Source organism: Papio anubis, chromosome 12, assembly GCF_008728515.1.
Source record: "Papio anubis isolate 15944 chromosome 12, Panubis1.0, whole genome shotgun sequence".
In the NCBI taxonomy this organism is placed as follows: Eukaryota; Metazoa; Chordata; class Mammalia; order Primates; family Cercopithecidae; genus Papio; species Papio anubis.
This window is the reverse complement of record NC_044987.1, coordinates 121566139-121635563: the sequence shown is the minus strand read 5'-3', so window position 1 is coordinate 121635563 and position 69425 is coordinate 121566139. Positions and strand designations below refer to the sequence as shown.

Sequence of the window (69425 nt, the reverse complement as noted above, 5' to 3'; positions counted from 1 at the left end):
AGGCTGTAATGAGCTATGATCATAGCATCGCACTCCAGCCTGGACAACAGAATGAGATCCCATCTCTAAAAAAACAAAAATACTCCACATATATAAATAAATAATTATATTAAACAATCTCAACACATCAATGCAAACAGATTATCAATTTGAATAAACAGAAGACCCAACTATACGCTATCTATATGAAACCCACTTTAAATATAAAGGCATAAATAAGGTTAAAGTAAAAGGATGGAACATATGTAACATAGGAACATGTCAAAATAAAGCTACAGCAGCCACATTCATCTCAGACAAAGTAGGCTTCAGAACAAGGACGATTACACGGGATAAGTGAGACCGCACATAACAAGAAAGGAGTTCCATTTTCTGAGAAAACAATCCTCAATGTGTAGGCACCTACCAATAAGGGTTGAAAATACAGAAAGCAAAAAATGATAAAATAAAAATAGAATGCAACATTCATTCATGATTTAAAAAAAAAAAACTATCAACAAACTAGGAATGTAAGAGAACTGAACCTAATAAAAGGCAAAGCTGAAATACAAAAAAAAAAAAAAAAAAAAAAAAAGCTAACATACTAAATGGTGAAAGGCTGAGTAGTTTACCCCTAAGATTGTAAAGGAAGTATGATATCCCCTCCTACACTTCTATTCCATATTTTACAGGAAGGCCTAGCCAAGATATTAAGGTAAGAGAAAGAAAGAAATGGTATACAAATTTGAAAGGCAGAAATAAAACTAATTCAATTCACAATGACATGAATGTTGTATAGAAAATTCCCCAAACAGCTAGAGAAAACTCCTCAAATGAACAGGAGAATTGAGCAAGATCTCAGTATAAAGTCAATATACAAAAGTGAGTTGTATTAATATTTCTGTTTGCTAGCAACAAGCAATTAGAATTTTACATTTTCAAAATAGATCCACTTACAATAGTGCTCCTCAAATGAAAATCTTGGGCACAGATGTAACAAAAAAGGTATTCTGACCTAAACAAACAGAAAAATATACTATGTTCATGGATTAGATGAGTCAATATTGTTAAGATGTTAATTCTCCCCAAATTGATCTAAATATTCATATATCCCAATAATTTTCCCAGCAGAATGTTTTGTAGATGTTGACAAGTTGATTAAAAAACTCATACGGAAATTAAAGTGCTCTAGGATAGTCAAAATAATTTAGGAAAATCATTGTCTGATCACAGTCTGATTTCACTGATATGTTACTATATATTTACTGTTTACTACCTGATTTGGCTATAAAGCTATAACAATCAAGACATTGAGGTATTGGTGAAGGCGTAGACTCAGTTCAGTGGGATTGAATAGCGAGCCCAGAAGTGGACCCATAAAAATATAGTCAAGTGAATTTTGGCAAAGATGCAAAGGCAAATCAATAGAGAAAGGGCAGTCTCTTCAACAAATGGAACTGGATCTATTGGATGTCCATATGCAAAAAATGAACCTTGGCACACATATCTCACACCTTACACAAAAATTAACTCTAAATGAATCACAGACCTGAATGCAAAATATACACCTATAACACTTCTAGAAGAAAACAGAGAAAATCTTTGTGCCCTGAGGATAGGCAGGGTCTTCAACCTTGGTACTGTTGCCATTTGGGGACGTAACTCCTGTGTGGGGGCTAGTCTGTGCACCAGGGGAAGTTTAGCAGGGGCATTCTCCAGTTGTGACAACTAACAATGTCCCCAGACACTGCCAATGTCCTTTGGAGGCAAAACAGGCCTGAATTGAGAATCTCTGGGAAAGTTCTCAGCTGTGACATGGAAGCATAACTCATATCAGGAAAAAAAAAGTTAATACACGGGACTTTGTTAAACGTAAAACTTTTCTTCTGTAAATGGCCATGTTAAGACATTGAAAAGACAAACCACAGGCTGGGAGAAAATATTTGCAATCACATTATCAGATGCAGAATTTGTATTCAGAATACACAAAGAACTCGAAAACTCAACAATAAGAAAACAAACAGCCCAATTTTAAAGAACTCGAAAACTCAACAATAAGAAAACAAACAGCCCAATTTTAAAAATCAGCAATGGACTTGACAGACATGTCACCAAAGAAGGGAGGCAGATGGCAAAGAAGCCCCAAAAGATGTGTCACAGGGTTAGTTTCAGGGAAATGTAAACCATGAGAGACCTGTGTACTCCTGCATGCTCCTGTGTGCTCCTGTGTATTCCTGCGTGCTCCCGCGTGCTCCCGCATGCTCCTGCTTGCTCCTGTGTGCTCATGTGTATTCCTGCGTGCTCCCGCGTGCTCCTGTGTATTCCTGCGTGCTCCTGTGTATTCCTGTGTGCTCCTGTGTGCTCCTGCGTGCTCCTATGTATTCCTGTGTGCTCCTGCGTGCTCCTGTGTATTCCTGTGTGCTTCTGCATGCTCCTGTGTGCTCCTGCCTACTCCTGTGTGCTCCTGCGTGCTCCTGTGTACTCCTGCATGCTCCTGTGTACTCCTGCGTGCTCCTGTGTATTCCCGTGTGCTCCTGCATGCTCCTGTGTGCTCCTGTATGCTCCTGCTGCGAAGGGTAAAATGAAGCAAAACAGCAAAAACACACAGGACACGACCTAGTGCCAGCGAGGATGGGGAGCAAGTGGGCCTCATGCCTTGCTGCAGAGTGTACTATGGCACAGCCCCTGTGTGTGCTTGGGGGACCTGTGGGTGATGGGGGGCAAAGAAGACGTGGGCAGAGATGGCAGAACAGCCTCCTGGTGCTGGACTTCCTCACTCAGCCAGGGTGGCCTGGGCCTGCACCAGTGCTGCCTGAGACGGCGAGTCTCAACCTGCTCCAGGGGCATGTGCGTTTCTGCGTGTGTGTGTGTGTGTGCGTGTCCATGCATGTGTCTCTATGAATATATGTGCTGTATTTGCATGTGTGTGTGTGTCTATGTGTGCATATGTCTACGTCTATGTCTGTGTGTCTGTGTACGTGCTCTGTGTCTATGTGTCTGTCTGTGTATGTGGTCTGTGTGTGTGTGTCTGTCTGTGTATGTGCTCTGTGTCTGTGTGTCTGTCTGTGTCTGTGTGTCTGTGTATGTGGTCTGTGTCTGTGTGTCTGTGTACGTGCTCTGTGTGTCTGTCTGTGTATATGCTCTGTGTCTGTGTGTCTGTCTGTGTCTGTGTGTCTGTCTGTGTACGTGCTCTGTGTCTGTGTGTCTGTCTATTTACGTGCTCTGTGTCTGTGTGTCTGTCTGTGTACGTGCTCTGTCTGTGTGTCTGTCTGTGTATGTGCTCTGTGTCGTGTGTCTGTCTGTGTACGTGCTCTGTGTCTGTGTGTCTGTCTGTGTACGTGCTCTGTGTCTGTGTGTCTGTCTATGTGCTCTGTGTCTGTGGGTCTACACGTGTATATGTGCCTGTGTCCGTATGTGTCCCAGTGTGTTACTGTGTCTGTGCGTGTGTGCATGCTTATGTGCAGTAGGGAGGGAGGGCTCAGGCCTAAGCAGAGTCCCTGGGGCTCTGGGAGCAGAGGGCAGTGAGGCTGAGGCTGGTGCAAGGGTGGTTTCAAGAGCTCAGGTGAAGTGGAGCAGAAACAGAAGCTGGAATCCAGCCCCAGCGGCAGCAGCAGCAGCGCTGGCCCTGCCCAGAACAGGTTCGACCTGAGCCAGCACTGCCCAGTTGCCCTGGGGCTAGAGCGGCTGAGACAGGGAGGGGAAGTCAGAGGGTGGGGGTGGGGGCCGGGCGCTGGCAGAGCGGCCTGCCCTCAACGACTGCCCCTGCCGGAGAACCCCGCCCCACCCGCTGTGGTTCTGCTGGCCCAGGTTTCGCTGGGCCCACTCCCGGGATTTTTCATCACTGGAGCCCAGGGTTCCCCCACACCCTCCCCACAGCCTTGACCCTGCTGCCACCTGCCTCCTCCAGGGCACCCCGAGGCCCACGTCAGGAGACCCGCCTCAGGCAACAGTGGCAGGGTCGCTGCTCTCTGCCCAGCCCGCAGCACGTGCCACCCTGGGCATGCTGCCCTCCTGAAGGTTCTCCTCCCTCCCCGGGATGCCCCCTCCCACTCCGGAATGCCTCCCTGCCCGCCCAGCAGGGGTGTTTGGCTGAGTTCTGCAGCCCCGACACAGGTCACCTCCCACGTCTATGGGGGCTTCAGACAGTCCCGGAATCCCAGGCATCTGACAGGATGGGGTCCCAGAGACCCTCCACCCACCCTCCTCCCTGACTTCTGCACAGGCAGGAATGGAGGACTGAGGCAGCCTGGGAGGGGGTGACTGTGGCGGTCGGGAAGGGTCCTCAGGTCCCTGTCCTTATCCCAAGCCCGATCCAGGCCAGCTCCACGGGCTGGGTGTGCAGAGCACTCAGACGGCCTGTGAATCCCCACAGCCATTTACTTGCCCTGCGACCTCAGAGAATGACCTGGCCTCCGTCTGTTTTATTTTATTTTTTATCTCCAACTCATATTTGAAGTTCAGGGGTACCAGTGCAGGATGTGCGGGATCCTTGTCACAAGCATCCTTCTCACTACCCTGCCTCACTCCAAAAGGGGTGTCAAGTGGGTGAGCAGAAACGGCCCTTCCTGATGCCTGTCCTTGTCCCACCACAAGGATGAGAATGCCTGCTCAGAGGGCACAGGGAGAAGCCAACGGCATAGGGTGCACCGCAGCAAGGACTAAGGGATAAGGATTGGGGGCCCCCACCTGCCCAGCGTGCCCTGCTGACCACAGCTCATTAACCGCAGGACAAAGCCTGCCCACGGGGCCCTCAGTGGCCACCCTGGATGCAAACACGGGTAATGGTCAGGCCCAGCCTGTCCCCTCCTGCGCACAAACTCAGGGCAGACCAGAGAGCTTACGTCCACCAAGACCAGACACAAGAAAGCCCCAAGAATACCTTAATGGCGGCCAAACCCTGGAGCTGCCCCGGGCCCATCGATGGGAGCACGACAGATGAATCCTGCTACGGGCACCGTGGCCGTCCGTGTGACCACAGCAAAGAGGAGCATGGACGACTCACAGATGCAGAGACGGGGGTCCACGCTGTGCGGTGACGTTCACCTGCAGCTCAGGGACAAACCCTACCTACGGCGACAGATGTCAGGAGGGGCAAAGGCTGAGGGAGGGAGGGGATGTCAGCTGGAGCGGGTCTCGGGGTGCCTGCTGCTGCTGCAGGAAACATTCTGCGTGGGGGTTCGGGTGGAGGTTCTGGGAGTGTCACCCGTGCACACTTGTCAGCATGCACTCCAGATTCCTGCATTTGAGGTGCCTGTGCCCCAGTGGAAAGATGACGGACGGAGCTGTTCAACCATTGCCCTGGACCGGATTCTTCAGGGTGCCTTGGAAGGCCCAGGAGGAAAGGGGACTCCAGGCTGGGCACCGGTGGTCCACAGGCTTCCAGAGGAGCCCAGCTTGGCCCTTATGTCGTGGTCACTGGGAGCTAATGAGGTTGCACCCTCATGGGGGCATGTGCCCACCCAGACAGTCCCCTCCGTAGAGAGCCTTGGAGCCTCTGCCATAGGACATGCGCCTGGGAGCCTCTGTGATAGGGCGTCCTGGCCCAGTGCTCCCAAGGCCAAGTATGAAGTCTCGTTCCCCCAGCCAACCCTCACCTCCAGGCTGCATAACCTCTGCTGACCCCTCTCAATCCCACCTCTTCTTTTTGGCCATGAAGGCAGTCAGGAAATGCAGCCTGTGCTTCAGAGAGGCAGGACGGGCTGGGGTCACCCCCGCCCCAGGCAGTGGGATGGGAGATCTGCCGGGTCAGGTCCCTTGCTGCAAGCCTGCAACCCGTGCCTGTGTTTGCCACAGCCGGTCCCGGCCAGTCCTTCCCTCACCCTGCAGGACCCTCCCATCTGCAGGTCCCAGCTCTGTGTGGGTCTGGCCAGCCCTGGGGCCATGGCCAAGACATAAGTCCCTAAAGGACTGCCCCTTCTGAGAGCAGAGAATCCTGCTGCCCCCAGAAGACCCAGGTGTTCAGTCTGAGCCCTGACCCTAAAACCCATGGTCCTCTCCTCTGGAATCCCTCTGCCAGCCTCCAACAGCCACCTGCTGCTCTCTTGGTGCTTCTCACACCTCCGGGGAGTGGGCGGGGTGGGGAGCCCAGCAGAAATTGGAGCAGAGAGGACATGGAGGGCTGAGGAGTGAGGGGGCAGACTGAACCTATCCTCTCTGCCCATGCGTCTTCCCCCAGGTTGCTGCCTGAGGTCTGGGGGGAGGGGTATCTCGGAAGGCTTCCTGGAGGAAGACGAGTGCCTCTCTCTCATGAGGGAGGGGCTCCAGGGAGGTCAGTGTGAACTTGTGTTGGCACAAAGGCAGCCCTGGCCGAGGGGGCGAAGGCAGTGTGAAGCGGGACTCCCTTCCCCTAAAGATGCAGAGGGATGTCGGGAGACCTGGCAGGCGGCCCTGGGCAGCTCAGTCGACCCCACCTTACCCTACCAGGCTGCAGGAAGTCCCTGCCCCCATCTGGAGCCTCTGTAGGTTTTCCTAGCTCAGCCCTAAAGGCTCAGGCCGACTAGACACAGGCCTACTAGAGACGTCTGTCAGGGCTGAGGGGGTGGCTGCCAGGAGAAGAGCATCCCAGCCCTCAGACCCTGCTCCCCAGGCAGAGCTGCCCGTGCGTCCCACACGGAGAAGAGCTTTCCCTGCTTGGGAATCCTGCTCTGCCCCCCACCAGCCCGTGGCTTTGGAAGCTCATCCAGCAGCCCTGGAGTCTCAGTTTCCATGCCTGTAAAATGGGCACAGCACTCACTCCAGGATGAACAGAAGCGGGGCCAGGAAAGCAGCCCCTGGCCCGATGCCACAGCAGGGGCTGTGACGGGGACGGTTCCACAGTCGCTGGAGGTCGACAGGGACCGAAGCACGCTGGAGGTCGACAGGGACCGAAGCACACACGAGTGCCAGATGGGCCCCACGATGGGATTCCGGCCGGGGTGATGCAGGGAGCCACCTATACAGAGGACAATTGACTGCAGAAGTGCCAGGCTCATGCCCTCCACGGACGGAGAGGCCGTCACCTCTGGGGGATGCCCCAGGGCTGCATACCTGTGCATACTTATGCAGTGGCGCTGGAGTGGCAGTGGACGCCTGCCCCACACTAATGCACACGCACGTCAGTGCACACGCACACCCACACCCACACCAGAGAAAGCCGCAGGCCCTGAGGGGCTGTCCCATGCCAGCCTGCCAGCTGCTATACCCCTCCCACAAAGCCCGGCTCTGGCCCGGGACACAGGGAGCCCAGACCCATCCAGCTTTCCCCTCAACGCCCTGGGTCCTCCCACAAATTCATCCTGCCTCAAGCTTCAGTCTCCACTTCCGACAAATGGGTCTCAAGCTGTCTGCTCTGTCCACCCTGCATGGCGGTCTGGGCAGCACAGAGCCAGCCTGGTGGGGGCTGGGGACTCTGGAAGGGGTGCTCAGGGAGGAGCCAGGCTCTGGGGCCCATAAGGCCTTGCAAGGTGGTTCAGGCGGGACCGGGGACAAGTGTCGAGTGAGCACCAAATGCTCAGAGCTCCTGAAACCTGGCATGCCTGTGAGAGCTGTTGAGGCCCCTTTTCAAGGCCCTGCCTGCCAGCCCACAAAAGACATTCAAATGAGAGACAAATATTTGGGGCCCCAAGGTTGAGCCCAGCCCAGTCTCTCAGGCCCAGCCCAAGCTGCTTCCAGGCTCTTATTTGGGTATTAATTGCATTTCGTTTAGAGATTTGCATGCTTATCATGCGGGTGGTGGCCAGCCTGGACAGAATCCCAAGGCTCGTAGGCAAATGCCAGGAGGAGGGGGTGGGCAGAGGAACCAGGAGCCTCCCAAATGGCATCAGGAGAGCAAGCCTGGGCTGGGCTGTAGGCCATCAGCGTGGGCCCTGGCCCACGACCTGGCATCCACGTGGACCTGGGCAGGACAACAGGACAAGCAGAGAGAAGAAAGTGGATCCCAAAAACAGGGCGCCCAGGCCAACTTTTCCCTAACTCCAGCTCCCAGCTTCCCGCCGGGGACTGTAGCCCCTCCATGGTCAATCAGGGCAGTCCTGGGGTCCCTGTCACATGACATATGCCCCCCCACCCACTCCCCAAGACAGCCCTGCAGCCTGTGGGCGGGCCCGTGTGCTCACCGAGGCGCTTGGAATCTTGGCGGGTAGGCTCTCGGAAGATTTTCTCAGGGACCCTCTGGTCCACCCTCTCGGCATCCCAGGGTGTCCTGGTCCCAGGAGATGCCTCATCCCAGGCCACATGGAGCCCTAGGCCTTTCCATCATCTGCCCTGTCTTCTCCACCCTCTGCAAGACAGGTCTAGAGGGGCAGTGCTTGACCCGAGAAGAGGCTGTGACTGTGGAGAGGTTGGGGGTGGGGCCCTGAGGGCTGGAGATTTAGGAAGCCCTCCTGTTCCTGCCCTTTACGGTTGAATTTTATGCCCTCCAGACTCACGTATGGCTATTTTTGGAGCCAGAGCCTTTAAAGAGGTAGTTAAGTTAAACTGAGGTCATCAGGGGGACCCTAATCCCATATGACCGATGTTCTTACTAAGAGGAGGTGAAGACAGACACACACAGAGGGATGGCCACGTGAAGACATGGGGAGAAGGCGGCATCTACAAGCCAAGGAGAGAGGCCTTCGGAGTGGGGGACTGCAGAATGGTGAGAGACTAATTTCTGCTGTGTAGGCCCCCAAGTCTGTGGTGCTTTTGCACGCAGCACAGGCCAACCCATCGTGGCCTCTCCTGCTGTTAGGACTCCAAGTCCATCCTCAGGGACATTAATTAACTCTAGGAACTTTTTATCCTGATGGCGTCACCTCTTAGGCAGAACCGAGACCCGGATGCAGGCCTGGTTGGGAACCCCCAACCCTCCCTGTCCTTCTCATAGGACAGCGGGTCTGGGGCTGAAGGCTGTGACTCTGCCCCTGCCTGGATCACAACAGGCAGGACAGCTGAGCAGGCACCTATCTCTCTCTCCCTCTGCAGATCTGTGGCCTTGGACAGGAGCTGCTCTGGGGGAGCTGACAGGTGACCCCCCGCCAGGAGGCCCCTCCCTGCCTCTGGCCTGGGAATCCACCTCTGTGGGAGCCCCTGGGAATGGCCTGTTTCAATAGGTAAGTGGGAGCAAGGTCTTATCCTCAGCGGGGGACGTCACTGGGGGCAAGGCCAGTGGGTGGGTGGGGAGGTTTCTGTGGCACTGGGGCCTCCTGTTGATTGATTCACCCAATTAATCACAGCCAGCAGCTGGGGAGGGGGTAGGAAGGGGGTGAAAGGAACAGGAGCCCACAACCGGGAGGCCCTGGGAGGTTGGCAGAGGCCTGCACCTGCCTGCAGCCAGCCCTCGAGCCCACTCCTCTTCCCTCCTTCCGGAGGGGCCAGAGCAAGGGATGCTAAGGGCTCAGTTCTCAACCCCTCCCCAGCTCTCAGGCAGCCCCTCCCACGATCCCCAGGCCTCTGCCCCAGTTGCACCTCCCCAGGCCCCAGGGCACAGGATGCTTTCCCCAACTTTTGGGAGGCTGGGATGTCAGGAGGCCTGGGCTGATTGCTGGCTTCTGTCTCACTGGCTTGCAGACAAGACCCTCCATTTCAGTGGAAAAGCAGCAAGAATGGTGCCCCCCTCCAGGCAGACCCAAGGGAGGCATCGGTGTGAGGGGCTTAAGCTCTGTACTGTGGGTTTAAACCTTGCACCTCTGGATACCTGTGGGCCTCAGGCAGACCACTGAGCCTCCCTGCATCTGGAAGTCGGGGTGAGACCCCTCAGAGGGGGCGGGGAGGTGGAGTGGCCCCTCTTGCTGGGCAGCCCCCACCCTCCACCTGCTGCCCTGCCGTCCCAGCCTTCAGGGTCCTCCCCAGCCTCTGTGGACTCCCAGGTGGACCTGGGCCACCCCTGAGACCCCCGAAGAGCTCAAGGCCAGCTCACAGCCCACAGCTCAGGACGGCATTGGGCAGGCCTCTGGGCCCACCTGGCCCCACTCCCCATTTTTATGGGAACAAAGACTGAAGGTGTGGCCCCAAAGGAACCACCTCTCCTCCAGTGCCCTCACTGCTGGGAAAAGGGTCAGCAGAGTTTGGGTCTCCCCTGCAAGCCCTCTGGACTGCGCGTGCTACAGCTGAGGACATGGGGTTGAGGGGCAGGCCCCCTCCAGCCCCGTCCACCTTGCCCTGTCTAGCTCTGTCCAAGGCTCACTCCAGCTGGCTAATCACTTCTGGGCACAGCTGTGCTGCTGAGGTCTCGGGGATGACTGAAGGTCTTTGAAGGCCACTTTGGGAGGAGCGAAGGTGCATGGACACCAGGGACCCTGCTCACAGCGAGTCTCCCTGCTCCACCCCTTTCCGCATTGAGTGGGACACGCTTGCTTTCATTTGGGGGATCGCCGTCTGACTATTCCGCTTGTCTTGGGGTGGGGCGGAGATTAGGTGATGTGGAGGGGCTTCTCTACATGGCACCCCTGCCCCGGCTCTGAGGGAGAGCACCAGAGCAGGTTTCACCAGCGTAGGACACGCAAGCCCCGCCATGAACAAGGCCCCAACCTTGGTTTAATGCTCTGCTACTGCCATCTTAAAGTTCCTTTTCCACTTTTTATTTTGCTTTTTTTTTTATTAGAGATGGGGTCTCCCAGTGTTGCCCAGGCTGGTCTTGAACTCCTGGGCTCAAGCAATCCTCCAGCCTCAGCTGGAGGATTCAAGCTCTGTACTGTGGGTTTAAACACTGGGATGACAGGTGTGAGCCACCTCGCTTGGCCTTTGGAATTCTGACTACTTTTATCTTCTAACCTGTTTTGCAGGTGCAGGCCAATGGCATACAGCAACACTAACATAAGCAAAGGAAAGCATGCACAAGGTGCCAAATGTACGTCCACTTTCACTCGTTCCCCCACTCAAGTAGTGCATCCACGATGCCCACAGACACTAGGCCACACAGAAAAGGTGCCAGGAACCCACGGCAGTGCAAGGCAGCGTGTCACACCTATGCAAAAGCAAGCCGGGAGCACTGATGGCCACCGAGCAGCCACGTTTTCCATTTAAATCCAAACTTGCTAAGGACGCAGAAGTAAGTAAGTGGTGTTCTAACGAACGTGCAGGACAAGGTGCAGGGAACCTGTCATGTCCTTTCTTACTTATGCGACTTCTCTGTGTTCGCCGAGCTCTCTTGCTGATGGATCTACCCACCATGCCTTTTGTCTTTGAACTTGTCCCTTCCTTCCTTCCTCGATCATCAGCGAGCAGGAGGTGGAGGGTGCTGGTGGAACCAGCCTGCATCAAGGAGTGAAATCAAGACAATTGATTTCACTTTTGTGCAATTTCCACTGTTCTAGTGGCAATGAAATACAGATGCCTGTGCCAGGACAGAACACACATTTTGTCATTCCAGCGATTCCGTATAGAAGTTAAATGCTCTTATGCTTGCATTTAAAACTGGCATCACATAATATAAAGATGGATGACTAAATTCATGCTAGCCATTTAAATTCCTAATCTTTCTTACTCAGAATGGCATTAAATTGTGAGTATAAAATAAGAAGTAAGTATAAAATAGTAAGTCAAGAGGTTGACCATAGAAGAAAGAAAAAAAGCTTTATATTTTAGCATCTTTAACATCACATCACAATCGCCTTCTCCCTGGAATCAGTTTCTAACTTCCAGGTGGGGACTAGGCCTGGACCATGAGCTCCTGGCAGAGCCCTGCTGCCCCCACATCAGAGCCCAGGACAGGCTGGCACCTGGGCCAGGTGAGGCTCTATCCAGGCTCACTGATCTCAAATGCTGAACTGCTAAGGATGTCCTGTTCCCAAAGGAGCCACCAGGCTCAGCCTCACTTCCTGGAAGGTGTGAAAATTGCAAGGATGTGGAAGTGAAAGAGTCCAGAGTTTAAATCTTAATTCTCATCATTTCCAAGCAGTATGGTGTCCAAGGGAGAGAAAACAACCATGGATTCTTAGTTTCTGTTTCTGGTTGAGCCAGCAAGGTCCATTCCTCATCCCTCTTTTCTACTTATCATTAGAGACAGAAACTAAAACCATAGCTTTAGGCTGCTGAGAGCCTAAAACAAAACGACAGCAAAAGAAGGTGAGTTGGACAAGCTTGTCTATGACGTCAGGCACTTCATCTCTCGTGGGCACTGGGTGAGTGGCCGTGTGGGGTGGGGTCTTCCTAATGCAGCAGTCAGCAGCCCAGTGTGCCCAGGAGACTTGCCTGTGGTCCTGGTTATCAACCACGGCTTTCTACTCTCAAAAATATCTCCGCTGGGACAGCAAGTTGCATGGTTGCTACAAGTCCTGTCTCCTGGCGAGATGCAGTCTAGCAGCACTACATCCTCTGAGCAGCATGTGCCAAGTGGGATGAACTGGAAAAGAACTGCATTCGGGGAAATGCCTGTGTGAAAGGAAATGCACAGGAAGGAGCTGGCAACCGGGGTGGGGGAAGCCACTATGCGCTCTGCCCCAGCGAAGGCGAGGGGATAGCCTGGACCTAGATTGCTGGGAGGTCTATGGAAGATTCCACAAGCTTGCTGGGTAGTTCTCGAGGCAAACTCAGAAAGGGAGTCCCTTGTTTCCCTGGAACGGATCTGTCTTGGTATCTCTGCCACACTCTTTAGGTGGGCCTGGTGTCAACCCCTTTTGCAGGTGATCCCAAACTTGATCAAAGGTCCGCTTCTGGCACCCCATACCCTGTCCTACAGGAAATACAGGGACAGGTTCCCAATAGCAACCGCCAGAACGGTGCCATCAATACCAGGCACACCAGGGCTCAGCGGAACAAACATCTCCGCTTCTTCAATGCAGACACTGGGGGAAAATTGCTTACAAGATGCTTAAGAGACCTATTAAGCAAACTTGATGTGTGGACCTGCGGTGCATCCCGATTCCATAAAGCCAACTGTACAAAACCACGAGACCCCGTGAGGACTGTGCCCTTGGCTGGGTCCCTGATGATATGAAAGAACGGTGGTTCCTTTGAAGGGGTGATGTTTTTGGGGTTTCCTTTAGAGGCACACATGAAACAGTACAGGTGAAAGGGCCCCAAGTCTGGGATTTGCTCCAAAGTAATGCAGGGATGGGGTGGGGGATGGATGGGGCAGTAAGGGCCTTGAAACTGGTGCTGGAGGCTTCCCAGGGCCCACCTGGGGCCCAGTGCGTCCTCCACCAGCCAGACTGTACAATGGTTGGATCCTGTGTCCACCACTAGGACCCAGGCTCCATGAGCACAGGCTTGTGTGGCACACGGATGCATCCTAAGTCCTGGCACAGAGACTGCTCAACAAAGGCCTCAGTGCTTTTGCGTATGTTTGAAATTTTCAATAAAATGGAAAATGGGAAAATGGGAAAACAAAAATGGCAGCACCACTTACCCTTTGCAGAGTTTTGTCCACTTCGTGCCAGTGGGTGGCAGTCCTTTCCTCTGCCTTGGCCTTCCATGGTTTCCCACCTACCCGCTTCACCTGCCCAACAGCCCCCTGTGGTTCTGGCAGCTGTGGACCTTTCCTTGAGGTCAAGGTGTGGAGCCCTGGGGACAGCTCAGGTCCTGTGACTTAGGGAGGCCACCGACCCGGGGGTGGATTCTGGGAGAATGCTGTGGGAGGGCCCTCCATGGGTGGCCATGGCAATGTACCCCCTCCTGTCCCTTGGCCAAGGCCAGTTCCCTGAGCCCTGCAGCCCCAAGCCACAGCTGGTCTACTGACCCCAGCTGAGCCTGGTCCTCATCAGACCAGGTGACCCCTGACCCCAGCTACAGACTCAGCTTTGACCTTGGCTGCTGGCTGAGGAGCCCCCACCCGGACTGAGGCTGTAGCTGGTGAAAGAGGAGCCCTGAGCTCCTCTGGTAACAGGGGACCTGGCCAGCCTGACGTTTGAGACCCATGCACCCCGGCAGCCTGTGTGGCCATGGTTATTCGGGAGCCACCCACTCTGGGACAACACCAGCTGCTCCCACCTTGCAGGGCTCCCATGGCTCTGTCCCAACCACTCCTTTCTGAAGGAAGGGGTGCCTCTGCGCCCTAGGGCAACCAGGGGAGCCCCACAACCCCTCCCCCACCAGGGCACTAAAAGGGAGCTTTGGGCACAGAGAGACTTCAAAGCCTCCTAGGCCCTGAGTGAAAGGTAGAGCCGTGTGATATCCTGGTGCCAGCTCTCTGACTGGGGGGAGCCTGGCGCAAAGCTTCCAAGCCTTCCTTGTTCCTTTCAAGAGCCGCTCTCAGGATTCAGGTGAGCAGAGGCCTGCGGGGCCTCCCCCGTGTGGGCAAAACCCAAAGCCAGCGAGAGGACAGCCTCCAGACACCTCTCACTAACTCCTCCCAGAGGCCCCTGAGGTGGGTCTGGTCAGTCCCATTTTCAAGTTAAGCCACTTGCCCTGGGCTGCCCAGCTGCCACAGCAGTGGAGATCTGAGCGTGGTGGCCTGCGCGGGAGCCCATGCCCTCAGCCCCACAGCAGGAGCTCTCTGGTCAGACCACCTCAGCCTAGCCCCACACCCAGCACTTACCCAGCCCTCGGGATGGGTCAGCAGCCTCCAGCCTGCCGCTTCCAAGCCAGCAAGTAGCCCTGCCTGGACAATCCACCAGCCCACCACCTCCTGGAGGACGCCCCCAGCCTCACAAGGTGTCCCGATGGCTCCGCTATCAACGGCCTGGCTGGACTCCAGATCTCACCCAGACCCACCCTGAGGAGGCAGCAGGGTTCAGGGAGTAGTGACACAGAAGTCTGGCCGTCACCTGGGAAGTGTAGGTGACAGGAGCCACTGGTAAACAGAACTAATTTATTTATAAAGTTCACGCTCCCTTAAAGAGGTGTGCCCCACACAGGCTTCTCCCTAGCTGTCATGGGAGCCTCACGCCAGGGACCCCGCCCCTCAGGGACCACTCGTGTCCAGATTTTGGCCTGCATGGAAAACTCCAGATAGTAGGGGCGGGGGTCCAGGTCATCTTTATTGTGCCCCAAGTCAAGGGTTCTTTGTACAAAAATAGGTCTCAGTTTGCCAGCAGTGTCCCTCCAGCAGCTCAAGTTAATGTGTAGAAAATAGATTCTCTGTGCCCTTAGAAAATCCTCTCCCCTCCGCAAAAATCTGCAAGTGTTGGTGCCCCCCGCCCCACTGCAGTCGAGAAGTGTGGGGAGGGGCGGCATCGGAGGAAGCCGCCAGCCCTCACAGGGCCAGCTCGAGGCCCGTTTCCACCGGGCATTGGTCAGGCTGGGCCGGACGGTCGAGGCGGGGTCGACGGTGGTGGCGCGGGGGCGGGGTCCCCGGCTCGCTGGGGGCGGAGCGCGGACCGGTCCACCTGGCGGGCTCCCCGACGATGAGCGCGCCGGCCGTTCGCTCGGCTTCCGGGGCTGAAGCTGCAGGGGGAAGGTGGGGAACCGAACGCGCGTCAACGCGGGCGCTGGCCCGGGGCAGACACCGCCCGGGCCGGCCCTGCCCCCACCTCCCCCAAGCGAAGTCGGCAGTTTCGTTTGCTCGGTTGGTTTTGGAGTCTTGAGTCCGTGGGTGCCGCGACTCGGTCTGAGACAGGGCGGGGGCGGGGCGGGCGCTCGGAAGCGCGGTGAGTCAGGGCTCCGCGCCCGCCGACTCATTTCTGCCGCCCCGGCCCGGGAGCGCGATTTGCAATGCAAAGTCACCCCGCCTCCAGCACCCCAATCTGCCCCAGGATCCGCCAGCACTCGAGACCTCAACGGCCCGACGGCCGCTCCCCTCCCCTCGTCTACCCCTCCCTCGTCGGCGGCTGAGCCGCGAGGGGAAGTTTTGCAATCCCGGACAAACAAACGCCGGTCTTGCACAGGCTTGAAAAAGTTTGGGGGAAATGAACAGTGAGCGAAATCGAAGCCATAGCTCGGGCCTGGCGCTCGGCTCCGCCGGCTCCTGGGGGCGCGACCCGCCGGGCCTGCCCCCCACACCCCACCCCGTCCCTCCACCCCGGCCCCCGACCCTCCCTCCTCACTGCCGCCCGGCTGTTACCTCATAGGTCGAGGGCGCTCAGTAGCCCCCTAACCAGCTGGAGAAGTCGAGCAGCTCGCGCTCCGCGGGACTCAGCGCGCCCTCGCAGCCGCTGTCGTCCGACGAGTAGGCGGAACGCGGGGAGCCGGGCTCCGAGCTGCCCCCGCGGCCCGGGGACGAAGAAGCGCGGGAGGGCGAGGCGGCGACCGCGGTGGTCCCAGGCTGCCCGCGGGGCGCAGACGGCCGCACAGCCGGCGGCCGCAGCCCTCCCGCCAGTGCGTTGCGCACGGCGTCGTGCTCGGCCAGCAGGCGCTGCAGCGCGCGGATGTACTCCACGGCCGAGCGCAGCGTCTCCACCTTGCTCAGCTTCTTGCTGGCGCCGCCGTGCGGCACGTGCTGCCGCAGCGCCTGGAAGCCCAAGTTCACCAGCTTCACGCGGTTGCGCTCGCGCTCATTGCGCCGCGCTACGGCCGCTGCGCTGCCCCCGGTCTCTGCGGTGGCCGGTCGCCGCCGCCGGCTGCAGCGCAACAGTTCCGGGGACGTGGGTCTCCGCCGGGCAGCGCAGCTGACAGGGACGCGGGGCGCAGGGGGCGCGGACCTGGGCAGTGCGCCGCCGTCCATTGCGCCTGCATCCACCCGCCCGCTCGGGGTCCCGGCGCGCCGCAGGAAGGTGCAGGCAGAAGAGCCCGAGGCGAAAGGGAAAACGGTGGCGCCCCAAGGGGGCTTCTGGCACGGCGCCGCCAGGAGACTCCCCAGGGCACGTGTCCTAGATCGTCTGGAGCCCGGGGACAGGAGGCCTAGTGGTGGCGGGCCGTACGCGCCAGGGAGCGTGGGACGCTCGTGTCCCGCGCGTGCGGCCGGACTCTCCCCGGTCTCCGCAGGCGCGGCGCAGGCGGCTCGTTTTTAAATGTATAGATAACCCTCCTCCGCGCCGCCGCCACCTCCTTTCTCACGCCCTCCTTCCTTGCCTCGCCCTCCCGCCACGCTTCGCCCTCCCCCTCGCGCGATCACATTCTGTAAAGCCCACAGCCTGCGCGTGTCCCCCTAGCCCATCCCCCGGGCGCAGTCCACAGATCCCCAGTGCGCCCAACTGGCGAAACCTGCGGGTTCCCGGTGCGCCCCCTGCTCCCGGCAGGTGCTCAGTGCGCCCCCAAAGCAAGGTGCGCAGGTCCTGAGTTGAGCCTTCCCGTACCCCCACCCTAATCCTGCGCGCAGCCCCGCAAGTCCCAAGAGCTGCCAGACCTCCGCACGCGCAGCGCGCGCTGTGGAAGGGAAGGCGTGGCCCTGGCGACAACACGGCTGTCTGGGAGGCGCGCTAGACCCCCCGGGGCAGCACGCGCGGAGCAGTCCACACCCGCGCCCCGCCCTCCTGGGGCCGAGGAGGCGGGGGCCAGGGTCTCAGCCAATCCTGGGCCACCCGTTTGGCCAATCGCGCAGGGCGCGGCCCCACGCCCGGCCCCATTGAGGAAGCGCGTACGCGCGGCGCGTGGCTCGCGGGGAGCATCGCTAACAAAGCTCGGTGCATTTGGGCCCCGCCCTACTCCTCGCCCCCGCGACTGGGCTGGGCGAGCTGTCCCGAGGCGCACCTATGTCCCGAGCGCGCCTCTACCTGCGCGTTAATCTACTGGGAATGGGGGTGGACTGCGCCTTACCTGGGGCGGGGCGGGGCTTAAGGAGCGGTCGCGACTGAGGCCGGGTAGGAGGTTCAGGTTCCCGGGGCGCCTTCCCCAACCCGCCCCACATTCCCCGTTCCTCCACGCGCACCCTGCCTGTGGTTTCCGTGCGCCCCGGGGCTGAGGGCTCTGGAGGGCCTGAAGGTTTGCACCCGACAGCCTTGTGCCAGGACGGTGGTCGGGTCCACGCCCTCCCCCAGAGTGGCTCCCTACATTTGCAGTATCCCCCACTTCCACCCCGTTCTGCCCTCCTGTTCTCCGTGGCGCTTCCCGTCGGTGCCTCTGGGATCTCACAGCCCTAGCTCCTCTTTCTGTGACCCAGGCTGTTTTTCTTCACCCACCTCTCCCCTGAGGGCACTGAGATTGGGCCATTGGCGGAAAGGTCTCTGGGAGCAGCACCCTTCCAGGGGAGGTGGGACGTCGAGAGCTTCTCCCTAAGAGATGCGGGGAAATGGTGGAGTATGAGAGTGCAAGCACTGCAGAAATGCGAAAAATGTAGAGTTAACGGAAGAGTTTAGGTCCTACCTCACTGTCCGGGAAACGCGTGCCCTCGGGGAAGCCTTTGCCAAGCCGGTTTTTCCCGAAGGTGACCAGATGCTCCTGGGCCACTGCTTGAGACCTCAGGGAATGGAGCTTTTTGTGGACCCAGCTGCCTGGAGCTGCTTTCCTGTTCCGACTGGAGGAGGTGAGGCCCAGGACCCCTCTTGGGAGCCTGGGAGCAGATAGCAACTGTTTACTGCCAGCCTCGGGGTGCCCACCTGCTCCGATTACCCTGCAGGATGCTGCTGACTGGCCCACCTGGGCCCCTAGCACACCTGTGCCCTGAGCACGCCTGGCCCTCCTGCCTTGGGAGGGGCCGGAAGAGTGGCGCCTACTTGGGAGCTGGTGGGCTGCAGTCTATTTAGCAGATGAGGAAGCCGACTTGGAGAGAACCCCGGATGTGTCCACTGTCACTCCGCCCAGTGGAGCGATCCAGGCAGAAATCGGGGCCCTGGGTCTGAATCCGGGTTCTCCAACCAGGGCAGAGGCGGGCTTTCCTCTACTCCCTGTCCCTGGTCTGAGACCCCATTCATCCCAGATGGTCACTTGGCAAATCACAGCCTGTCATGGATTGTCCTGCCCTCCTTCCGCTGCCTCCCTCCTTCCCCTTGTCAAGGCTGCAAGATAAGAATCCAGGAAGGATCCTGGAACCCTGCAAACTGGGCCTTGGAAATCCCTCCCGGACTTTGACCTCCCAGGCTGGGAGCCCCTCAGTCATCTGTTGCTGTGTAAGGAGCCACCAGGATTTTAACGGTCTGAACAACGATTTATTATTTGTCAGGATTCTGTGGCTTGACGGGTGGGCTCTCTGCTGCTCTGGGTATGGCTGCATACACCCTGGGGGTCAACAGGGACGAGGGGTACAGCGGCTAGGTTGCTCTCTGTCCCGTCTTCACCCGAGTGCCTCCACAGCTGGTAAGATCTCCGGAGCAGGACCTGTAAGGCCTCTACAGATCACCCCAAAACTTCCTGTCTAAAAACTCAAGCCTCTCAGCGCCCAGGCATGGCTTCTTGCTACCCTGCCCCCAGGCACAGTCCTGCACTCACCTGCGCCTGCTGTGCCACGGCCAGGCCAGTCCCCCACCACCGCCCACACCTCTCTCCACCTTCATCCTCTTCCCAGTCTGGTCCTCCCACCATTGTGGAAACCCCGTCTGCCCCCAACGCCTAGCTTTGAAATAATAATTCCCTAGAGACCTGTGTCTCTCCCTGCATCAGCCCCTGCTTCATTCCTGGGTTCCACCGGCTGTGCAGCTTTTGACGCTGCAGCACCCCCCTTACTTCGGAAGCAGGCTGTCTCCTGGACTGGTGGGTCTCCATGCTATCTGGGCCGTCTTCTCTGGCACTCTTGGTCTCTCAGTCCATCCTGAGAAGCACAATTCAAAATAGCCACATGTCCATCAACAGATGAGTGGATAAACAAAACATGGTCTAGAATAATGGAAGGTTATTCAGCCCTAAAAAGAGACGAAGCTGTTTCTTGCCATGATGTAGGTGAACCTTGAGAACATGAGGTCGCGTGAATGAAGTCAGACACCGAGGACCACATAGCATGTGACTCTCAGTCTATGCAATGTGCAGAGTGGATAGATTCACAGAGACAGGAGATTCATGGTAACCAGGGACTGGGGGGTGAGAACAGAGGGATGGGAGTGACCGTGAAAGGGTACATAGTTTCTTTCCCAGAGCATGAGAATGTTCTAACATGGCCTGTCCTGTTGGCTTCACAGCTCTGTACAGCACGCACACACACAAAAAAAAAACCATTGAAATGTACACTTTATGGAATGTGAACTGTATCTTAATAAAGCAGTTAGTAGACCTTCGAACATAAGCATGCGGCCTCATGAGGCCTTTGTCTGGGCACCCTGGCACCTCTCCCAGGCTCTACCTACCTCCAACTCTTCATCCCTGAGCTCTTGAACAGGGGTAGGCAAACTTTTTCTGCAAAGGACCACATGGTAAGTATTTTTGGCCTTGCCGGTCACATGTCTCTGCCACGAGTCCTCTGCCTTGGGGAGCAAATGCAGGCATGGGCAGGGAGGAAATAACAAAACATGCTTCCTGGTCACTGAAACATGAAGTCCAGGTCACACTCACTGTTACAAAATACTCTGAATTTTCAGACTGTGGTTCAATACACATGACATAAAATGGACCTTCTTAACCATTTGTAAGTGCACGGTTCCGTGGAATTAAGTGTGTTCATGTGGCTGTGCAGTCTTCACCACCATGCATCTCCAAAAGTTTCTCATTTTCCCAAACCGAAAGTCCGTCCCCATTAAACACCAGCTCCCCATGACCCTTCCCCCAGCCCCCGGCACCCACCATCCACTCTCTGTCTGTATAGATTTGACTGCTCGGGAGACCTCATGTAAGTGGAATCCTGCAGCATCTGTCTTTTTGTGGACTGGCTGCTTACACTGATGGTGATCCCCTCGAGTTGCATCCATATTGTAGCCTGCATAAGGATTTCCTTCCTTTTTATGGGTGAATACTCTTCCACTGTGTGGGTAGACCACGATGCTGATCCGTTCCTCTGTCAGTGGATACTTGGGTGGCTTCTACCCTTGGGCTATTATCAATGATGGTACTATGGACACAGGGGTGCAAATCTCTCTCTGAGACCCTGCTTTCGATTCTTTTGGGGATAGACCGAGAACTGGAGTTGCCAGGTCATACGGCAAACCTCTGTTTAACCTTTTGAGGAACCGCCATGACGCTTTCCACAGTGGCTGCCCATGGTGCATTCCTGCTGCACACGAGGTTCTAACGTCTCCACATCCCCGCCAACACTTGGTGCTTTCTGGGTTTGTTTTGTTTTTGTTTGTTTTCGAGACGGAGTTTCACTCTGTCTCCTAGGCTGGAGTGCAGTGGCGCAATCTTGGCTCACTGCAACCTCTGCCTCCTGAGTTCCAGCCATTCTCTAGTTTCAGCTTCCCGAGTAGCTGAGACTGCAGATACCTGCCACCATGCCCGGCCAAATTTTTATTTTGTGTAGAGATGAAGTCTGACTATGCTGCCCAGGCTGGCTGAGGTGATAATAGTTTTTTGATGATAGCTAATGGGTATGGATTTTAATTTTTTAACCACTTAAGAATTGAAAGAAAGTTCCTAGCTTTGGGGCGATACAAAAGCAGGCCAGGGGCTGGATCTGGCCTGTGGGCCTCGGTCTGCTGACAGCTGCTCCAGAGGACTGGTATGTCCATGTGACACCTGGGCTGACCCTCATAGTCCTGCAGCTCTTCAAACTCAATTTGTTGCAGGTTGAATCCGGCCTCCTTTCCTCTAAGGAAAGATCCCTCTGCAGAGAACACCAGGTTGGCAGTGTGGGTGCTGCCTTTCCTTTCCCCTGTCCTCTGCTGTCCGTCAGCCCAGCCACTTCTCCAACCAGGTCCCCATCTTGCCCTTTGGACACTGCCCCTGCCTCTGCCCTGGTCTCCTGAGTTCTCAGTTTGCTGCTTCTGTCTGTGTATCGCCTGGAAGTGGGGGGCCTTACCCAGCATCCAGCCCAGCTAGATCATGTCCGGGCCTTCAGGGTTCAGGCCCAGCACCCTCGCGTGCCATCACTCACGCCTCCTGTCCAGCTTGGATGTCATATCACCTGGAAGCCTTCCCTGATCCCAGTGGCCTCCTGGAGCCTCCTTGCCCCTGTGCTCCACAGGGAGCTGTGGCTGCCCAGATCCGCTCTGTCCAATAGGCTAACCTGACCTGCTCCTTCGACATCTGAGGTGCTGCTCATGTGTGTTCATGACCTGGGGGAATGTTGGGGAGCCCAGGCTCAGCAAAGAGGGGCAGGAGCAGGCAGCACTGGGGCTGGCGATGGCCCAGGGGAAGCTTTCGGCCTGGTTGGTCAGAGCTCCTGGTGACCAAGGGTGACTTCAAAGTCAACATGAGCCTGACTCACATAAGATGAGCCTAGAGCATCCAAGAACAGCTCTGTGGCTGGCCAGCCGGGAGCTGCAGCCCACAGTCCTGCTGTCTCCCCAGGGAGCCAGCTCCTGCTCCTGGGATGAGCAAGGCTCATGTTGACTTTGAAGTCACCCACAGGATGTTTGGAACTGGGGTGCAGGAGCTGGAAGTGTGGGGCACCCTGGGGAATCACAAAACCTGACTGATTGGCAGGTGGATGTGTGGTGGGAGTTGGGGAGATGCGGCAGGACACGGGGGTATCTGGGGGGCACCAATGTGGGCCGTGGACTGGGAGGTATCATCAGTAACTTCAGATTGTTTTGTAGTGACACTTAAAAAATACCTGAAGAGGGATGGGTGGAATGAACTTTAACATCATACCCAAAATATTAGCATTTCAACATGTAATCAGTATAAAAATTACTTGAGAGCTGTTTCACATTTTCTTTTCATACCAAGGTTTTTGAAATCAGGCATGCGTCTTTTTACATTCACAGCACATCTCAGTGTGGACTGGCCACATCTCAATGCTCAGTGGCACCCAGGGCTGGTGGCTTCCATCTTGGACAACACAGATCTGGACCGGGAGAGCCTCAGCTCCCTTGTGATACCAGTTTTCTAGTCTCTGTATCTGGCAGTGTGACATCTTGGGGACTTGCTGACTGTGAAGGGCCACCTCTCCCAGGATAAACTAATTCCTAGAGACAGTGAAGGAGACCCTTTCATAGGCAAACCCATCACTGCAGAGCCCAGCTCCAGCCCCCTCCTCTATCAGGGTCTTATACACTCGAGGGCACTACCCCTGCCCTTGTTACCCCAAGGCAACAAGCAGCCCCTAGGCCCCAGAACTCTGAACTTACTCAACCTGACCAATCCTAAACCCATGTACCTTGCCTTGCCCATTCCTTCTACAGAAACCACAAGAAAGGTTCTTGCCCAGGTCCCCCTGTGGCTCCCCCACCTTCTGACTGACCCTGTGCCCACCTCCCTGCCTGTGGCATAGCATGCCACCTGGTTTGAGAACTGTGAGTTAATATCTTTTCTATGGCAATTGACTCTTGATCTGTTAGCTTCACCGTACCTGAATAATAACACAACCTACATTTTAGAAAGCCATTGCCTCGCGAGATGGACCAGAAAGTTGGGGCCCAGAGAGGAGAAGCCACGTGCTCCAGGCTGGCCGGTGAGTGAGAGGCAGAGACTTGGGAGCCCATCACGGGGCTCCCTCAGTTCAGCTTCCTTAACATCCATCTCCGTACCCCACCGTGGAGACTTGGGGTTGAGAAGGGAATTCTGTGGCTGCACTCCAAGGGCTGGCCAATTCCAGGCAGGAGGCGGCACTCCCAGCTGGCTGGAAGAGAAGAGGCTGCTCGTCTGTCAAGCTCATGCCATTCCCCCATGAAACTGAAAGCTGTCCGGATATGAGACCATGGGGAAGACAGGTCTCATCCTCTGGGTCATGTTTCCTAATCATAGTACAATAAGGCTAGAAAGAAAACCTCAAAGTCCCAGCTCTAACATGGCAAATGCATGAAGAAAAGAATAGTCTTCTGAATAACTCTTAGGTTAAAGAAGAATCAAAACAGTGATGATGGGCCTTTTGAAAATCAACAGCCAAAACAACTTTATAACCTCAAACAAATTCCTTCAAAACAAGAAACTGAACACAAGCAAACAAAGCATTCAACTCTAGGACATCAGGAAAAGAAAACCCAAAATACATGTAAAAGACATAATAAGGGCGAATTAATGATGATGAGGAGATAAATTAACACGGCAGAAAAGTGAACTGTTGCTGAGTCGATATAATGAAAAACTGCTATTTTTTAAAAGACCAACAAAATAAGCACATTTAAACAAGAAAGAAGACACACGTTTAAAATAACAGAAAGGTGAAAGGTGACATAAGTACAAATATGGAAAAGATTAAAAACTAAGGCTGTTCATCTGTGACCACAATGGAGAAACAGGAACTGAATTTACTTCTCTTCCCCCATCCCCTCCGAAACAACAATAACAACAAAAAGGGTCAAATTCAGGAAACAACAGTTTTCAAGACACTGGACATATGGCAACAAAAGACAGTAGTCCTCAAGAGATGGCAACCAAGCGAAGGGGGCCCTACAGCTTCCCAGCTGCTCCCCTGAGTTTCCCAGCCATGGCCCAGAAGGAAGTACCCTGGCAGAGCCCAGTGGAGTGCTTGGAGGAGGAGACAGAGCTCAGAGCCAAGGAGGCCCAGGCAGCTGGGTTCTCAGGACAGAGCAGTGGACTGGAGAGAGCTGCATAGAGGGAGAACCCCAGAGAGCTGCAGAAAGTTCCTCCAAGGACTCAGCAGAGAACTGATCAGGGATGTGCGTGAAGAGCCAGAGGCTAGGGAAGAAATTTCCTGAAGGATCAGAGAGAAGTGCCCAGTTCTCATTCAGGACTGGAGGAGGGCTGTCCCAATAAGCCAACATGGGAAACTCACAGTTCATGAGACCACGGACAGAGTATACAGCAGGCTCTTACCTCACTGGCGGGGATCATTTGCTATAGACTGGACACTGTTCCAATCCCGCCTCACCCCCAAAAATCAAGTGTTTCTAAGTAACTCAACTATGCCCCAGGCAACACTAAAAAATAGAAGTACAAAAATATCTAGCACCTAAAAAGATAAAATATCTAGCACCTAAAATGATAAAGATTACAATGTATGATAGTTAATAAAAAATGCCAAGCATGTACAAAGCAGAAAAATATGCCATCTAATAAGGATATAGATAAAAAGTAAATAAATATCCAGAGCTGACAAAGGCATTAACAAGGAAAGAACATTAAAACAGGCGTTATGATTGTATTTCCTATGTTGAAAGCCAAGTGGAGACATGGAAGAGATGTGTGTGTGTGTGTGACACACATATGTATCTTCTATGTCTCTGCTTAGGGGGATTCTATGGCTGCACTCCAAGGACTGGCCAATCCCCGGCAAGAGGCAGCACCCCCAGCCTGCTGGAAGAGAAGAGGCTGCCCTTCTGTCAACCTCATGTCATTCTTCCATGCAACCAGAAGCTGTCTGGATATGAGATCATGGAGAAAGTGGCCATACACTCAGAACAGGACAGGTTCATTTGGGACTATTTATTTGTTTATTTAGAGATGATAGCTACAATGTCTGAGATAAAGAATACACTGAGCTGGAAAAACAGTAAGGATATTGTGAAAGAAAAGGTCAGTGAACTTGAAGACATTGCAATAGGTGATATTCAAAATTAAGCATAGAGAGAAAAGAGAATTGTTTAAAAGCAAAGAGAACATTAGTGAGCTATGGAAAAATTCAAGTGGTCTAATATACATGTAATCAAAGTCCCGAATGAAAGGACAGAAGAGACAGAAAAAGTATTTGGAGAAAAAAATGACAGAAAATTTTCCAAAGTTGATGAAAATTGTAACACACAGATCCACAAAACTCAACAAATTGTGGTAAGGAGGAACTTGAAGAAAATGACAGCATCAAGACACATCTTTCTTTTTTTTTTTCTGAGATGGAGTTTCACTCTTGTTGCCCAGGCTGGAGTGCAGTGGTGCGATCTCGGCTCACTGCAACCTCTGCCTCCTGGGTTCAAGCGATTTTCCTGCCTCAGCCTCCCGAGTAACTGGGATTACAGGCATACATCACCACACCCAGCTAATTTTGTGTTTTTAGTAGAGACGGGGTTTCTCCATGTTGATCAGGCTGGTCTCGAATTCCCAACCTCAGGTGATCCACCCGCCTTGGCCTCCCAAACTGCTGGGATTACAGGAAGACACATCTTAATCAAATTTCTTGAAATCAGTAGTAAAGCAAAAACTAGATAAATAAATAAAACCTTAAAAGCAACCAGAGGAAAAATGATACATTTACATATGTACAAAAGAACGACTTATGTACAGAGGAATAGAAATAGGTTGAAACAATATTTGTACGCCTGTGTTGATAGCAGCACTATTTACAATAGCCAAAAGGTGAAAGCAACCAACTAGCCATTGATGATGAATGAATAAACAAAATGTGGTCCATCCATGCAGTGAAATATTATTCAGCCTTGAAAAGCAAGGGAATTCTGACACATGTCACAACATAGATGAACCTGGAGGACATTATGCTGAGTAGAATAAGCCAGACACAAATATTGTACGGTTCCACTTACGTGAGGTAGCGTCATTAAATCCATAAAGGCAGAAAGTAGAATGGTGGATGCCAGGGCATAGGAGTTAGTGATTAATGGGATCGAGATTCAGTTTGGAAGGATGAAAAAGTTTTGGAGATGGATGGTGATAATGGCTGCACAACAATATGAATGTACTTAATACCATTGAGTTATACACTTAGGCCGGGCGCGGTGGCTCAAGCCTGTAATCCCAGCACTTTGGGAGGCCGAGACGGGTGGATCACGAGGTCAGGAGATCAAGACCATCCTGGCGAACACGGTGAAACCCCGTCTCTACTAAAAAATACAAAAAACTAGCCGGGCGAGATGGCGGGCGCCTGTAGTCCCAGCTACTTGGGAGGCTGAGGCAGGAGAATGGCGTGAACCCGGGAGGTGGAGTTTGCAGTGAGCTGAGATCTGGCCACTGCACTCGAGCCTGGGCGGCAGAGCGAGACTCCGTCTCAAAAAAAAAAAAAAAAAAAAAAAAAAAAAAACAATTAAGGGGTCATTCATGAGAGCATAGCAATCCCAAATGTTAATGAATAAAGCAAAAGCTGATAGACCTGCAAGGAGAAACAGATTAACTCACAATTATAGTCAGAGTCTTCAACACTCCTTTCTAGATACTTGATAAAATAAATAGACAGAACATCATAAAAATACAGAAAAGGTAAACAACACTATCAACTTACTTGACCTAATTGACATTAATAGAAAATCCCACCTATTAACAGCAAAATACACATTCTTTTAAAGCGCACATGAAGTATTTACCAAGGTACATTGTCTTATGGGCCATAAAACAAGTCTTGAAAAATGTAAAAGAGGATTCAAGTCATACAAAGTATATTCTCTGACCATAATGAAGTTAAATTCTGCTCATAACAGAGATATATGAAAAATGCCCAAATATTTGGAAATAAATAAAATAGATCTAAATAACCCATGGTTTAATAAATAAATCAAAAGAGAAATTAGAAACTATTTTAAATCAAGTAAAAATGAAAACACAGCATTTTAAAATTTATGCAATGCAGTACTTGGAGGGAGATTTAGACAGCTAAACACTTACATTAGAATAGAATAAAGGCCTGAAATCAATGACCCCAGCTTCCTCAGAAACCAGGAATACAAACCCAATGTAAGTGCAAAGAGTACAAAAATAAGAATCAGAGTAGAAACAGTGAAACAGAAAACAATAGAGCTATCAGTGAAACAAAAAGCTGGTTCATTGAGAAGGTCAGTCACATCGATAAAAGCCAGACTGGTCGGGAGGAAAAGGAAAAAGATGCTATTTGCCAATATCATGAATGAGTGAGATGTCATCATTACAGATCCTACAGATATTAAAAATATAATAAAAGCGTATTAGGAACAACTTTATACCAATAAATTCACCAACTTAGATGAAATAGACAAAATCTTTTTAAGACACAAACTAATAGCAGTTACTTAAGAAGAATTAAATAACCAGAATAGTACCATATTTATTCAGTAAATTAAATGCATAGATAAAATCCTTCCTTCAGAGAAAACCCCAGGCCTATATGACATCACTAGTGAATTCTATCAAATATTTAAGGAAGAAATAAAACCAATTCTACATTAATCCAGAAGCATTGAAAAAGATGGAATACTTTTAAATTCATTCTATAAGACCAGCATTACCCTGATACCAAAGCCAGACAATCACAACACAAGGAGAAACTACAGGCTGACATTCCTCATGAACATAGATGCAAGAATTCTAAAAAAAAGTTTAGCAAATTGAACTCAACCATATACAAATGGGGCCTATTCAAGGAATGCAAGGTTGGTTTAACATTCAAAAAGTCAACTCAATGAATTGACCACATCAAATTTTAAAAAAAAAAACCATATTATAATGTCAATAGCACAGAAAAAGCGTTTGACAAAATCCAAAGGCCATTCATGATTTTTAAAATCTCAGCAAACTAGGGATAGAAGTGCAATTTCTCAGCCTGTAAAGGGTATGAAACTTAACGGTACAAGACTGGTTGTTTTCCCCCTAAAACCATAGACAAGACAAAGGTGTCCTCATAATTTCTATTTAGCAATGTCCTAGAGGTTTTAGTCAGTGGAACAAAGCAAGAAAAAGGAACAAAAGGCTTCCAGTTTGGAAAGAGCAAAACTATCCTCATTCACAGAAAATGATCAGCTGTGAAGAAAACCTGACCAAATCTGCAAAAACACTACACTAATTAAAATGAGTTTAGCAAGGTTGCAGGAAACAAGATCAATCTAGACAATCAATTGTATTTCCATATAATAGCAAAGAACAATTAGAAATTGGACTAAAAAATGTCACTTGCAAAAACACCAAAATATTACTCAGCTATAAATATGGCAAAAGATGTGCAAACCTGTACACTGAAAACTGAAAAACATTGATGAGGGACATTAAAGAAGACTTATCTAAATGGAGAGCTATGCTGTGTTCATGGATTGGAAAATTCAATATTAAGATGTCAATTTTCCTCAAATTAATCTATGAATTCAACACAATTCAAATCAAAAAAATATCAGAAGCCATCTTTGTAGAAATTGGCAAACTGGTTTTAAAATCTGTAAATTCTTAATTACTCATACAAATGTATTTTCATTCTTCAATTAGCATTTTATGTGTAAAAATCTGAGAAGTATCAGGTTGGCATGGAGCATATCATAATTTTTCACATTAAAAGTAATAGAAATATTTTTAATTGCTTTTTCTTTCACAGAAGGGCAGTCATGAATGAATGTATATCTCTATATAATACATACACATATTATATATAATACATATATAATATACATAATACATATATATAATATGTATTGCATGCATATATTCAGAGACGGAATCTCACTGTGTTGCCCAGGCTGGAGTGCAGTGGTGTGATCATAGCTCACTGCGGCCTCAAACTCCTGCCCTCAAGCTATCTTCTTGCCTCGCCCTCCCAAAGCACCGTGATTACAGGCATGTGAGTGACTGCACCCAGCCTAAATGGATATTTGTAAGTGTGGAATATGTGTATACAAGAGTCTGCCTCCAAACTCTCTACCACTCTGTCTTTGGTCTAACTTTGCTCTTGTGCCAATCCCATGGGATTTTCCTATTAGGCTTCATCATATGTCTTCATATCAGACAGAGCAAATTCCTCTCTTTTTGTTCTTTTCAATCAAAGTTGACATGTAACAGACATAGCCAGACATCACTGGAAACGCTATACTCACCTGAGGACCTTGGTAGATTTATTGAGAGTACACAGACACACATTTCTTATGGGGATGCCTTAATATTACAAAGCTGTCAAACCCCCCTACGTGAACGTAAGGATCCAGTGTGATCCCAAGCCACATCTCAGCTGGGGTGTGGCAAAGGCTCCACGACCTTACTCTGACACTAAGATTGAAGTGTAGAATTCCGTGAGTGGCTCAGTCAGCTTTGAGTGTTTGCAAAGTGAGTGTTTCAGTGGCAAATATTCCTAGTATTCTCTGAGGCTTCATGTGCTTAAGTGTATTTTCATCTCGCTGCTGCATTTAAACAACAATCAAACCCATTAAATCCTGTGTTCAAAGTTATCTTCCATGCCTTCGAAATATTACTCTTTTGTCTTCTCACATCCAGTATCACTCTTGAGAAGAATGATGCGACTCTTTCTTGTTCTTTTTAGGCAATTCTGCTGATTTTCTATGGGCCAATTTAGGACTTTGATATTTTAAAACTTCACTGTAACGCATCTAGGTTCTTTCTTATCTGTCCTTGTTGGCCTGTCGAGAGCCCTTGCCTGTGTTTCTTTAATTCTGGGGTATTTATTTTCATTGTTTCTTTTTTTTTTTTTTTTTTTTTGAGACGGAGTCTGGCTCCGTTGCCCCGGCTGGAGTGCAGTGGCCGGATCTCGGCTCACTGCAAGCTCCGCCCCCCGGGTTTACGCCATTCTCCTGCCTCAGCCTCCCGAGTAGCTGGGACAACAGGCACGAACCACCATGCCCGGCTAATGTTTGTATGTTTTGTAGAGATGGGATCTTCCCACGTTACCCAGGCTAGTCTTGAACTTCTCAGCTCAAGCAATGCGCTCACCTTGGCTTCCCAAAATGCTGGGATTACAGGCATGACTCACTGCACCCAGCCCAGCCATGTTTTTGAGTTTCTACCAGGATTGCTTTAGCCTCACAGTTCATATTTTTCAGCAGTTCTTGTTTGTATGCAATGTGATGATCAGATTGCTGCCTCTCCGCTCTCACAGGTACGCCCAGGAGTTCGGGCTCTGCCTGAAGTGACAGCGACTGCGTCGGGCAGTGTGTTGCAGGAGGATCCAGGGCCTGGCCCTGGCTGGGCCATCCCGGGCCGTGGAAGAAGAGGAAAACGTTCCTTGTCTTCCCTTCCCTTCCCCTTTCCTTTAACACTTAAAACATATTTATTCCTCCCCTCCCCTCTCCTCCCAACTAGTAAATATAGTAGGATTCCAACTAATAAATATAGAAGGAAGAACGAGATTACAAGTGTCATTTGGCAACTGGCACAGTAATTATTTAGGCACAAATCCTCAACTGATGCTAAAACTAGTGAGTAAAAGTCTCAGAAGCCACAGGAAGTTATGTAGCATCAAGTCTCTCCCCACAAAATAGAAATTACCAAGCCGAGAACATCAACGTGACATTGGAGAAACCTGCCAGCTACAACTTTAACCGTGTTCCAAGTTAACACTGCCAGGTCTTTCTTCCTCTTTGGGCCGTGATGGAGCAGTTAGGACCACATGTGGCCTTCTCTGCACACAACCAGCAACCAGGATGCAGTCGCAGTTTGTGAAGCAAGTTCTCAAATGCTGGACGATGCACCATGGGTGATCTGTGAAAGACATGCAACCAGCCAGGGGAGTCTGGTGATCTTCCAGCCGACCAAGTCTCCAGGCTGGGCCCTGAGTCTCACCGAGGTGAGGAGACAGAGGTCAGAACTCAGCAAGGATGAGGCAACTAGAATTTTCAGGGCAGATATTTGAAGGGTGGAGGGGAAGAGAGAAAGACAGAGAAGGAGAGAGACAGAGGCAGAGATATGCAGAGAGGGAGAGAGGGAGAGCAAGAGAGGAAGAGAGAGGAGGGGGAAGAGAAGGAGGAAGAGATGAAGACAGAGGGAGAAACAGGGATACAGAGAGGGAGAGAGAGAGAGAAAGGGGAGAAGAGAGAGAGAGAGAGAAAGAGAGAGAACTCCAGGGATTTGCAGAGACCCTGAGGTCTTTGGCTGAATATGGATCCACACATGCATGAAGAAAAACCACCTGAGCCTGGAGAAAGAGCCCCCACAGCTCAGCCCACATGGGTATGGAGACAGTTTGTGTTCCCACCAAACTGTGTAATACACGGGATGTCGGGAAGGGTCCTCATAAGAGTCTCTCTCGAGTGCTGATTCTAAACCAACCCTAGACTAAAGGCAGCCCTGGATTCATCCTGCAAAGCTTAGAAGCAGAGCTCCAAAGATCATATGGGTATCAGGAGCTCATGGATGCCAGAACAAAATCCAACAGCAACTAAAGGAATACAACAAAATCCAGCACCTGACTGTGCAATATTTTGGGGCCAGGGAGGAAGGCCAGGCGTGCAGAGGAACAGGGAAACGTGACCCAGAACCAGGAGAAAAACCAGTCAGTGGTGGCCGGTGCAGAAAGGCCAGAGGTGCTACTGTGACCAGACGAGGACTGAAACAGCTGTTTTTAGAGGTGCCCCACGTGTAAGAAGGTCGATTAATAGAAAGAGGGTGATAAGGCAGTGGTGGCAGGGTGCCCACAGTTGGAGAATAGGCAGAGATACAGGAATCCTTTGTACTATTCGTGAAGTTTTTCAGCACATTGGAAATGGTATCAAAACAAAAAGTTAAAAGATGAAAGAGAGGTGGGGTGAGCCTAGAGCAAGGAGCCCCAGGACCCACAGAATTTTGTTGATTCCTCTGACTGTTGCTGCTAGCCAGGCACCTTGTGTGAAATTTACCATTAACTCTCTGGAAAAAAATCTGCTTTGGGGCCATTGCCCGTGTGGCCACCTCCAGCCCTGAGACCAGAGCAGAAGGATAAAGGAACAACTGCTTGGAGACGGCTGGCGGATCTGCACCTGTTTATATCCATCCCCCTTCCCCTATGTAAGGTTTTAACTCTGCCCTGCTGTTCTCCCTGCTGTCCAGGCCATTGCTGCTGATTTCTGCAGCGAAGCGGCCAGCAACAACTGTCTCAAGGCAACCTGGGAAAAGACAAGCCTGCCTCCAACTACTGCTCTTGTCACTGCTTCTAGCTGTCTCCTCCCCAGGTTGCAGCTCCCAACACCACATACATGTGCGCACACACACATGCATGCATGCATGCACACACGTGCACATATAGCACAGCACTCATGCATACATGTGTACCCATACACGCACACACTTGCACACACAGGCATGTACACACATGCACAATGCATACACACACACATATGCACGTGCACACCAGCTCACCACAGCTTGTAGTATCCTTAGAGATTTACTGCATTGTTGATTTTTCCTCAAGGCTGTTTCTCCTTCTAGATGCTGGAGCTTCTCCAGCATTGATTTTGGGGATGAAAGCCTGGGCAAGGTACACTTTCCGGCAGCCAGTGCCAGCTTTTAGATGGTCACACTGCCTATTGTGTGGACAGATTAGATGGGGGAGGGGTGGGACCTGTGAGTCCAGCAAGGGGGCTATTGTGGGCAGAGGCACAAGAGGCACCAGCAGGCTGCACGGGCTCCAGGAGATAGGTGCGGACCTGAGAGCCGTTCTGGACACTGGGCTCAGTGAAAGAAGCCGGTCACAAAAGGACAAATCCTGTGTGATTTCACGGGTAGAAGGTCCCTAGGGTGATCAAATCCATAGAGACAGAAAGTGAATGGTGGGTGCCAGGACCTGGAGGAGGGGATGGGGAGTGAGTGTTTAATGGGGATGGAGTTTCAGTTTGGGAAGATGAGAAAGTTCTGGAGATGAAGGGTGGCGACAGCTGCACAACAGCATGAGTGTGTTTAATGCCACTGAAATGTAGTTTAAAATGGTTAAGATGGTCAGTTTTATGTTATGTCGATTTTACCACACTGTTTTTGAAAAGAGGCATCCTGGAGAAAGCGTCAGTACTACTTGTGGGGGTGGGGTGAGGAGTCAGCTCCACTGGCTGTTGGGCTCTTGTCTGAGATGAGAAGGGAGGCTGGCCCTCGGGGGAAGGGCTGCAGGGATCAGGGTTCCTGGGTGGATGCGTGGAGTCTAGGGTACCTGGGAACTATCCCCACAGAAATGGGAGGCCACTACTGAAATTCCAATGAGGAACTCGAAGTAAAAACTTAACAAATGAAAGAGAAGTGGGGTAAGCCCTAGAGCACAGAGCCCCAGGACCCACAGAATTTTACTGATTCCTCCTACCGTTGCTGAGGGGCTCATGAGAGGGGCTGGGCTGGAGGGTCCCCTGCAGTCAGTGGCAACCCAGCCCCTGGGCAATGAGGGACCATGCAAGAAGCAGGAGAGAAGAGAAAAGGCAGGAGCCCTTTCCCTTCACTGGCGGAGTGGGTAGAGTTAGGGAGAGGCTGAGAAAGGGCAACACAGTCAGCAACCAGAAACACGAGGAAGACTTGAGACGCTGGTCCCCCCATGCCTGGAGGGCTGGAGTGAGGGCACAGGGGGCCTGCTGGACCCAGGAGCGTGGAGCTCACTGGTGACACCTGAGAGTCAGCGGACTCCCAGGAATGACATGGAATCCAGGATACCACGTCCTCCGGCCTGGCAGCAGGGCAGGCAGCTGGCTGGGGCCCAGACTTCCAGGAGGATGCCACCGCTGCCCAGGCCAGCTGCAGTGCACAGCAGAGCAGCAAGGGCCCTGGTGCGTTGAGCAAACGTCCAGGCTTAAAAAGAGCACGGCCGCCGCGTCCCTCCACCACCCAGAGCTGACTCAGGCCACGTGTGACCCACCCTACCCCTAATGAGGCAGCTCCGGGAGTCCTGGAAGATGTACGTTCCGCTCAGCTAGGGCAACACCGTGCCAATCCCTCCCACAGGCTTCCACCTGCACCTCTTGCTTTCTACACAGTTTTATTGAAATATAATTCACATACTATAAAATTCACTCTTTTAACTGTACCATTCAGGGGCTTTCAGTATATTCACAGAGGCATGCCTCCCTCAGCACCGTCTGACCTTAGAACATCCGCGGCACTTAGAACCCCTGAAAACAACTCCCCACTCTCTAGCAGCCGCTCCCCTTACGCCAGCCTCTGCCAAACACTGACCCACTTCCCACCTCCATGGAGTTGCACATTCTGGACATTTCATATGAATGGAGTCCTCCGATTCCCCACCCACAATTTTTAATCATACTTAACTTCCAAATAAAGACAAAGTCAAATCCCTCTTCCACCCAACAAGATGCGGCCAAGCGTATACAAGAGAACAACACGCTCCCTTCTGCCCCAGAGAAGAGGAGAGTCCCTGATCCTGATTCATCTCTGGGTGGTGTTCCTTCCCCTTCCAAAAAAAAAAAAAAAAAAAGATTTCAAAAGGGGCATGGGATTCAGCTGACTCTTATTCTCCCTTTGATATCCTAGTTTTTTTTGTTTTTTGTTTTTTGTTTTGAGACAGAGTCTCGCTCTGTTGCCCAGGCTGGAGTGCAGTGGCGCAATCTCGGCTCACTGCAAGCTCCGCCTCCCGGGTTCACGCCATTCTCCTGCCTCAGCCTCCCGAGTAATTGGGACTGCAGGCTCCCGCCATCACGCCCAGCTAATTTTTTGTATTTTTAGTAGAGACGGGGTTTCACTGTGTTAGCCAGGATGGTCTCGATCTCCTGACCTCATGATCCACCCGCCTTGGCCTCCCAAAGTGCTGGGATTACAGGCGTGAGCCACTGCGCCTGGCCTTTTTTTTTTTTTTTTTTTTTTTTTTTTTTTTTTTTGAGACAGAGTCTCACTCTGTTGTGCAGGCTGGAGTGCAGTAGTGCAATCTCGACTCACTGCAACCTCCACCTCCTGGGTTCAAGCAATTCTCCTGCCTCAGCCTCCCACGTAGCTGGGATTACAGGCACGGGCCACCATGCCCGGCTAATTTTTGTATTTTAGTAGAGATGGGGTTTCACCACATTGGCCAGGCTAGTCTCAAACTCCTGACCTCAGGTGATCCGCCTGCCTCGGCCTCCCAAAGTGCTAGGAATACATGCCTGAGCCACCGTGCCTGGACTGATAGCCTAAAATTTAAACACTGAGATGTTTGAGATAATTAAATATCAACTGTTATCAATGGTACACTTCATACAGTAGTACCGTATGAAGTGGTAGGGAAGAGGAGAAGAAACAGTGGCTAATGTGGTCCCCCACCCAATACACTCGGATCAAAATAAGAAGAAAACACCCACATCTATTGTAGGCTTCATTTCTGCAGCAGCCGTGCAGCGGGAACTAGCGTTTCAGCCTCCGTCTCCCGCATAGCCTTTGCCTCTGCAAGCACTCAGCTGATGTGGCTCTTTGCCTGGTGGGATGACCTAAGCCTTCATTCCTGGAGAGCCTGGGTCATGAGTGGCCCTGCTTGGATTGGGGGTGATGGTTTTCCATGATTTTAATCACAGGACATGGGAACATGAAGAGGCGCTGCAGGGGACCCTCCGCATTCCAGACGTGCTCCTCTTCATCCTCCTTGTGCAACCCGGCCGATTCTGCCTGATAAAATCAGTCCCCTGGCCCGGGCAGTAACTGCCTTCTTTACCTGTTGATTTTCTGCAGTGAGGATCCCAAAATGACCTGGTGCAATTTCACCTTCCAGTCTGGTGGAGCCATTGTGGTGCCTCTGCGGGAAACCCTCCTCCCTCGAGAACTCAGACTTCTACACCAAGAGGACCTAGAGTTGTGAGGACAGGGAGCAAACACATCACCAGCAGAATTTCATGAGAGTGAAAGAGAAGCCATTGCTGTTTCCCCTCCTTGACTCCCAGAGCCATGAGGTCTGGGCTGCAGGAGAAACCACTCCATAGACTGACTCTAATTCAGAGCCTGGACCGCCTCCTGGAGGACACAGCCCGTTCTGCAAAGCGTCCCCACTCAGCAGGCACCATGTGAGTCTCCAGAAGGCCATTCCACGGTCATGTTTGTGAGCTGCTTTGGGGAGAGGAGGACCACAGAAGAACTTCAAAGTCACGAGCATGGGGCCTTTGCCCCACTCCATTAACTGTGGCGAATTCCTTGAGCAGCAGTGTGAGAATGCTGAATGAGGCGCTCCAGAGTCCACAGGTGGTTTCAGCAAAAGCACCGTGGGCACGGAGGGCCAGTCCATCTGCAGAGCAAGCCTCTATCCTGGTGAAAGCACAGCAGTGCCAGTTCCATGCCGGCAGCTGTCTCATATCATCCACTCCACCTGGAAGCTGGTAGATCCCCTGCAACACTGGGGCAGGCGGGCACTTAGTGGATGGGCCTTGGTGAGTGGAGCTCCTGTGCTGAGCCTATGTGTGACCTCCATCCCAGCTACCTCAGTCCTTGTCTTCACCAGCCCACTGGCAATGAAGGGTGGCTGGGGAAGGAGCCTGACTGATGGCCGAAGAAAGGGCCGTCTTATCTACCTGGTCAGTGAGCTTCTCCTCGGCTGAGGCGGTTGCTCTTTGGCAAATGACACGTGGGCTGCAAGGATCTTCACACTCCGCCCTTTCAGAGGGCTTTAACCACACAATACTTCCCCACACCTCCTGTTACCGTTTTCCCAAATGCGTTCCTTCCAAGTCCCTGACCATCCATCTGGCCGAGCCAGGAGCAACTGATCATGAGTGGGTGGAACCTGTAGCTCTGACCTCTCCTTCCAGGCAAAATGAAAACACCCAGGGACCCTGCCCAGAGTTCTGCCCACTGGGAGCCCTTCCCTTCACTACCATTGCTCAGAGGGGCTGAGCTCCATGGTCATCCGTGTGTATCATGCAGAAGCATCTGTAAGCTGGGACCAGACTTGTTCTTCCACAATGATCAGGCTGCAGGGAACTTCCTACGAAGCCACAGGTGCTGGCTGAGAGAGTGACTGCAGAATGGCAGGAGAAGGGACCACAGGTGTTGGAGCCATTTTTGCATGTAACTTGCTTGTGCCTTCAGGGCCTGCCTGAGCCCCCCGGGTTGTATATGCTGCTTCCACTTGAAGACAGAACATAGCTATGCAAGCCCGACTCTATGGCTTGCTGGGTTCAGCAACATCCCACTCATGATGTATAGTTCCAATCACATGGTGACTTGGTGGCCTGTCCAGTCTTTCTGGAGGACTAGATGCAATCCACAGAGTTATCCACAGATGATGGCAGAGCTTGACTGCCATCAGTCTGTGATTCAACTGCAGGAGCCTATCATGGCCCCTACACAGCATCCTTATCTGCCACAGACACCTCAAATGCCATAGGATCTGTTGGTCCCATGGCTCAAGTTGCTCAGCAGATTTCATGGCCACATGCACTTGCTGCAGAGCCTTCTCTTGTTCTGGGACTCACAGAAAGCAGACAGCATTTTAGGTCATTCCTACATGGGTCGGGATATCACATACGAGCTGCCTCCAAGATCCAAAGACACCCACGAGGCACTGTGCTTCCCCTGAGGTAGAAGGAAGGGTCAGACATAGATCACAGCATGCCCCAGACCACTGGAACCCCAGCAATTTCATCAAAGGGTCAGGGCCCCAATTTGTATGGAATTCATTCCCCACCCTCCCCAGCACACACCATATTATCAAGTTGTGCTTGAGTCACTGCCCGTTCTGCTCACCAGGTTTGCAGACCAGTTCTGCAGCAAGATCAGCTGCCATCGTCAGTGCAACCAGCCAGGGGAAAGGTTGTGGAAGGGAAAGCTGGTCAAGGTAGCTGTTGACTAGATTATGACGTAGAGTTGATGTACCCCAGAGCAGGACAGTGCATGTGTATTCCTGCCCTTGCCAGTTGAAAGCAACTAGCTTCTGGTGGCCTTTACTCAGAGGTATCAAGGAATCAAAAGCATTCACCAGATCATAGCTGATAAGCTGGACTTCGTTAACATGTAAAGACTTCTACTTTGCAAAAGACACCGTTAAAAGAATGAAAAGACAAGCCACAGAGTGGGAGAAAATCTTTGCAAAACACATATCTAATAAAGGACTTGCCTCCAAAGTAGTCAAAGAACTCCTAAAACTCAACAATGAAAAAACAAACAACTGAATGTAAAAATAGGAAAAATTATGAACAGACTCCTCACCAAAGAAGATGCACAGATGGCAAATGAGCCCATGAAAAGAGGTTTCGTATCACATGTCATTAGAGAATTGCAAATTAAAACAACAATGAGATGCCTATAAGAATGACCAAAATCCAAAACACTGACACCACTAAATGATAGCAAGAGAATGGAGCAACAGGAACTCACTGACATCACCAAATGGTGGCAAGAGCATGGAGCAACAGGAACTCTGTCATTGCTGGTGGAAATGCAACATGAGACAGCCACTTTGGAAAATAGTTTGGTGGTTTCTTACAAAACCAAACATAGTCTTACCATATGATCCAGCAATCATGCCCTAGGTGTTTACCCAAATAAGCTGAAAATGTACGTCTACCCAAGGACCTTGACATTAATGTTTGTACAGCTTTATTTATAATTGTCAACACTTGGAAGCAACCAGGAAGTTCTTCAATACATGAATGGATAAACAAATTCTAGTATACGCAAGGAATGGAATATTATTCAGTGATAAAGAAAAATGAACTATCATGGCATGGAAAGATGTGAAGGAACCTTAAATGCATATTGCCAAGTGAAAGAAGCCAATCTGAAGAAGTCTACCTACCTTTTCAGGTTGTATAATTTCCCACTATGTGACGTTTTGGAAAAAGTAAAACTATGCAGACAATGAAAAGATCAGTGGTTTCCAGGAGTCAGTGGGGAGGGAGGGAAGAATAAATGGAGCACAGACAGATTTTAGGGCAGTAAAATAATTCTGTATGACACTATAATAGTGGAGACATGCCATTACACATTTGCCCAAACTCATAGAATGTACACACCAAGAGTGAACCCTCATGTAACCTGATCAATGACTAGGTCAACATTGGTTCGCCAGTTGCAAAGATGTATCACACTAATTCCAGATATTAGTAATAAGAGAAACTGTGTGTGGGGAGAGGTGCTACATGAGAACTCTCAAATATGCTCAATTTCTCTGTAAACATGAAACTGCTCTAAAAAATAAGATCTATATTAAAAATTAAAGCTTTCACCAGATCAATGGTTGTAGACCAGGTGTCCAGGGATGCTTTGATTTGCCCTGGTGATCAGTAGTCATATCTGGAACAGCAGTTGCAATTGGAGTCCTGGTTAAGTTTACCAGAATTCACTGTCCTTCCTTCTCCAGGACCCCCCTGTCTTCCACACAAGCCAATTTAATGAGTGGAACGAGGCTGCCATAGTGGTCGTCACCCTGCATCTTCCAAGTCCTCAATGGCAGCACTGACCTTTGCGGTCCTTCCAGGGCCGCAGGTTGCTTTTGACTGACGATTTTCCTAGGCAGAGTTCACCTCATGGCTTCTACTTGGCCTTTCCCACCATAGCAGCCCCCACCCCTCAGGTCGGGGGACAAATGTGGGGACTCTGCTGGCTGCCACATAAGTCCGTTTACTCACCTGTCTGAGGCTAGGGAAGTGACCTCTGCACCCACCAAGAGATGGACCTGAGCTAGAGCTCCATGAGTACCCTGGCCTCCACACGCCCCTCCTCTGACTATTAGGTCTGACGGGTGTTTGTGTTCCCAGGAGTGGGTGTCAGCATAGAGTTAGTGTCCAGTAAGTCCCCTGAGTCTGAGGACAGACTAGCCACCCCAGCAAATGGCTGCAGGTCCCTGAGGGGAGACTAGGGGAGAGAAGAATAATGTAAATTTGTGAGAGTATGGCAACGTCCTTCCTCAGGGGCACCCAGTCCTCCTTTCCTCGGGCACCAGGCGAGGGAGGCCACCCATTGCTCCAGTTCCTGTGGCACCATGAGCCTCCGGCCAAGGCCACAGGGTTCCGTGGACTGGACTGTTCCAATCACTGCCAGAGCCAGTTGCCATCTCAGCCACAAGCCCAGGGCCTCGTGGCCACCCCTGCTGGGCTGTGCCCTGCCCTCCTTAAAGGTTGTGAATGAGCTCCCCACTGGGGCACCCCTGACCAGCTCACTCTTCTTTTGTCTGCCCTGGCCCTGATGCTGGTGTTTGAGATATCAGAACTCACTGGAAACCACCCTAAGCAGAGATCACTCTGGCTGACGCCGGGGTGCAGTCCACATGTGATGGACTCTCAGGCTAAGCAGTGTTGGCTGAGCCCCCACTGCACCTTCCCTCCCACTCTGGGGTCCTCAGCCTCCGCCCAAGGCAGGGGGGACACTTCTGGCAACTGGTGACCCAGAGATCATGGGCTGCAGGGATGGCTCTGAGTAGGCCACACAGCCATCCCGAGAGCCATCACTGGGGACACAGGGGGCCCTGCAGCCAGGGTGTCAGTGTGGGGGCAGCCCAGCAGACCCCAAGCCACCCACTGAGGTTGCTTCTCAGGGGAGCACTGGCAGGCTGTCGGCTCCTGCCTGGGTCCCAGCCTCTTGCCCCTGTCCCACCTCCCACCTGCATGGTCTCCAGCATTGCCCAAATTCACCACCTTCACTCCCAAGTCCACGGCGGTGTCTCATCCAGGCGGGTGAACACTCACGTGTTGGGAGGCTGGCAAAGCCTGGCATGGGAGGGGCACCATCCATCTCCCTTCTTTGTCTCACTGCCTTTAAACACCCCACATCTATCACCTCTGCCCCCAAGGCTCCCAAGTTCACCCCATGCCAGCCTCAGCCCAACAAGGCCTGTGTTTCTGGCCAGCCCTGCTGCGGTTCTCAGGGCGTCTACCCTCTCTGCTCCCCACTGTCTCTAAACATATTTCACACATTGCTGGGGCAATATATGTGACTCACAGCTTCCCAGAGCCATCCCAGAGCTGTTCAGTAGACATGAGGTAAATGAACGAATGAATGAATGCATGAATGAATGAATGGGTGAGTGCTGGGAGCTGTCTCAGTTAGCTCCAACTGCCATAAGGAAGCACCGAGGGCTGGGCATGTAAACAGCAGGTGCTTATTTCTTGCAGTTCTGGAGACTGAAAGTCTAACATCAAGGTGCTGCTGATTCCAGCCTTGGTGAGGGCTCTCTTCCTGGCTTGCAGATGGCCGCCTTCTCTCTGTGTCTTCATACAGCTATCCTTCAGTGCATGTAAGGAGAGAGAAAGAGAGAAGAGGGAGCTCCTAAATGACTCTTCGTATAAGGGCACTAATTCTATGGGACCAGGGACCTTCATGTCCTCATCTGTCCCTAATTACCTCCCAGAGATCCACTTCCTAACACTATCTCATTGGGGGGCAGGGCTTCAACCTATGAATTGTGCAGGAAAACGATTCTGTCCATAGTGAACGCTGACACTGAACCCGCCTCCTAAAGCTTTCTCTCACCATATTCCTCATTCTGCTTAAAGATCCTCTGCAACCTTGTGCCCCTCCCAAGGGTCCCTGCACCTGTCCAAGAGAGAGGGCAGCCTCGCAACAGGCCTGGGCCCTGATCCTTGAGCATCAGGGTCTGGCCTGAATGGGGATAGTCATTCACTTCTAGGTTCCTAAGAGAGGCAACACTGCAGCTTTAAAGGTGTCAGGAGCTCACTGTCCCCGTTTGTCATGAAACAGTCTCTTCATCAAGGGCTAAATAAAGCACACTGACCACCAGGAATGGGGCTGCAAGCTTCTGCCCTGCAGTCTGCCTTGTCTGCACAGGGAGTGTGGGGACCATTAGGAGGAGGGTCTGATGTACATTTTTCTGCCAGCGGGTCTTCCCCTGCCCCCAGTCCTGCCCAGGCCCGGGAGGTCACTCTGAAGGCATCCGGCTCTTACCCTGGGCATCTCCTGCCTCTGCCCCACTCCTCCACCCCCACGGGGTGCCGAGTCTCAGCCCAGGCTGGAGTGGCCCAGGCAGGACAGCAGGCTTGGTGGTGCCTGGCCCCACAAACTAGTGGGTGGCACAGCGTGGATGTGGATGGAGACACCTCCCCTACAGTCTGTCCCTGGCATCTGTGACACATGTGTGGGATCCCTTTAGACTCCCCTGGGAGACAGCTGTGTCTTTGAAGGGGCACCATCCCTGGGTTCCCTCTGCCGTCACTGAAGGCAGAGTCTAGGCTCCCAGGGGCGGGGGGGAAGCAGAGTGCCCATCAATGCCCACTGGAGTTGGCCAGTGGAGGCAGCAGCCCATGGCACTGAGAGGGAAGGCCATGGACTGGACTGTTCCAATCACTGCCAGAGCCAGTTGCCATCTCAGCCACAAGCCCAGGGCCTCATGGCCACCCTTGCTGAGCTGTGCCCTGCCCTCCTTAAAGGTTGTGAATGAGCTCCCCACTGGGGCACCCCTGACCAGCTCACTCTTCTTTTGTCTGCCCTGGCCCTGATGCTGGGGTTTGAGATATCAGAACTCACCAGAAACCGCCCTAAGCAGAGATCACTTTGGCTGCCATGCCCCAGAACTTCCCTTGGTTGGGAGCAGAGCAGTGCCCAGAGCCCAGAACCCGGTTTGAGTATGATCTTGGCTCTCAAGGGACAGGCCAGAGTGCCTCCAGGGGAAGGGGGCTGCCCAGGCAGTGGGGGTTCAGAGGTCCCCTGGGACCCGCCCAGCTGACCCAGGCCTAGGGTGATCCAGAAGGGGAGCTGCCCTCCTCCTCCCTGGGCTCAGGAGAGGCTGTAAAGGCAGCTCCCGGGGTGCATCTGTGCTGCAGGGACAATTTCAGAATCAAGTCAAAGGACAGAGAAGAGCCAGATTCAGGCCCCCACGTGGCCCCCACAGGTCTCTTCAAGCTCCAGGCCCCACTCCCTGTGACACAGGTGGGAAGCTCTTGAGTGCCTCCCCGATGGAAGGGGCCGCGCTCACAGACAGCACAGGCGCCCCCAGGCTCCAGGCCCCAGAGCCCGGCTGCTCACCTGTGATGGACAAGAAAGGGTCCCTGTCTCAGGAAGGTAGAGGCTGCCACCTCCTGGCCCAAGGACACAGCCTCCCAAGTCCCACCCCAGCCGGATAACCAGGGGCAACTGCCCAGGTAAACTGAGACAGCAGCAGCAGGCAAGCCAGTGCAGAGCTGGGTGATCCGTAGTTTCATGAGCGGTGGCAGGTGGAACAAGGGTGTCATGGGCGGAGGGCTGGGCAGCTGCAGGTGGCATCCCTCAGCCAGCGGCCTCCTGGTGGGTAAGGACGTTGTGGAGCGAGCAGGCGCACCTGGGACCCAGGAATTCACAGGAAGGAGAGAGGAAAAAGGAAGTCTCTGGCGGGTAAACACTGTCACATATGCATGCATACACATCCACGCCTGCACACGCATCCACACCCGCACACGCGTCCACGCCCGATCTCTTCCCTGGAAATAAAGCCAGGGCACCCTAGGCCAGCTTGCAGTGGGGCCCAGCCCTTAGGACAGGCTCCTTGGTGGGGTAGGGGTGGGGGCAGCTGTCCTCCTGGGCCAGCTCCTTGGGGCTGAACCCGCGCTCTAGGAGCCTTCCAGGCTCCCAGGGGCTGGCACCACCTCCAGAGTAGGTGGGCAGGGCTGTGTGGGGTGGGCAGGGGCATGTGGGGTTGGCAGGGGTGTGTAGGGTGGGCAGGGGTGTGTGGAGTGGGCAGGGGTGTGTGGGGTGGGCATGGGTGTGTGAGGATGGGCAGGGCTGTGTGGGGTGGGCAGGGGTGTGTGGGGTGGGCAGTGGTGTGTGGGATGGGCAGGGCTATGTGGGGTGGACAGGGATGTGTGGGGTTGCAGGGGTGTGTGGGGTAGGCAGGGCTGTGTGGGGTTTACAGGGGTGTGTGTAGTGGGCAGGGTGTGTAGAGGTTACAGGGTGGTAATGGGGTGGAGGCAGAGGTATGTGGGGTTTGCAGGGTGGTAGGGTGGGCAGGGGGTGGTAGAGGGTGGGCAGGGGTGTGTAAGGGTGGACAAGGGATGTGGGGTGGACAGGGGTGTGTGGGGTGGACAGGGATGTGTGGGGTGGGCAGGGGTATGGTGGGCAGGAGTGTGGGGGGTGGACAGGGATGTGGGGTGGGCAGGGGCTGTGGGGTTTACGGGTGGGGTGGACAGGGATGTGGGGTGGGCAGGGTGTGGGGTGGACGGGGATGTGGTGAGGCAGGGGTGTGTGGGGTGGGACAGGGGGTGGTGGGGCGGACAGGGGGTGTGTGGGGCGGGCAGGGGTGTGTGGGGTGGTTTAAGGGGTGTGGGGAAGGCAGGGGTGTGTGGGGGCGGACAGGGGTGTGTGGGGTGGGCAGGGGTGTGTGGGGTGGGCACGGATGTGTGTGGGGTGGACAGGAGTGTGTGGGGTGGACAGGGGTGTGTGGGGTGGGCAGGGGTGTGTGGGGTGGACAGGGGTGTGTGGGGTGGACAGGGGTGTGTGGGGTGGGCAGGGATGTGTGGGGTGGGCAACAGCCTCACAGTGGCTTCCCCTCAACAAGCCACTTCCTCTTGCAGAGGGGGTGTCGGGGTGGGAGGGTGTGGCCCAGCAAACAGAGTGGGGGTTCCCCTGGCTCCCTGCCCCTGCTGGTGGGGCACAGGGAGGGGGGCTGTGGTCAGACCTGGTCTCTGGAGGGCCAGCCTAGGGTTCCCGTCCACCTGTCCGGGAGTTTGACGCCACTTTGAGATGACAAGTGAGGCCACCTGGGCACAGCGCTGGTGTGAGAAGGTGCCCACCAGGACAGGTCAAGAACCCAGGCCTGCCCTGCTCCAATTCTTCAGACCTGGCGAAGAGGCAACCCATAAGCGGGTGGTGTTCCAGGCCTGCCTCACCAGCTCCAGGGAGGTCAAGGTTGGAGAAAGAATTCCAGGGATGAGCCGGACATAGCCAAGAGCAGCTCATCTTTCCTGGAGAAGACAAGCTGGCCACTTGCACAGCCCGGGGGCCTCCAGCCCCTAGACCTGGTACCTTCACTCTTGCTGCCACCCCTAGATCCATACCTGCGCCCCAGCCTGAGCCACACCTAGGCCTCCAGCTGAAGTGACACTGTGGGTACCAGACATCTGAGGTCTCCACAAGCCCCCACAGACTCAGGGTGGGAATTCCTGGGGGCCCGAGTTGCAGAAGGTGCTGCCGGGGGGAGCTGGGCTGGACAAGGGTCCTGGTTGTCCCTGCTTCTCCACCGAGGGAGGGAGGAGGTGGCCTGAGCAGTTCCTCCAGCAGCACTCCTGAGTGGGCAGCAGCTGGGCCCTCTTCCCACAGCCACGCTGGGGTTGCCATGCCTGCAGGTCTCGGGGGTCCCCTCCCCCTCGCTGAGGTGCCAACCAAATGTAGGAGGAGCAATTCCAGCACCGAGGGGCGAGCAGAGTGCCCCTGGGAGGGCCGGGAGTGGTCCCTGAACGGTGGACTCACCTGGAGCATCTTCACACTCTTCAGGCCCACCCTGCCCCAGAGGCCGACGGAAACCCTGCCTGTATTGGGGCGGCAGCGCTGCCCCCACCCACGGGTAATGACACGGCTTTGTGTAATTACAAATTCGAGGTTTACAAAGCCTCCCCCTGGAGGCCCCATGTGGGTGTGAGTGAGGCCCCAGCCTACCCCCATGGCCCCAAGAAGGCTCTGCAACAAAATACCCATTAGTGCCGCCCATGAAGGGATAAAAACCAACGACCTTCTCAAAACGTAAGCTGTCACAGGACATTGCAAAGGGTGTTTCCTAAGAACACCTCAATAACGATGTTCCAAGGAGACCCCATCTCCAAATTCCTCCAAGGATTACGCCCCCAAGACCCCAGTCCACACTTGCACACTCCCAGGACGGGCAGCCCACCTCCTCTTCCCCAGGCACTGTTTCCTCTGCATCCCACACCCAGCCCTGCCCATAACCTTCCCCCTCTCAGCACCATCCTCAGTGGCCACACCAAGAAGGGCCTCAGATGTCGGCAAACGCCCTGGTGTCTTGGGCTGGGCTGGGAGCACCAGGGTGAGGTTGAGGGGGGAGCCAATCTCACTGCCCCTCCCCTTCCTGCCTGCCCTTCTTCTGGGGCACCCAGCAGCTCGGTCCTAGGGCGATGTTGACAGACAGACAGCGAGGCGGATGCAACCTACCTCTTGGGCAGGGAGCTGCGGTCTGAGGCCCCTGCCCAGCTGGAAACCACAGGGAGGGGAAGGGAGGGGAGGGGAGAAGAGGAGAAGAGAGGAGAGGAGCCGTCATGGGGCCTTGGAGTCGAGTCAGGGTTGCCAAATGCCAGATGCTGGTCACCTGCTTCTTTATCTTGGTAACAGGCAGGTCGGGCAGGTGTGGGTGGTGGGTGGGGGTGAGAAGGGGTGAGGGGTGGCAGGGCCTCAGCATGGGGATTACCCCTCCTCTCACACACACACCAGCCCTACTGTCCCTGTCCTGCCCTTGTAGACATGTGTCTGGGGCTCCTGGTGGCAGACAGTCACAGGCAGTGACCGCCATGGGCAGCCCCGTCTCTCCTCCTGAGGGGCAGGCAGCATAGAGCCTGGAGAAGGCCTGAGTGGGGCCGAGGCCTGGGGCGAGCTGGGATGGAGGAGCACTGGTTGCCGGGCTCCAGGGATCGTCTCCCCTTCCTGCCCAGGAAGGCGCTGGCACAGGGGTGGGGCTCATCCCACTCCGTAGACAGCATGATCAGAGGTCCTGGGTGTCTGGGGAAGCTGGGCTGTGTGTGTATGCCTCTACCATGTGTGGGTGCCTGTGAGTGTGCTGGGGCGTCTGCAGTGAAGGCCCCCTGAGACCACTCCACAGAAACACTGGGAATCCCTGCAGCTCAGCCTGTCTGTCACGGGACCAGGAAGCTGGAGAGAGCCCTAGCCCTGTCCCCTGGGGCCAAGCTGCCCCATCCTGTGGCAGTCCCGTGTCCCACACTCTGAGTCTGTCCTATCCACAGCTGCTGGGCCTCTCTGTGGCCACCATGGTGACTCTCACCTACTTCGGGGCCCACTTTGCTGTCATTCGCCGAGCGTCCCTGGAGAAGAACCCGTACCAGGCTGTGCACCAATGGGGTAAGCGAGGTCCAGGTCTGGCTGCATCGGGAGGGGCTTTGGGTGCAAGGGCGGCTGGTAGGAGCTGAGCCCAGCTGGACGTCTCACTGGCGGAGTGGTGCCAGGCCCTGGGCAGGAGCCAGAGGTGGTCAGGGGCAGGGAGGGGCTGCCCTGGAGTCCTAGCTCCCCTGGACAGAGCCTCGGGTCTGGGTGACAGCCGGTGTTCCTGCCTGACTCTCGTGCCCCACAGGAGCGTGGGCACAGTGTGGGTATATATTGGGCAGGGTCAGGACCTGGCTCTGTGCAGTCAGGGCTGAATCCCAGGCAGGCGTCACCTGGGAGTGGCCTGGGGCCGGGCTCAGCAGGTCCATGAGGGCTCCACATGGCTGATGTTCCACTCAGGACCTGGGACACGGGTGGGGAGGGGTGAGGCTGCTCTAGCCAGACGCCTCCCTGCAGAGACTCAGCAGCGACTTATCCAACATCCAGAGAGCGGGAGCGAGAGCCAGGGTCTGCTGGGGCCACTTGGGGGTAAGGCTGAGGAAGGCCCCTTTAATGACGGGATGCCGGAACCAGACCTGCAGGGGACTCTCAGGCAGGAGCTCAGGGGGCCCAGGAGGGCTGCAGCCCGGTGGGCAGATATGGGGAAAATGCTGCCTTAGAACCCACTGCTTTTCCCCAAGTCTTAGGACCAGGGCCTCCCTGGAGGAGGACGCCTGGGGCCCAGGTCCAGGTCTGGACTGATAAGATGACAGCTCCAGTCCGGCCACTTGTCACTAAGGCATGGCGGGGAGCATGTGGCTTCTAAGATAGCCCCACAGCCACGGAGGGCAGGGAGGAAAAGAGGGAAAGAGGGGCAGTCCCCCAGGCTGAACGAGTCCCGCCTCCCTCCTCCTTCCCTCAGGGCCCTGTCTGGTGGAGAGACGGTGCCCACTCAGAGCCCCCCAGAAGTCCCGCACAGCCCCTGACTCCGAAGTTAGATTTCAGACCCAGGCTGTGTGCACTCAGGACCTGTCCTGGGCACCCCAACCCTCCTCTTCTCTCCTCCCAACCAGCCTTCTCTGCGGGTTTGAGCCTGGTGGGCCTCCTGACCCTGGGAGCCGTGCTGAGCGCTGCAGGCACTGTGAGGGAGGCCCAGGGCCTCATGGCGGGGGTGAGTTCATTGTGTTCCCAGATGCCCATGTCCCCAGAAAAGAATCAGGAAGAAGTGAAGAGCTGGCAGGCCTGTGCGCCACCCCCACACCTGAGTGACTAGGCAGAAACAGAGGTCCTAGGGATGCTGACCAGCCGAGACCCCCCACCTGGGTAGCCAAGGCTCCTCCACCAGGCCCTACCTCATCTTGTCATCCACACGCCCAGCAAGGGTTCCTATAGGAGCCCTGAAAGAGAGAGATGGTGCTCCTCACCCTGGGAGCCGTTTCCAAAGTCCCTGGGAGGGTCTGGTTCTATCGCCCAGCAAGCTCTGGGAGGGCACTGGGAGCATCCCATTTCCTGTTCGGAGGAGGCCGGGCCGGGCAAGGGAAATGCCTCTTGAGCTCTCCCGCCTGGGTTCTCCTGAGCTGCTGGGGGTGTCTCCCCAGCCCCGAGGCCCCATAGGCCCCTCCACCCCACGCCATAGCAGTGGCCCCTTGTCGCCCCCATTCCTACTCCTCCCCATGGGCTTCTGTCTTGGTCCTTGCCAGCCCTCGAAGGTCATCGCAGACCCCACCTGGCGGCAGCCTCCCCACGCCTGTCCTGCCCCTGCCAGGCCCACAGCCCTTCTCTCTCACCACAGCTAAGGCAGCTCCTGCCTGGCACGCTGGGGTCCCACCTGTCCCTCTAGCCTCCCGTCTCCCCATTCCAGCTGTGAGGAGCTTGTGCCGGGGGCTTTGCTCCCCTGTCTGGCCTGTGAAGCTGGACCACTCTGGAAGTCCCTGAGGGCACAGCCTCCTGGGTCCCCAGGGATGGCAGGGTTCTCAGCTCAGCCTTCAAGTTCAGCAAATGCTTGTTTAATGACCCTGGTTTATAAATGTCTCCAAGGATAGGAATAGAGTCCCCTCCTGGAGCTGCTGCGGGGCCAACCAGCCCTGGGTGGGCCCATGGGGAGCAGAGAAGGACCCAGCAGCTCCAGCACTAGCAAGGATTCCTGCTCTGGGGCACAGGAGCGTGGGCAGGGACAACCCCAGCCTATGCTATCTGGCTTCAGGGCCAGGTGGGAGGCCCCAATGGGGAGATGACAAGGCAAGTAGTCTGCCCCTCAAGAGGGTGTGTGGCCTGCAAAGGGACACCTGGATGGAAGGAAAGGCTGGCAACAGCGCCAGGCCAAGGGGTCCAGGTCTGAGCTGGAGGCCCAGAAAGAACCGGCACTGGGGCTGCAGCACCATCCACCAGGGGGCGCCATGGTGCTGGGCCTGAGGCCACATATGCAGAGGCCAGCTGGGCCACGGGGGTCCTGTCCCGGTCACCAGCCTTTCCCACCCCACCTTGCCCCCATGCACAAACCAGCCTAGCACCCTGATCTGTGGCCAAGGCGGTCAGCGAGCACCTGGGCTCGGGTTCCGTGTCCCCAGCCAGCCTCAAGGCCAGGGTGACTTGATACGCGGTTCAGGCTTGTAGAGCAGCCTGGGAGGCCCCCAGCTGGATGCCTGCACTGGGCTGGGGTCCTGAGGACACTCCAGTCCGAGTTGGGTGGGCTCCAGCGCACCCCTCAAGCCCCAGTGTACTTAGACCCGGCCTGGATGGTGAGCTCAGCATGGCCACAGCAGGGAGCTGGGAGATCTACCCAGTTGAGCTGCATGCGTGTGCATGAAGGTGAACTTATGTGCATGTGTGTGCAAATATACGTGTGTGCATGTGTGTGTGTGTGCATGAGTGTGTGTGTGCATGTGCATGAGTGTGTGTGTGCATGTGCAGGTGCCTCTGCGTGTGCGTGTGTGCAAGTATCTGTTACCGGTCTTCACCTGCCCCTGTTGCCACATGGGTGTGGTGTCTGCGTGTTGCATCTGGCACATGTGTGTGTGTGTCTGCATGCACGAGCACAGGTCAAGGGGCTAGGGATAGGGAGCAGGGAGTGAAAAGATTTTTTCCAACGGGCTGGGTGCCTGGATGCTCCCCACAAGGCCCTTTCCTGCCTGCCCCCACCCCTCCGGCCTCTCCCCTAGCTGGCCTCTCGCACAGGAAATGAAAGAGCTTGCTGGGCTGAGAGAGCAGAACTGGCAGCGCTGCCCAAGGAAGCACATTCAATTCGCTTATGTATGTATTTATTTATTTCCATCTAGAATGAGGAGAAAGAAAATGGCCAGGGCAGACCTGACCACCCAGCAGCCTCTGATGGTGAAGGCCTTGGGGAGGTCTGCATGGGCCCATCCACCGCCCAAGCTCCTCTCTGCACAGGGGGTTGGTGAGGGGGGCGGGGAGAGAGACTGTGGATGCTGTTTCTCCTGAGGAGTGAAAAGGTTTCTGGAAAATGCTGGTCTCCTGAGCTGGCTCAGCGCCTCAAGCCTGGGAGGCAGCACTGAGTGATAGCTTCCAGATGGGGACGGTGGCCTTCAGCCAGCAAGGAGGAGGAGAAGGAGGACAAAGAAGGAGGAGGGAAGAGGAGAAGGAGGGAGAAAGAGGGAGAGGGAAGGGGAGGAAAAGGAGGGAAGAGGAGAAGGGGGGAGGGAGAGGGAGGGGGAGGAGGGGGATGGAGGGGGAGAAGAAGGAGGGAGGGGGAGAAGGGAAGAAGAGGGAGGAGGAGGGAGGACAAGGGATGAGGAGATGGAGGAGGGGGAAGGAGGAGGAAAGAGAAAAGAGGAAAGGTGAAGAGAAGAAAGAGGAGGAGGGTGGAAGGAGGAGGAGGAAGAGGAAGGAGGAGGAGAAAAGAGAGGAGGCGGAGGCAGCTCCCAGGCCATCGCCCATCAGGCCTTGCAGCCTCCAGGGCAGGCAGGAGGGTCATGGGGAGCCGCCAGCGCCCCATCCCTGCAAGGCTGGAGGCCCCATGCTCTCGCCTGTGTTTGGGGGCCAGCAGGGCTCCCCAGCTCTTTCCACGCCCCTCTTGACCAGCTTCCCCTGGCATGCTGGCATTGTTGCTGCTCGCCTGCCAGCATGTGTGGGTCTCTGTCTATTCCACGGACACTCATGCTCCTGGCGTCACCCTGAATGGGGCCCCAGGGTTAGAAGGGCCCAGACCCAACCTGCCTCAGCCTGTGGACCACCCAGCTGGGCACAGTGCTGCCTGCGGGGGCTGGCATTTCACCAGGGCCTCAGGACTCCTGGGGGAGCTGCCTGGTCGGCGGCTAGACTCACCATCAGGTACTCCGGGTCCTGAGGGCACCAGCACGAAGGCAAAGGTGGTCGCCCAGACCCCGAGTTGGGGGACATCCCCAGGGTTCTTAGCCTGGGTGACCTCTGCCGCCCTCCATAAAACCGTGTCGGGGGCATCTGTCTGCTCTCAGGGGAGGTCTCTTGTGTTCCCCAGCTTCTGCAAAGGGGCTCTCAAAAGCCTGGAAGCCCCGGCCAAAAAAACAATGGGGCAATGCCGGGGGCTGGTGAGCAGACGTTTCCGCCGGAGAACGCCCCACTCCACAACTAGGGGCACTGGCACCAGTGAGAGAGAGGGGACAGTGGTTGGCCAGGCCATGGGGACCCAGGCAGAGTATGGAGAGAAAGGGAGGTGAGGGAGGTGGGCTCACCTGCAAAGAGAGAGGCCACAGCATCCTGAGCAGGCACCATATCTGTCCCAAACCTCACCAGCGCTGGGCTAGCTGGTGGCTTGTTTCAGAAAAGAAGGCAAAACAGAAGAGCCTATAGCACCGGCCCTGGAGAGGCTCAGGCTCAGGGCAGGCTCTGCCCGGCCCTGTCCAGGTCCATGCCCCTCAGGAAGCAGCCCCAGTGGGCAGAGGTCTCCATCTTCTCAGGGGCGCCCTGCCCTTCCCGGGAAGGGGTGCGGTGCTGCCATCAACAGGTCCCTGGGGGCCAAAATGGGAGAACAAGGGACGAATTCCCAAAAAGCGCCCAGGAAGGGGATGGGAAGGTGCTATGGAACCCACGGACCCAGCGCCCATGCTATCCCCAGGCCAAGTCTCCCTCTCAGGCAGTGGGGAGCGGGACTCAGATCCATGCCTCAACCAAGCATCCCGCTGGGGGCACAGCCTGAGGGCACTGCCCTGCCCAGGCCTGCCAGACCCTACCAGGCCCCTCAGTGATTGGCAAGGCCACTGCAGTGACCGGCCCCCCACAGTGACAGGCCCCTCCCACAGTGACCGGCACCCCACAGTGACCAGCACCCCACAGTGACAGGCCCTCCCACAGTGACAGGCCCCCCCCACAGTGACTGGCCCCCCACAGTGACAGGCCCCTCCCACAGTGACCAGCACCCCACAGTGACCAGCCCCCCACAGTGACCGGCCGCGCTCTGCCCCCAGGGCTTCCTGTGCTTCTCCCTGGCGTTCTGCGCACAGGTGCAGCTGGTGTTCTGGAGACTCCACAACCCCACCCAGGTGAGCACCAGCTGCCCCTACCCTGCAGCAGAGGGTCCCCCAGCAAGCCAGTGGGCACCTGGGTACGGGGGAGCAGTCCGGGGAGGGGCAGCCCCAGCTTCCAGGCTTGCACTGACCGGGTGGGGTGGGGGAGACCGCAGCCTGGGTTTCCCCTGTCTGAGGCTGCAGGGAGGCCAAGCGCTGGAGGTGAGTGAGGGCCAGCAGCTCCCTGGTGGGGAGGGACCTATGCTGTACCCAGGCCTTCGCCCCAGCCTCATTTTCTTGAAGCCCCTCAGCCCACCCCCTCCTGAGCTGATGCCTCTCAGGTTTGGGGGAGGGAATGAGGAGGAGGAAGAAGGAAAGTCACTGGCTTGGCCTTAGGGGTTGACTGGAAGGAGCAGAGTGTTCCGGAACATGAGACCTGAGGGCCCCCGCTCCTGATGGAGGCCTGGTGGGGCGGACAGTGCCTGGAGACCCACGGGCTGGGGTGTCGCAGCCTCCACCCGCTCCACAGGACGCCACCCATCCTTCCGTCCTGGATGCCGACCTGCCTGGAGGACGGGCTGGTCTAGCTGACCCTGGGCAGGGGCCAAGGGTGTCCCCGTGGAAAGGCCAGCAGCTTGGAGAGGAAGGAGGCCTCCCTGGCCCAGCAGAGAATGAGAGCTCGGTAACAGAGCCAGCCCCACCTTCCCCTTGAGAGCCCAGACCTGGTGAGAGCCCCCAGGGCAGCCGGGTAGTGCCAGGGACAGCTGCAGGCAGGGTCATCGAGTGGGGCAGGAGAGCCTGGCAAGTCACAAGAGGTGATTTCTTGGAGCCCTAGCTGGAGTCCTAGTGGCCTTGTGTATTCAAGTGCCTGGTTGCCCAGGGCCCCCAAACACAAGCTTGGCCATGATAGATGCTGAGGCTGGTGGCAGGCAGGTCCTCTGGCTGAGCTCTGCAGGGCGCCTGCTGTGCCAGTTCTTGAGCTGTGCTGGCAGCCTGAGTGTGGTGGCCCCCACCGTGGTTTGCAGATGGGGGGACTCAGGCCCTCCATGGATGGGGGGAGCTCAAAGTTACCCTGGCAGTGCCAGGGCTGGAGGGAGCTCCAGGCTTACCACAAAGGCTCTTGGCCCCAAAGTGTCTGCCCACCCCTGGCACCATTTGGGATGAACCACCTGAACCAGGTGAGAGAAACATCATTTTCTCAGGCCCAGAAGGATCCCAGAGGGACTGAGCTCCCTAAAGAGGGCTGTGGCTTTGAGGATTGGCACAGTAGTCTTACCAGGGTGATGAGCTGGGCCAGGTCCGTGTTTCAGCCTCACGTTTCCTGTCCATTGTGGGGTGGTCTAGGCTCGTTCGAGGTCTGGGTCACAGTGGAGGTGGCCGAGGTCAAGACAGCTGCCAGGGTGCCCGGGCTCGTCTGGGGCAGCTGCAGCCCATGCCCCATGCTTCTGTGTGTTTATGGCTCTGACCCTGGAAGCACAATTCTGGAGGGGAGGGGGCCATGCAAGGGCTACAGGACAGAACACAGCTGGGGCCTGCTCTCCAGGAAGGGAAGGGGGTGCAAAAAGATAGATGCCCCAGCCGGGCTTGCCTATGGCCTGTCCCGGCCCCAAGTAGCATCCCCCACACACACCATCTTTCTATGGCCCGTGCGCCCAGCTGGCCTTCAGGGGTCAGTTCTCAGGGCCTTGCCTGACCCCAGGCAAGGCACTGGGACTTCCTCCTGGGCCTCTGGGCCCCATCGGCCCCTCCCGGTGGGTCTTGACTTCCGACATCATCCGTGTCAGGCCTGGTGGCCACAGAGGTGGCCTGGGCGAAGGAGCTCTGAATATGAAGTCAGTGTCCTTGGGGCGCCCTTGGGCAAGCTACTTAACCTTCCTGGGCCTCAGTTTCCTTTTCTGTGAAGGGAGCACCGAGACCCAGGGGCTGCATGGGTAGGAATGGCCGGGTGTGTGCAAAGACTCTTCCTCCTTACCTGCATGCCCCCTGCCGTGCCCCGTTGCCCAGGCTGGTCCTCCAGGACATGGAACTCACTCGGAGCTGTGCTGGGTGTGGATGGGGTAGCTGTGGTGCCAGGGGCCAGGGCTTGAGCAGGAGGGGTGGTTGCACATCCCACCTCCTGCCCTTTGCCCTCAGGGCCCACCAGAGCCTAACGGGCTTCAACCTCGGGATCCCTGTCCAACAAGGTCCTGCTGGCAGCACAGACAGCGGCAAAGGCCAAAGGGCCCAAGCTGTTGGCACCAGAAATGTTGAAGTGAGAGCCGGGGGTCCAGATCCCAGCCCGGCCCGTTCACCCTTTCCCCCTGTACCTCCCCACAGGGCCCCTGAGGTGTCCTGAACACAGGGTCAGCGTGACTCATGTGGCAGCCCTGCGGATGGAAAGGCAGAGGTTGCAGGAGGGAAGGGACCCGCCACATGCCCTTGGCAGTGCCCCGTGGCCACAGACCCTGGCCCAGCACTGAGAGTAGTAGGGTGCCCCTCCCCTTCCCCAATCCTTGCCCCAGGAAGTCCTGGCTGCCACTTCCCTGGGACGCTCATGCGGGCAGGAGGCATGGACCAGGCTTCAGGGATGAACGTGGAGCTTGAGGGCTATTAATTACATTCTCCTCCAGGCCTGAGAGTCACTTTGCTGCAACCTTCCCCCTGTCCCCGGACGAGTCTGCATCGGGAATAATTCATGCTCGAATTAAGTACAGCAGTGTGGGGTGCAGCCTCATCCTCGCAGTCTGGCCCCACCCTGGAGCCACTTCCCTCCCTGGATCCTCCAGCCACCCAGTGGGCTCAGGCCAGAGCCGGCTCTGGACCTGTGGGGCTGGTCCACAGGTCTCCTGCAGCTCCTGGTCCCCACCCGCCGCCCAGGACCTGTCTGTACCTTCCTGAGCACTTTCAGCAGACACGGGATGGAGTCAGGGCCGCTGAGCCCACGCAGACACCAGGGACGATCTGGTCGTGGGGGGAAGCCCCAGCGGGGACCCCTGGACTTCAGGCCTCAGTCTGGGCAGGGGTTGGAGAAACACACAGCAGGTCGGGTGGGTCCAGCAACCGGGAATTCTGCGCTGGCCCGGCTGCTCCAGGTCTTTGTCCTGAAGCACCCCCGGGCACCGGAAGATGGAGCTCAGTGCATTGGTACCCTTCAGGGCGCACCTGCCCCCAGGTGTCCTGAGAAACACAGGCCCCAGGGTCCTTCAGAGCCCCCAGAGCCTGGGATGGAGACAGTTGGTGAAGCATCACCTAGGAGCCCAGGCCCCGTGGGGAGTGGCCGGCCTGGCCTCCAGGGCCCTCTAGAGCCAGGCTTTGGGGCAGGAGGCCTACCTTGCTGAGCTCTGCTTCCTCAGTCGTGGGGAGAGCTGCTTGGCAGAGCCAGGTGGAGCAGGGAGAGCAGGGAGAACAGGGAGAGCAGGCAGAGCAGGGAGAGCAGGGAGAGCAGACAGAGCCGGGCAGAGCGAGCAGAGCAGGTAGAGCAGGCAGTGCAGGCATAACGGGCATAGCGGGCATAGCGGGCAGAGCAGGTAGAGCAGGCAGAGCAGGCATAACGGGCATAGCGGGCATAGCAGGCAGAGCACGCATAACGGGCATAGCGGGCAGAGTGGGAAGAGCCGGGCAGAGCAAGCCCCTCAGCCACTAGCAGGAGTTGTCACTCTCGCCCCTGCTGCGGTAATAAGGACACCTAGCTCAGAGCCTCAGAGGCACCCGTGTCCTCCCTGGGCCATGGCAGGCGCCTGACAATGAGGACAGTCATTGGAGTTGGGAGGGAAGCAGGAGGGGAGGTCTGAGCCAACCCCAGGCCCACTCCACCAGGCCTCCGGTCCTTACCAGGACCTCCACCCATGAGGACACAATGGCCAGGCCAGACTCCACCCCCATTTCACACTCACAGACGCTGAGGCTGAACAAGGCCCCCGCCCAGGCCAACAGTGGTGTGGCCAGCTTGGCGCCTGCCCCCCAGGGCACTGAGGGGAGGACAAGGCTGGCTGAGTTGGGGATGACTCATGGAGAGTGGTCTGACTTTTATTAGCCATCAGTGGGAGGGATGCATTAGGGTCAGGAGCCAAGTTTGGCCTGGAAAGTCCATCTGACTCCTGTTGGGGCCTCCAGGCTAGGGCAGGGCTGACCGAGAGCCTCCACTGCCCACTGCCCACTGCCCACCCAGTTGGCCACTGTCAGGGCTGCCACGGGGGCTGGGCCCCAGTGCAATGAGGACCGCGGGAAGCCACCCTTCCTTTCTGGAGGGCAGGTGTGAGCGGCCAGAGCAGGCCTGGGGCTTCCATTCTCCCCCAGCCCTTTAGGGCAACTGCTGAGCACCCCTCCATGTGTCCTGACTGTCAGCATGGCATTTGGGGGAGAACTGAGGGCCTCTGAGGCAGGAAGGAGACATCAGAGGGTAGGGACCTCAAAGAGGGCCTCGCCCTGTGCCAGGAGACCAGCGACTCCTGGAGCAGTCACAGAAGCCTTCCTGTAGGAGGCGAGATTCCAGTTTGTCTTTGAAGGGGTAACTTGGCAGGGGACAGCATCTTGCTTAGGAGGGTGGAGACATGAGGTGCAGGTGGTATTAGGGTGTGGAGTGCAGACAGCACATCCAGCCAGGCCCCGTCACCTTCCACCTTCTCCACCCCCTGCCCCACAGTGGCCTCGTCCACCCAGATCTGACTCCAGGTGCCCAAGGCTTCTCTGGTCAAAAGCCTTACCCAGAGCCCAGCTGCCCGGGGTTCTGGAAGGCAGCTGGGTGATTCTGGGGAAAGACCTAGAATCCCCCAGCTTTGTGGGAGCTGAGGTCCTGGCACAGGGTCTCTCAAGCCTTTTCCACCAGGCCCAGCTCCATCCCCCATTTCCAAGTCAACAGTAGCGTGACGGAAACTTCCCCGAGCTGACCCTGTAAGACCACAGGAGAGGCAGATGCAGAGCTTGGCCTCGATTTATCCTGCAGGACCCTCTGGGGGCAGGAGGGCCACACTGACGGCCATTGTGTGGAGGCCCCACTGTTGATGTTGGGAAGCACTGTGACTGGCTGCCCAGGGATCCAGGCTACCCCTTGGGGAGATCCACCTGCTGCGAGGAGGGCGGTGCTGGGACGTCACTCCACGAAGGGCCCACCAGCCTTTGGGATGTTGTGGGGAGGGGGCTGTGTCCCTGGATCTCTCACCAGGGCCAGGACCTCCCCGTGGTCTCTCGGTGTAGGTGGAGGATGCCATGCTGGACACCTACGACCTGGTATATGAGCAGGCAATGAAAGGCACGTCCCACGTCGGGCGGCAGGAGCTGGCAGCCATCCAGGACACGGTGAGCATGGGGACGGCTGGGTGGCAGGGCGGTCAGCCTCTGTTTGGACTGCAGTTCAGAGAACAGGCACAGGGTAGCCAGTGAGAGGTCTGGCCAGGCACCAAGGGGTTCCAGGACATAGGCCAGAGCTGCCCCTCAGGGCTGGCGGCACAAAGCTCCCATCCTCTGTCTGCCCGGGACAGGGCCGCCTACCAGATTCTCGAGGCCCAGTGCAAAATGGGAGGGCAGGGCCCCTTATTCAGAAACACTGGAGGATTTCAAGAACATTAAAGCAAATACGGGGCCAAACATAGTGGCTCACGCCTGTAATCCTAGCACTTTGGGAGGAGGTTGAGGCAGCTGAATTGCTTGAGCCCAGGAGTTCGAGACCAGCCTGAGCAACATAGGGAGACCTTGTCTCTACTTAAAAAAAAAGCACGCACGGCCCGTGAGCAGGGCGGGGAAGCTGCCTGGCTCCAGTAGGAGTTCCCTCCCCAGCGCGCAGGCAGCGCGACTTGAGAAAGCTCCCCTCCCAAGGCCCCGGCTGCACAATGGCTGGAGCCCCCAGCAGAAGCAGCTGCTACCCGGAGCCCCAGCCCTGGCCTGCAGGGAACCCCACCTGGAGCCTTGTGGTGCCTCAGTTTCCCCATATGTGCTGCCCGCCTCCTGGGGTCTCGGAAGCACATCACCACTCCCTCCCTTCTGTTCTTGTAGTTTCTGTGCTGTGGGAAGAGGTCTCCTTTCAGCCGTCTGGGGAGCACAGAGGCTGACCTGTGTCAGGGACAGGAGGCGGCAAGAGAGGTGAGGGGGGGACCTGGAGGCTGGCCAGGCAAGACCCTCAGGGGCTGGACACCCTGGGGCCCAACCCCGAGACCCAGAGCCATCCTCCCACCCCCCCTACCTTGGTCTCCCTAGACCCTCGGGACCTGCCCGCTGAAGGGCTCAGGGAAGGTTCTGGTATGATCGGAAGCTAGTTAGGATTCACGGTACACCAAGCCTGTCAGGCGGCCGGGCTAGGCTCAAGACATAGACACAAGCCCCTTTGCCCAGCTGGACGCAGGCCCGATGCGCCGTTCACTCCTTCAAGTCAGTTCCAGTTTCGGGGCTTCCCAAGGCCAGCTGAGTCCACAGAAGCCTCTTGGAGTGCACCCATGAGGGCTCTGTGCCAAGGGCTGCAGGACCAGCATGGTGGGCTTTATCTAGGGGGAAGGGTGCAGGCGTCCTGGGGGGCATCAGAAGGAGTGGAAGGGCACTCAGAGGAGCAGAAGCGAGGCCGGAGGGTCAGCGTAGGCTAGGGTGTGACCAGGGCTTCAGCAACAACAGAGCGGGGCCCGAGGCCAAGAAGCCTTTCCTCCCAGAGCCCTGGGACAAACTGGGCCCTCCGCTCTTTCTCCTGGTGCCCAGCAGCCCTCCCCCAGCCCACCCTGCCCCCTCCCTGCTCCTCTCCCCTACTGTCCTGGAAACAAACCCACCCTATCTCACAGTGGGAGGCACCTGGCCACCCTCCAAGAAAGAGAGGGGAGGAGAGCAAATGGCTGGAGGCCTGGCAAGGGGTGGAGCCACAGCCCAGGCTCTGAGGACAGAAGGGCCGGTGCTGGGGACACTGCTGGGGAGGCACCAGCAGCATCAGGGGTAGGGCTGACAGTCAGGATCCCTGTGCCACCCAAGGAGAGGTCCCAGGTCCCCCGACTGAAAAACAGGAGCGAGGGCCTGCCTTGAGCACCCTGGGGATGGCAGGGCCATGGGCCTGACTGCAAAGCCTCCTGGGGAGCCGGAAAAGCCACACAGGTGGCAGGCATGGAGCTACCCAGATGGGCAGGCATGGGCAGAAGGGAGGCAGACCTGCCTGCAGGGGGCAGGAGGGTGAGCCCTGACACCCTACAGAGGCCTCCATAGCCTGCCCCAGTTGCCACCATCTCCAGGGTTCAGAGACAGGCCTGTCACCTCCCTTTTCTGGAAAGATGCCTCTCGTGCCATGCCCTGGGGTGGCACTGGAAGCCCGGGATGGAACCAGGACCCTGGGACAGTGCGGGGACTCCCCTCACATCCCTCCACCAGCTGGCTTCCCGCCCTCCCTGTTAGTCATCATCCTCTGGTCACCAAGGCGCTGTACCCGGCCCTGGGCTGGATGCTGGGAACCCAGAGTGAATTAGAAGTGGCCCGGCCTAGGGGAGCCAACCTGTGGCCCAAGATGGACACTCAGGACAGCTGGGAGACAGCACCTGCTGGGCCCAGGGCAGTGCCCGGGTGCCCACAGGGGCCAGCCCTGTCCCATTGGGCTTCACCTGCTTGTGCTGCCTTTCCCTAGAGCCCTGGGGGCTTCCCAGAAATGTGCTACACCCACCTCCCTGCTGCCCTGGCATTGGCCTAGGTGGGCGCTGCAGCTCCGTGGCCCCACAGAAGCCGCTTGTCCAGGCAGGGAGGGCCGGTCAGGGTGGGTGCCATGCCTGCTGCCCTCTCGTAGGACTGCCTTCAGGGCATCCGGAGCTTCCTGAGGATACACCAGCAGGTCGCCTCCAGCCTGACCAGCATCGGCCTGGCCCTCACGGTACCCCCTTGCCTCCCTCACCGCCCCTTCCTACCTCCTGCCCCTCAGCCTGCCCAGCGCCCGACTCAGATGGAATGGTGACCCGGGACAGGCTCTCTGGTCTTGGGCCTCACTGGCTGCCAACCTCGGGGAGCTGGTCCGCTGTGACAGTGTTTGCCTCCTGCAGCTGGGCCGCCCCCTCCCACTGCAGAGTCCTGATGCTTTCTGGGGAGGGGCGCCCCCAGCCTGGAGCAGTGGGGCAGCCGCGGGGGTCTCCCTCCCAGGTGTCCGCCTTGCTCCTCAGCTCATTCCTGTGGTTTGCCATCCGCTCTGGCTGCAGCTTGGACCGCAAGGGCCAATACACCCTGGCCCCACGGTAGGGCCCCCTGCTGCCCCCACCCTCTCTGGAAGGTCCTCCAGCTCCGCTCGAGCCACCGGGAGGGAGCCCTGGACCAAGCCGCAGGCTGATGCTGTAGAGGAAACGCTTTGGGGGTGACTGAGTGCCAGGGTGGGGTGGGAGACCTGAAGAGTTTCCAGACCCGATGCCCTGCACCCCATAGCCCACATGGGGACCCCCCTTTGCTTGCACCAGGCCTTGCCAAGACCTGGAGATGGATGCTTCTGGGCCCCCAGATTACAGCCCCAGGCCAGGATCTCTGTGCTTGAATATCCCGGAGCTCCTCATGCTTAGGGGGCAGGGAGGGTCCAACCCGAAGCCAGGCAGCTCTTCCTGACCCCACGGAGCTGGCCTGTCTCTGCCTGCCATGCCCATTAACCCACCCACTTGCTCTTGGCCATCCAAGCCCCCATCCCTGGGTCCTCTGCATTCTACAACAGCCTCACAGTCCCCCTAGAACATTCCACAGCAGCTCCATAATCCCTCTAGAACATTCCACCACAGCCCCATGATCCCCTCTAGAACATTCCACAGTAGCCTCACAGGTCCCCTGTAGAACATTCCACCACAGCCTCATGATCCCCTTGCTCCTCAGAGCATGTGGCCGCCAGCCCCAGGAGCCCAGCGTCTTCAGACGCTCCCAGGGTGGACCCGCACATTGTCTCCGCTCCGAAGCAGATGCTATTGGTCCAAGAAGATACTCGGGTAGTCTTCGGTGGCTGCAGGACAATGATGCTGCGCCTGGGCCCCTCTCCCACCACCTGCCTGCCCACAGAGGTGAAGACATCCCTGCTTTCAGCCCTCACGGGATCCCTGAGGGGAGGGTCCGAGCTGTGAGGAGGGGAGTGAGTGAAGGCCCAGCCAGAGAGCCAGCCTCCATTGGGAACAGACGCAAGGGTAGGGGCAGCTCACCAAATCCCTCCATGGGAACGGGCCGGGTGCAAGCACAAAGGAAGCCACGCTGGAGGCAGCAGCCCAGGGCTGACTTGCAGACACCGGCGGTCCACGCCCTGGAGGGCTCCACCCAGACACAAGCTGCAACGGTTTTCTATGCTGTGTAAGCAGCAGCACAGATGTAAGGACTGCAAGCAGTGACCATTTATGATCTCTCAGCTCTCCAGGGCAGAAGTCCGGGTGCGCTCAGCGGGTGCCCTGTGAGGGGTCTCTCGGGCTGACGTCAGGCCTTGGTGGGCTGCACTCTCATCTGGAGGCTCCAGGGAAGTGTCTGCCTCCAGGACCATTCAGGCTGTTGACAAGTCAGCTCCTCATGGCTGTAGGACTGAGGTTCCCACGTCCTTGTCCCTGCTCCCGCAGCCCCTCCACCTTCAAACCAGCAATGGTGCATTCAGCAAATTGTAGTCAAATATACATCACATAAAATTTACCATCTTAACCATTTTTAATTGTATGGTTTGTGGCATTACATACATTCACATCGTTGTGCAACCATCACCACCATCTATCTCCAGAACTTTCCATCTCCTCAAGATGAACCTCTGTCCCCAGTAAACACCAGCTCCCATTCTCTGCCCTGGTCCCTGGCACCCACCATCCACTTTTTGTCTCTATGGTTCAGCTGCTCCAGGGACCTCATTTGTGTGGGGTCACACAGGATTTGTCCTTTTGTGTCTGGCTTATTTCACTTACTGTTATGTCCATAAGGTCCATCCGCGTTGTAGCTTATGTCAGAATTTTTTTTTTTTTTGAGATGGAGTCTCGCTCTGTCGCCCAGGCTGGAGTGCAGTGGCCGGATCTCAGCTCACTGCAAGCTCCGCCTCCCGCGTTTACGCCATTCTCCTGCCTCAGCCTCCCGAGTAGCTGGGACTACAGGCGCCCGCCACCTCGCCCGGCTAGTTTTTGTACTTTTTAGTAGAGACGGGGTTTCACCGTGTTAGCCAGGATGGTCTCGATCTCCTGACCTCGTGATCCACCCGTCTCGGCCTCCCAAAGTGCTGGGATTACAGGCTTGAGCCACCGCGCCAGGCCAGAATTCTTGAAAGAGAAATCTTATCAGCTTTCCCGTCATCTCACAGCCACATGGTCCAGGGATTAAGGCAGGACATTTAGTGGGGAGCGGGGAACATTTTAGATATTCTGCCTGCCACACCTACTCTTACTGGACGTTCAGACCACGTCGATGACGAATTAGCTCTAATGGTCCCTAAATGTGTGCACAATCTGCTCAAAATTCTAAGTCCTGGGTGGAATGCCAGCCAAGTTGGTTGGCCCAGCCTAGGCCAAGGCCCTAATGAAGCTGACAAAAGAGAAGGAATGTCAAGGCCCTTCTAACTTCCATAGAGGGCGTGTGGCCCCATCCCCCACCAACACCAGCCAAGAGGGATTCCCCCAAATAAGAGCAGTCCTGTGATGAACAGCCAGAGTGACATAGGCCAGCTACAGTCCACCGTGTCTTTCCAGTGACACTCTCACTTCCGAAAATGAGAACACTTCCACCTGACACGCAGCGCCCCCACCGCCGAAAACGCACCGGCCTGGCCTCCTCCGCCGGGCAGGCAGCGCCCCCACCGCCGACACCGCACGGGCCTGGCCTCCTCCCACTGACACGCAGCGCCCCCACCGCCGAAAACCGCACCGGCCTGGCCTCCTCCGCCGGACACGCAGCGCCCCCACCGCCGAAAGCGCACAGCCTGGCCTCCAAAGGAGGACACCAAAGGTCTCCTGGGTTCCACCTCTGGTGACAGCCCAGGGTCTCTGGTGTTGGGCGTTCCCACCGCTTCCGTCCTCAGCACGTCGCTGTTCTACAACCTATGGATTTAATGTGAAGGGAAGCACCAACGACACGTCCAATACACAGTCACCGTGGAAAGAAAAGGGTGGGAGAAAGGTGAGTTCCGTTCTGGTGAAGTTTAGACACAGCCCAACGAAAGCAGAAACTTTGCCAGAAGCTCCAGATGTCTCACATCTGCAGCTGGTCATGAAACCGTGGGGTGTGTTCATGGCTCACATACTTCACACCCGTGTGTTCTCATCCAGGCAGCCCAGTTCTCCGCTCCTGCAGGGTCTGAGTCCTGAACCTTGTTGCTGTGATTGTCCACCGATTTCGTCCCTCGATTTGGGAGAATGGGGGAAGACCTGGGGGCCACCTAAGCCTGCCCATGTTCAGTAGTAACGTCTCTGCTTCCTCTTGTAAGGACCACCCTAGCTGTTCCCAAGGGCCCCTTAACCCACATGGCATCCACAGTTTTCAGCTCCATCATTCCATGACTTATTCTCTGACCAAAGCACTCCTCTGTTAGTTACTAAAATCTCCAAACCAGGCCAGGCACGGTGGGCTCACACCTGTAATGCCAACACTTTGGGAGGCTGAGGCAGGAGATGCTTGAAGCCAGGAGTTTGAGACCAGCCTGGGCTTGTTTCTACAACAACAAAAAGGAAATATTAGCCAGGCATGGTGGCACACACCAGTGGTCCCAGCTACTCAGGGGGCTGAGGTGGGAGGATCTCTTGAGCCCAGGAGGTCCAGGCTGCAGTGAGCCATGATCACAGCACTGCACTCCAGCCTGAGTGACAGAGTGAGACCCTGTCCAAAATATAGACAAATAGGCCAGGGGCAGTGGCTCACACCTGTAATCCTAGCATTTTGGGAGGCCGAGGCAGGCGGATCTCTTGCGGTCAGGAGTTTGAAACCAGCCTGGCCAACATAGTGCAACCCCATCTCTACTAAAAATACAAAAAAATTAGCCAGGCATGGTGGCGAGTGCCTGTAATCCCAGCTACTCAGCAGGCTGAGGCAGGAGAATCACTTGAACCTGGGAGGCAGAGGTTGCAGTGAGCCGAGATCATGCCATTGAACCCCGGCCTGGGCGACAAGAGCAAAACTCCATCTCAAAAATAAATAAATAAATAATAAAAATAAATAAATAAAGTACACAAAAATTAGCTGTGCATGGTGGTGGGGGCTTGTAATCCTAGCTACTCAGGAAGCTGAGGCAGGAGAATCACTTGAACCCAGGAGGTGGAGGGTGCGGTGAGCCGAGATTGTGCCACAGCACTCCAGCCTGGGTGACAGAGCAAGACTTCACCTAAAAATATATATATATATATATGTGTGTGTGTGTGTGTGTGTGTGTACATATATATACATAACTAACTAAATAATAATAAAACAAATGTCCAAACCAGAAGAGTAAGGGCTAACAGGGCCCAGAGGCAAACCTTTTGTGAATGTTCTAACCATAAGTGCTGCCCTCACTCTCACCCCTAGGCCCCCAGCCTGTGGATTCTGGTTTGGGGGAACGGCACCATTCATGAGGGACCAGGACCATATGCTATAGGACCTCGCTGCAGTCTTGAGGTGGTATCTCCTAGCTGAGCTCCTACGTAATCCTGAGTGGTCCTGAGAAGCCAGATCACCATCCCGCAGGGGCGGGTCCTGTGGAGGGACAGGGTACATGGAACCCTGGTGAATCCCATGGTGTCTCCCCACTACCCTGTCCTTCGGCTGTAAAGGCAATGCCTTGGCTAGAAACAGCAGGGCATGCAGGAGCAGGCGGTAGGCTGGGAAGGAAAGCACCAGTGCTAGTGGAGGGGAGTAGGTCCAGATCAAGAATCATCTTTCCCATCATCTCATAGTCACACAGTCCAGGGACGAAGACAGAACAGTAAGCGAGGAGAGGGGAACAGGATCATTTAAGACCACAGCTGGAAGATGTCCCTGAATGTTCGCACAATTTGTTCAAGGTTCTAAGTCCCGAGTGGGACACCAACTTGGCCCAGCCTAGGCTGAGGCCCTAATGTAGCTTAGCTAATAAGAGAGAAGGAATGTTGGGGCCCTTCTAACCTCCATAGGGGGGTGTGGCCCCCCATGAAGTGGAAATAGTGCCAGTGGGGGAGCATCAAGGACCAGGGCCATATCCTATAGGACTTCACTGCAGTCTTGCGGTGGCATCTCCCAGCTGTGCTCCTAAATGATCCTGTTCTCCCCCTGCACTAAATGTCCTGCCTTCATCCCTGGGAAAAGCCAGACCCTCTCCATGAAGGAAGGTGTCCAAAGGCAGTCAGCCCATGGCCAGGTGGCTGATCGGTCTCCCATGAGCTGTGGTTCCCTTCTGCAGGGCGGGACGGCACACTGCTGACCTTGATCGGGCATCGGCTGCAGTGCAGGGGTGTCTGGAAGAGCTTGGTAAGCTGAGTCCCTGTGGCTGGGCCACGGCGGCTCCCCTCCCCTCCATGTCTGCCTCAGGGCAGCACCAGCTCCCTTAGTGCTGTCTGCCATAGGTTCCAAGAACCTTATTAGAGCTCAGTACCCAATGCACTTCATGTCTGCCTCAGGGCAGCACCAGCTCCCTTAGTGCTGTCTGCCATAGGTTCCAAGAACCTTTTTAGAGCTCAGTACCCAATGCACTTGACAGTAGACAATGCCCAGTCGTTCCAGCTGCAGGACTCAGCAGACAAACAACACCCAGGTCAGACTACACCCGATGTCCCTGGACAGGGTCAGTCTCCACCCAGGCCCAGGGGACGCCAAGCGCTGTATGTCCAAGCGAGAAGAGGTACTGGCCACAGAGGGCAAACTCTGCTCCCCTCGATGGGCACTGTGGCCTCCACCATGGCTTGGCTCGGGCTCCGAGGGTGCCTTGGTCAGCCAAGACCCCAAGAGGACCCTTGGGTCCCCGAGCCACAACAACTGAGTGGCTCAGCCCACGCAGGAACAGGACCACATGGGCATCATCACTGGCTGTGCCTCCTGTGGAAAGCAGGCCACCCGCTGGCATACCTGGACACAGGGGAAGCACACATGCAAATGCAGGCTGTGTTTCCTCCAAAGAGTGCTGCACACAGATGAGTCAGGGTGCAGGACTGGTCCTTCACCACCACCGAGTGGGCATGCCCGGCTGCTTTGTTGGACCCCAGAGAGAGCTTCAGGAGAAAGCAGGAGTCTCTGTTTTCACAGGGTTTCCTTCTTACCCTGCCACACATGGTTTTTGTTAAAGCAACCTACAACTTCCTCCCCTCCAGGTCACATCAGCCCAATGTCCTGTGGGCTTGGGAGATGGTCAAGGTCCACATGGGCTAAATTATGACTGAGAGCTAGGGCATTCATGTATTGCCAAGGCGGGTCCACACTGCCGTCCCTCCCAGTTAAGAGCAAACCACCTTTATGGTTTTCTACATGTTGGGATAGACTGAAAAACAACAACAAAACAGGTGTTTGCTGGCCAAATAGCTGCTTGCCAGTACAAATGCCTGTGCTGATTTGTTCCAATTAAGAAGAAAACTGGTGCTCGCTTCAGCAGCACATACACTAAAATTGGAACCATACAGAGAAGATTAGCACGGTCCCTGTGCAAGGATGGCGTGCAAACTCTTGATGCATTCCATATTTTTGGAACATACCTCAAAATAATAAGAGCCATATATGACAAACCCACAACCAATATCATACTGAATGGGCAAAAGCTGGAAGCATTCCGCTTGAAAACCAGCACAAGACAAGGATGTCCTCTCTTACCACTCCTATTTAACATAGTAGTGGGAAGTTCTGGCCAGGGCAATCAAACAAGAGAAAGAAATAGAAAGTATTCAAATAGGAAGACAGGAAGTCAAACTACCTTTGTTTACGGATAACATGATCCTACATCTAGAAAACCCCATCATCTCAGCCCAAAAGCTTCTTAAACTGATAAACAACATCAGCAAAGTCTCAGGATACAAAACCAACGTGCAAAAATCGCTAGCATTCCTATACACCAACAACAGGCAAGCCACGTGAACTCTCATTCACAATTGCCACAAAAAGAATAAAATGCTTAGGAATAAAGTTAACAAGGGATGTAGTTCAAGGAGAACTACAAACCACTGCTCAAAGAAATCAGAGATAACACAAACAAATGGAAAAACATTCCATGCTCATAGATAGGGAGAATCAGTATCATGAAAATGGCCTCACTGCCCAAAGCAATTTATGGATCCAATGCTATTGCCATTAAACTACCATTGACATTCTTCACAAAATTAGAAAAAAACTATTTTAAAATTCATACGGAATCAAAACAGAGCCTGAACAGCCAAGGCATGGCACTGGTACAAGAACAGACACATAGACCAATGGAACAGAATAAAGAACACAGAAATAAAACTGCACACCTACAACCATCTGATCTTTGACACACATGACAAAAATAAGCAGTGGGGAAAGGATTCCCTATTTAATAAATGGTGCTGGGAGACTGGCTAGCCATATGCAGAAAATTGAAACTGGACCCCTTCCTTATGCCATATACAAAAATCAACTCACGGTAGATTAAAGATGCAAATGTAAAACCCAAAACTTTAAAAACCCTAGACGAAAACCTAGGCAATACCATTCAAGACATAGGCATGGGCAAATATTTCATAACAAAGATGACAAAAGCAATGCAACAAAAGCAAAAATTGACAAATGGGATCTAATTAAACTAAAGAGCTTCTGCACATTAAAAGAAACTATAAACAGAGTAAACACACAACCTAAAGAATGGGAGAAAAATTTTGCAATCTATGCATCTGACAAAGGTCTAATATCCAGTATCTACAAGGAACATAAACAAAAGTACAAGAAAAAAAGCAAACAAACCCATTAAAAAAGTGCGCAAAGGACATGAGCAGACACTTCTCAAAAGATTACAAACATGCGGCCAACATTTGAAAAAAAGCTCAACATCACTGATCATTAGCGAAATGCAAATCAAAACCACAATGAGATACTGTCCCACACCAGTCAGAATGGCCCTTATTAAAAAGTCAAAAAATAACAGATGCTGGAAAGGTTGTGGAGAAAAAGGAATGCTTTTACACTGCTGTCAGGAGTGTAAATTAGTTCAGCCATTGTGGAAGACAGTGTGATAATTCCTCAGGAACCTAGAGGCAGAAATATCATTCTACCCAGAAATCCAATTACTAGGTATAGACCCAAAGGAATATAAATTGTTCTGTCATAAAGACACATGCATGCGAATGTTTACTGTAGCACAATTCACAATAGCCAAGACATGGAATCAACCTAACTGCTCATCAATGATAGACTGGATAAAGAAAATGTGGTACATATACACCATGGAGTACTATGCAGCCATAAAAAGAAATGAGTTCATGCCCTTTGCAGGGACATGGATGGAGCTGGAGGCCATTATCCTCGGCAAACTAACACAGGAAAAGAAAACCAAATACCGCATGTTCTCACTTATAAGTGGGAGCTAGATGATGAGAACACAAGGACACACTGGGAGAAATGACACAGAGTGGGGCCTGTTGTTGGGTTGTGGGGTGGAAGGAGGGAGGAGGGAGAGCATCAGTAGGAATAGCTCATGGATGCTGGGCTGAATACCTGGGCAGTGGGATGATCTGTGCGGCAAACCGCCATGGCACATGTTTACCTATGTAACAAACCTGCATATCCTGCACATGTACCTCTGAACTTAAAAGTTGGAAATTTTAAAAAGAATATCTGAAACTAGGGCTGCAATTATGTTACTACCTGATGTCAAGACCTCCCTGAGCGGGCAGTGGCTCCCACGTTGAAGAACTCTGCTTTGATGGCGTGCGCAAGTAGAGGAGGGATTGTTGAATCCCTGCATACGTGCCTGTTCGTCTCCACTGGAAATCACAAAACACCTGTCCCAGCTTATGCATGGTGATCCCCCTTCTCCGTGATTTCACTCCCTGCAGTTGTCATGACCGATGGTCA

General features: G+C 54.9%; 3 protein-coding genes, 1 non-coding gene and 1 pseudogene across 23 annotated transcripts; 2 read left to right on the top strand and 3 right to left on the bottom strand.

Annotated features, from left to right (window-relative positions):
* Positions 1 to 14669: 14669 nt before the first annotated feature.
* ASCL2 (achaete-scute family bHLH transcription factor 2) lies at positions 14670 to 17150 on the bottom strand. The gene is made up of 2 exons (XM_003909382.5): positions 15875 to 17150; positions 14670 to 15258 (listed from the first exon to the last, which is right to left on the bottom strand). The coding sequence occupies exon 1, from the start codon at positions 16472 to 16474 to the stop codon at positions 15893 to 15895; it is 582 nt and encodes a 193-aa protein (XP_003909431.1). The 5' UTR covers positions 16475 to 17150; the 3' UTR covers positions 14670 to 15258; positions 15875 to 15892.
* On the bottom strand, positions 16624 to 17741 carry LOC108581862 (annotated as a pseudogene).
* A 17521-nt stretch (positions 17742 to 35262) lies between these two features.
* Positions 35263 to 46196, bottom strand: C12H11orf21 (chromosome 12 C11orf21 homolog). The gene is given in 4 exon segments (XM_017948140.3): positions 35263 to 43209; positions 43212 to 43386; positions 44756 to 44849; positions 45965 to 46196. Coding segments are annotated over 4 exon segments (372 nt in total). The 5' UTR covers positions 46018 to 46196; the 3' UTR covers positions 35263 to 43159.
* On the top strand, positions 46192 to 62136 carry TSPAN32 (tetraspanin 32). Of its 20 annotated transcripts, none has more exons than XM_003909384.5 (10): positions 46205 to 46412; positions 47046 to 47160; positions 48195 to 48292; positions 52524 to 52598; positions 57735 to 57836; positions 58530 to 58616; positions 60280 to 60363; positions 60627 to 60718; positions 61335 to 61516; positions 61853 to 62136. In XM_003909384.5, the coding sequence occupies exons 1-10, from the start codon at positions 46347 to 46349 to the stop codon at positions 61912 to 61914; spliced, it is 963 nt and encodes a 320-aa protein (XP_003909433.1). In that variant the 5' UTR covers positions 46205 to 46346; the 3' UTR covers positions 61915 to 62136. The 20 variants fall into 20 exon arrangements, 17 of the variants coding, with proteins under 17 accessions (XP_031509685.1, XP_031509686.1, XP_021781093.1 ...); XM_021925404.2 differs by having other exon boundaries at positions 46205 to 46423; XM_021925406.2 differs by lacking the exon at positions 48195 to 48292 and adding an exon at positions 52959 to 53244 and having other exon boundaries at positions 46198 to 46423; positions 61335 to 62136.
* Positions 62137 to 66980: 4844 nt separating this feature from the next.
* On the top strand, positions 66981 to 67087 carry LOC116269974. Its single transcript, XR_004177764.1, has one exon. It is a non-coding gene; the product is annotated as a U6 spliceosomal RNA (small nuclear RNA).
* The last annotated feature ends 2338 nt before the right edge of the window (positions 67088 to 69425 follow it).

Coding starts and splice junctions, on each gene's coding strand:
- ASCL2 (XM_003909382.5), bottom strand. CDS start 16,474: ATGGACGGCGGCGCACTGCCCAGGTCCGCGCCCCCTGCGCCCCGCGTC.
- TSPAN32 (XM_021925399.2), top strand. CDS start 46,232: ATGCAACCTACCTCTTGGGCAGGGAGCTGCGGTCTGAGGCCCCTGCCC. Junction 47,161..48,194: donor CCAGGCTGTGCACCAATGGG/GTAAGCGAGGTC, acceptor CCTCCCAACCAG/CCTTCTCTGCGGGTTTGAGC. Junction 57,837..58,529: donor TGGCAGCCATCCAGGACACG/GTGAGCATGGGG, acceptor CTGTTCTTGTAG/TTTCTGTGCTGTGGGAAGAG.